Genomic DNA, 63,046 nt, shown 5'->3' on the forward strand with positions numbered 1-63,046 from the left:
TTTCTTTTTCTTACCCATCCTGGTCTAATTCTAACAGTCGTAAGCCTCACACAAGTGTCATCTGCCCTTGTTCCATAAGGAATCCCTCTACAGACAGGGAGTTGTCACCGGCCCCGTGCTCATGGCTGCAGGGGACACCTGCACTGAGGGAGGAAATGGAAACGGGAAAGAGGGAAATGCAACCGGATGGGACGCACCTCTGGCACCACATTTCCTCTTCTTCCTGCTGTCCTGGAAAGGCCCAAGTAAATCAGTCCCTCAGACCTTGCCTCCCTGAACGCCAGGAGAGCCGGTTGTTTTACCCAGATCCCAGTGCCCTGCACGGCTGCGCTGACACGAGCGCAGGCCGATCGCTCCGCCCAGCACCATCCCTCATTTGCCTCCCACGGCTCCCCAAGCGGCCCCAAACCACCCCAGCGTGTCTGTGCCGGGGGCCAGGGCCTGCCCCGAGCCCGACCAGAGGCTGTCACCCAGCCCTGCACCAGCTCCCACCCTGGGAGAGCTGGGAATGCACTGAGAGCTCGGCTCCCCGGGCTCCCCAGCACCCAAACCGGTCCTCACACACACAGAAATGCCCAACCTGCCCCTCTGGGCACAGCCAAACACCACAGTTCCATCATCCCCAAGGAACTCTGGCACTTGCGCCTCTTCACCTCTGCCCATTTCCAGTAGCCGGGGCTAGGACCGGCTGTCAGAAAGAGCATTCCCTAGGCAGTTCATCCCAGCCCAGAGGAGAAGAGGAGCCTGTCCCTGACCCACACCATGGGCAGGACAAGGGGGGCCCTAGCTGGCTTTGCCTACTCCAACACCAAAGCTCTTGGTCCAAAGATGGGGCGAGTTCGGTGGTTTTTTCCTGTCCTGAAAGAGAGCAGAAAAGGGAAGTTAATCCCACTGTGGAATCCAAGACTCCTGCATTTCCTATTTCTGCTCTGATTGCTCACCGTGCAGTTTTAGCCATGGAAAAAAAAAGAGAAAGACACCATATCAAATAAAATTGCCCTTTTCCAGCATTTTTATTCCAGGCATTAAAAGGATGCTCATTTCTCTTCTAGCATTGTTTCCCTCATTTTAGGAGAACCGTTTTCATCCCAGACCCCACTCGTCAGTTGTTCGATCCTCTGGCACTGGATTTGGACAAAAGAAGGGACGCACCTGGACTGCAGGAAATCACTGAGAGAAAACCCTTCCAAAACCTGACAGAGAAAAAACAACAGGAGATGCAGGAAGACACATCCCTCATTTGCACGTCTGCAATGCTTTTCTAAAGACTTCTCTGCATCTGGACGCTCTTTGCTCTTGGCTTACTTTACAAGAATGCATTTGCTGCTAAACACGTCTCAGACCCTTATTTGATCGGGATAAGGTGGGATGGAGATGAAGACTCCCACAGGGAATAGCCAGGGAGATGCAGGGCCTGGGAACATCAAGGACGGAGAAGAGATGGAACAGGGATTGTTTTTCTTGTTTAGAGCCAGCAGTGCTGTGAGCTTGGAGAACACACGGCACCGCAGGGATCCAGGGCAGGAGCGGGATAACTCCGGGATAAGGGGAATCTGCTCCCACTCCAGGGCTGTGCCAGTGAAGGAGGGGAATTTTTTAGTGCCTTCATTGCACGCAAAAACCAAACCCAGCACCACCGAGCTGGACTTCCGTGAGCTGCAACACAAAGCGGCCCCTGGCCTTTGGGGGAACACAACCTCCCCGAGTCACGGAGCCAGGGGATGACACTTGGGAATGATCCTTGCTGCCTGCAGGCAAATCAGATGAGGGAGCCACAGGAGCTCTGGGGTTTCCTGCTCTTCCTGCAACGCCATCGGTCCAGACCAGGAGACCTTTCCTGGAACAGATCTTCCCTGTAAAGGGAGCTGCACCAAAGCTCAAGCCCTCATTTAGAGACCCTTGGAAAAGCAAAGGTGAGAGGGGATTACCTGGAGCCCCAGGGGACCGAGGTGAGGGCGATGAAGAAGCAGACAGCAAAGTGCTTCCACTGCTTCTCACTCCAGCAAGGGGAACATCCCTGGAATTTCATGTCCAGCGTCTCTCCCAAGCCCCACCGGTGAACCCACACGTACTCCAAGGCTGATCTCCTTCAAACTTCCAGCAGCACAGACCCACCGGGAGGAACTGCAATCCAAGGACACACATCAGCAACCGTCTTCCCGCTTGCCGCTCTCTCCACATTTTCCCTTTCCAGTGGGATGCAGGTGCCACCCCCCAGAGGCAGGAGAACTGCCTTGCAATCCAGTACAAAACCTGCCTGGAAAGCCCAGGATGCCCGGAGCCAGCAGCCGTTTCTCCTGGAGCGCCTGCTGACAGGCATTTGAAGCCTGCTGTGCCTCACAGCTGCTTTTCTGCCAAGGGCATTCCCATCTTTTCTTTTTTAGCCCAAATAAAGGTTTGCAAAGCTGAGTTTTGTGAGAAGTGCTTCATATTTGGATTATTCTTAACTTGGAGTTTCCCTCGGCACCAAAATCAGGGGGTAAACCCAACATGGCCTCAAAGGGCCATAAGATCCCAGATATGCAATCCCCAGTTCCCTCAGGATTGGTTCATTAAAGCTTTTCAGGGGTAATTGGCAAACTTCAGGGTTTGCTGATTTCACCATCAAAGCCACATGAAACCTGTGCAAAAGGAACTTAACTAAAGCTGGCTAAAAGTGGTCCCTGCTGATGACTCATTAAAACACCCCCTTAAAAAGGAGCTAGGATTGATTCCACACTCACAAACCCCCCTTGCCACGATCGGCGCTCTCTGCCCGCCAAGGACACGGCACCGGGCAGGGACACTTCTCCCACTCCCCGGCAGAGACCTCCTCCTGCCACATCCAGGGAACCGCAGCCGTTCAGGGAACACCAACTTTGTCCTGGGCTGGGAACAGGACAGGGACAAGGAACACTTTGAAGTCATTCCCACCTCGGTGCTGTCCAGACCTGGCAGAAAGCGCTTCCCACACCTCTCCTGGAATTCTCTTCCCCGGCCCTTCCAGCTTCGGAAGGCTTCTGGGGGAGCCTCAACTTTCGGTGCAGCTCAGAAGCTGCACGTGCCTAAAGCATCCCCACGGGAACACGAAGCTTCCCTCGGGCATTTCGTTTCTTTATCCCAAATATTCTCCCCACTCAGCCACAATCTAGAAAGAACAAAAGGGAAAAGAAGGAAGACCAATTAATTCTGACGTAAGGAGTCTTGACTATCCCGACACACTGCCACGCGAAAAAACATCCCTGCCCCTCTAACAAATCCCTCTGATACTGGCTCCTTTCAGGATCAATTATTTAAACGCTGTATTAAGGAGCGTAAGGACACAACGCTTGGAATTCTCAAGAACGGCTCAGCTCTCGGCTACTCCAAGCACTTTCCCACCCGGGGAGCGGAGCTGTCCCAGATTTAAACGCCACGTTTGATCCAAATCCGACAGAAATCTGCTCTTGTTTGGTTACTGAGCTTTCCCAAAAGCTGTGCAGTCAAGCCTGGAAATCCTCACTGAAGCTTTGCCATGTCACATCGGGATTTACCCTTGGGAAAACCCCACTCTGAGCACTTGGCTTTCAAGAGGTTGCACCCGATGTTACAGACGCAGAATTCCTGTGGGGTTTGGCATTTCCTGTACCTCCAAAGACGTGAAAAGAATGAAGTGCAGAGTCCCAAGGCTCCATTATTGCCATTCTCCTCACATCCCTCTCCTCAGCTGCACGTGGCTTTGTGCCTCCTCTGAAGGGCTGGAAAGGAATTTGGGAACCCCCCCTCAGCTTCTTCGGTTTTCAGCCTTTTCTCTGAGGCAGCCCAAAAGGCAAACAGGAAAAAAAACCCCCAGAAGTGCACAAAATCCCAGCCCCTCCCAAGATGCAGCTCCTCACACCAAACCTTGGGAGAATCCCTGGTGCTTCCAACACCGCTGCAATCCCACCTGGAGCTGAGCCTACAGGGTGTCTAATCCACATGCAAGCCTGGATAGCCCAAAGCCTGCAAGAAAAGAGGAGGCAAAGTGAAGGGGAGAGGGGAAAAAACGGAGTTTTGGGTTTTCCCCGTGTTTGCAACAGGATTGAAGGGCAGGATGGAGAGGTTTTGTGGCAAAGAAGTACCAAAGGCTGCTTCATTCCCAGCAATTAGCGCTGCTCAGGTTGAATCCAAGAGGACAAATGCACCGGGATCAAACAGGAGCGGCCGACAGGATGGGTTATGACACAGATCTGTGAAGCTGGAGCCTTCTTTCTTCTCCCGGGCTCTCCCAGAAATTCTCCATGGCCGGACGTGCTCCCGCTCTCCCCGCTGGGGAGGATGGACTTGGATAGCCCGGGTGACTGATGAGCCTAAAACAAGAAAGTGATGCAGTGATCCAAGTGTTTTTCCAAGGAAATGACATATTCTCTGGACCTGGCATAACCCATATCCCATGGCCTTCTCCAGGAAGGGTCCCAGCTGGATATGGTCTCCCAGAAAGGATTCCATAGGGGCTCACCTTTTGCCTGGAGCTCGGCTGAAGTCCTCAGCAATGCCAGGGAATGTGGCCATTGGAGGCTTTGGGCAGATTTGGCTCATTTGCCTTTTTAGGCTTTGCTTCCTTCTCTCAGCCTTCCCACTGGATTGTGGCCTCCGAGGAATACGTAAAATCCCATTCCATTCCTATTCTTTCGGACAATTTTTTGTACCGTTCCTGTACAAAACGAGGCCCCCTGTTCGGATGCTTTTCCCCACCGTTCCCCGGCAGTTTTATCTGCCACTGCATTCCCTGCGTTGCTTGGGCTCTTCCCAGGTCTCTGAGCTCCTTCACAAGGCAGGAGATCGATTTGGCCCAGGAACTAAACCCTCCCGAGGAATTGTCTGATGCCATCTCCGCATTTGACAGCTGATCCTTGTGCTCAAAGGATCCCTCTTTCTTCCCTTCAGCCAATTCCAAGGCTCGCTGCCCCCAGCTGGGATCAGTCCCCAGTCTGATCCCTGCAGTCTTCCCTGCCGGGATCCTGCTCAGGAATCCATGGGCTACAAAGGTAAGAATTAATTCTTCCCACCCCTGCCCAGTTCCAAAGGATTTGGTGTCTGCCTTACCCGGCTGGAGCCTGCTTCCAACTCTGTTCTTGCTGCTTCTGCTGCTTTCCATTTCCCAGGAATTCCACCGACGGAGCGACAGCGATTTCCAGCTCCGCCAGGATTCCCTCTGTTGCGTTTGGGTGCTGGAAGGATATCAAAACCAGGGTCTCTGGGGCTTTACTATCAGGAAATTACATCCCCGGATTTGTTCATTTCCAAATATTATCTCTTCCCAACAAAGCACTGGGCATCCAAGGAATACAGAAAATGATGGGCTGACCACTGCTTACTCCTCTGGAATGTCAGAGCTTGGAAAAAAAGGGCAGTTGAGGCTTCTCCTGGTGCTGCCCGTGAGGTGTATTTTACTTAAGAGCCCCTTCCCGTGTCTTTCCCTGTATCCACCAAAAAATCCACCCGTTCATTCCCCAGCTGCTTGCTTCCTCCCTCTTTTCCTGTATCCAACAGAATTTTAACAGGTGAATATTCCCCTCTGGAAGAGCACCTTTCATTCCAAACCTAAGAACAAATGAATCACTTCCCTTTGACCGTCCTCAGTAGGATTACACTGAGAGCAGTGGATGGAAAATGATCCTCTCCTGGTCCCTGCTGGATTCCCGGAGCAGGGATTCTTTCCCTCTTTCACCCCCCCACGGTGCCCTCCTCCCCCTCCTGCCCACCCCACACCCTTTCCAGGCTTTGTTCCACAGCTTTTGCCTCCAGACCTCAGATCCTTTCGTTCTACAGGAGCTCCCAGCAGCTCCACAGCCTTTCCTCTCCCATCCTGATCATTTCTCCAAGAATGGAGCTCCACATTTCAATTGCCTTCTCTTTTCTCTGACAATTCCCACCAATGCAGACCTAAAGCTGACACAAGGAACACTCGGTGCCCACAAATCCAAACCCAGACCCGGCCATCCCTAAACCAGCAACTCCCGGACAATTTGCGTTCATTCCAACCTAACACTGAGGACTCACCCAATCCTTCAAAATTCCCAAGAAACATCCCGTTGCCTTCACAGCTCCCAGGGGATTCTGCTTTGTGCTCACACGGATTTGGGACTTCCCTGAAAAAAACCGTGCAGGGCACGCTGGAATCCCCGATCCCGTGAATCCGGGGAGCGTTAAAAGCTCGGTCCAGCCTGGGCCCCCGGAAATTTTTGCCAACTATCCCCCAAGTCCTCGGGATAACAGAACTCTCTGGTACTGCATTTTTGCCGTTGGAAAGCCTGGAATTACTCTATTCCTAGTGCTGGGCTCTGCATATGGCCGAGAAAATCCCGGCCTCCACACAGACCCAGATTCCAAACTTTTTGATACATTTCAGCAAACCGAGAAATTCACCTTCCCTGCTCCTTCTTAAGGGCATCCTTCTCTTCCCTTACCCGGCGGGCTCTCTCCCACTGGGGGTGGGTTTTTCCCTTCCCGTGCTAATTAGTCCCTACTTCTAGGAGGTTGTTTGGCACCTTTCTTCCCTGCGAGGGATTTCTTAACACAGCTACCGAGGCTTTGGGAGTCTTCTTTATCTCCTACTTTCTGCAAAAACACCCTGTGATCCATAAATGCCACAATCCAGACGCCCAACTTCAACAAGACATCCTTTTTACCTAAAAACACTCACTCTCAACTCTTAGATCTTTTAAAGTTTTACCCCCGCAAAATTCCCCTATCTTTCCACCACTGAATTCCTCAGTCCTGCTTCCAAGGATTTCTTGAATACCACGGGGCTTTTCTCAACATTTACCCCCACCACCTTCCCTACGTGCCCACTGCTCATCACCTCATTTTTCCCTCAATGTCTTCGTTCTCCACCCCAGAGACTTTGTCAAGTGTTGCCTCCAAAATGTTCCCCATCTGTCCACTACTGAGTTCCCCATTTTGCCTCCAAAATATTCCTTCTGTCCCCTCCAGATTGCATCCACTTTTACCCCCAACGTTTTACTTCCTCTACAATATTGATTAAACCTTTTCCACCCCAAAAATGTGCATTCTCTCCCTTAAACAGCACCTCAGCTTTTCCCTCAAAAATGCCCCAGAGGGAAACTCAGATTCAGCCCCCAAACTCCCATTTTCCTACACAAACAGTTCTTGTGGCCCTTCTCAATTCCCCCAGGCTTTCAGCTAAAGGAAGAACTGGAAGCCTAGTCCCTCATCTCCGCCCCTGTTTTGCTTTCCCGGAAAACCTTGCGATCCCACACTTTCTCCAAGAGATCTGCTGGGAGTACTGCAAGGTTTGCTCTGTCAAGAGCGCATGGGGGGTTTACAGCACTTGTTCCTCTGCATCTTTACCCTTTCATCAGCTTTCCCCTGGAACGGTGTTGTGGGAGAAGCTTGGAATTACCAGAAATGGATCAGGTGCACATTTCTGCCCCACCAGTTTTTATCTGGTTTGAAATTCCTGGAATTACCCTCAAATGTGCCCTAGAACACTGCTGTGAAAGGATCAATGAGAAGAACAGCCTGAAAGCAGAAAACCACCTCCAGCAGCAGCCAGAATGATCCCATTTCTCTTCTTACCTGGTCCTGCCAGAGCTCCCAACAGCCATTCCCATTCCAAAACAAGAGCTGTGGAAGACATTCCTGCTGTCCGTGAGGGTGAGGTGGCAGTTCTGGATGGTCTTTGCTGTGGAACCAGACAACAAACAGAGTGGAAATGATCTTGGTGGTCCCTTCCAAGCCAAACCAGCCCGTGATTCCATGCGTGGATCAGCACCTGTCCCAGCTCCATTCCAGAAACCTCCTCCCATTAACCCAGAACTTTCCTTTTGCTGCTCAACATCAGGGATTTGCTGCCGAGTGCCTCGGGCAGGAGACGCCTCAGCCTTCCCTGGGACCGCAGCATTCCCTGGGACCGCAGCATTCCCTGCGCTGCCTCAGCACTCCCTGCGCTGCTGTTCCACGCCCATCCCGTGGTCCAGCGCCTGTGCGGGCTGCAGTGCCGGGCTCTCCCCACAAGGCGGCAGCACCGGGAGCGAGCAGCCCCGGCCGGTCCCGCTGGCTCGGGGGGGCAGCTGCGCCTTGAACCCGCCCTGAGCCGGCGGGGGCCGTGAACACAGCGGGCACAAACCCCACCGGTGCCCTTTATTTCACCCTCAGAGGCACAGGATCGCAGCATTTCCTGGGCTGCAAGGGACCCGCAGGGAGCATCGAGTCCAAATCCTGGCCCTGCACCCCAAGAATCCCACCCTGTGCCCGAGAGCCTTGTCCAGACCCAAACTCTTCCCCCAAGACCCTGAAAACACAGCGGGGCTGGGAGAAGGATGACCATGGAGGATTTCTTAGATAGATCTCCTTGTACGATCGTTATATAATATTATTAGATAGTCCAGGAACCCATCCCTGTGCCTGGACACCCATCCCTGGGCCGGGGCAGCCATCCCTGGGCCGGAATACCGATCCCCCGCGGCCCCCACCGTCCGCTCGGGGCTGTCCCCGTTCCCCGCTCACCTCCGAGCCCGGAGCACCCGCGCCGGTGCCCCCGGCCCGGCCGCGCTGCTCCCCGGGCTCCCCGCCATTGCCGCTCCCGGCGAAGAAGGGCGGAAGTCACCGGTACCGCACCAATGTGGCTATTCGACCTTCTCAAGATGGCGGCCGGAAGGACCCCGCTCCGTCTATTCGGCTGCCTGAATGCTCCCGCCTGCCCCAGGCGCCGCTGACCCCACAGTCGGTGTCCGCATAGCGGGAAACGCCTCAGAAATCTGCGTGCAAGCGCTGGGCTGGCGTCGGCGTCGGCGTCGCGTTCAGGCAGCCGAATAGACGCACCTTGGGGGGGGCCTTCCCTGCCGCCATATTGAGAAGGTCAGAAAACAGCGTACACGGCCGCCATCTTTAGTGTGGCGGTGACGAAACTTCCGCTCTTCGCCGCCATCTTGGGTGCTGGCAGAAGCCACTTCCGGTCGAGCCGCCATCTTTAGTGTGGTACCCTTAAGGGGCCCCCCCGCCCCTCACAAGGGCGTCTATTCGGCTGCCTGAATCCGGCCCGGACTCCGACGCCGGCCCCGCGCTTTCCGCGCGATTTTCCGCGGTGCTTCCCGGCGCGAGGACACGGCTGGTGGGGTCAGCGGCGCCGGAGGCGGGCGACTGCTCCGCGACCGGCGGCAGGCATCGGCAGGGACACCTCTCAAAGGGGCCTAGTGCGTCCGCCATCTTGAGTGTGGCGGAAGTGTAAACCACCCTCTGCAAGGTCCTGGCAGGTTCTAATAAAAACGTCACTTAACGCCGTCCCGAGAGCGCCCAACTGCGCCTTCCTTTCCGAGCCGCCTCCTTGAGGGCGACACGCGGGCGGCTCGATTCCGACCGTGCCCGCCCGGTGCCCCCCGCCCGGGTCGCGCTGCGACCGCGCCTCTGCTGCCCGGCAAAACCGGCCCCGCCCCCCGCCCTGTCATTCCTCGCGGTCGCCGCCCCGCACGGCGCCCACTCCTTTCCATAGCTGTGGCCCCGCTCACGCACGGCCCTGTCCCTCGGCGCTCCGAACCGCCCTTCGCCCCTCCCCTCCGCTGACAGACCCAGCCCCGCTCGCTCCCGCTCCTTGCCCTTGCCACGCTCGGCAGCCACCGAGGCCGCCGCCCTCTCGGCTCAGCCGGCACCGGGCGGCAGCAGCGCCGGGGCGCCGTGTCGGGGGCGGCAGTGCCGCGCTCTCGCCACCAGGCGGCAGCAGCGCCGCCCAGCTCAGCCCGGGGGCAGGGACAGAGCAGAGGGAAAAGCCGCCTCTGGGCGCTCTGCAGCTCCTGCAGCCCGAGCGTCTCGGCTCCTGGGGCCAGGCACTTGCTTCTTTCCTTCCTACAGAAAAACGCCGGCTCGTTATTCGCAAAACTTGCTGATCTCTATTCCCAGCTTCTTATATTCCTGTATGCGACAGAGTAGAGAGAGAGGGCTGGCTCATTTCAAAATGAATTTACATCTAAATCAGTAGCACTTGCCTATAGATGTAAAAGTGAAGAACTTAACAGGTTTTAGTATTCTGCACACATCCCTCGCTGGGAGGAATGGTAAAAAGTTAAAAACGAATGAAATGTAAAAAGTAGAAAGTTAGAAACAAAGTTACAACGGCAGAAATTTAGAAACAAACAAAGAGGTAAAATACAAGAAACAAACAAATTTCCAAAGGTCGAAAGTTAAAAACAAACAAAGTTAGAAACAAAAAAAAAAATTAGAAACAAAATTAGAAAGGTAGAAATTTAGAAACAAACTCAGAAAGGCAAGTGTTGAGCCTTTGACAGGGTACCCTTCCTTCTCGGACCAGGGTGAAAGAGCAGAGGAGGCTGCTGCTCTGCTGAGTTCTTTATTTCACGGTCTCACAGCTGTCTTGAAGGCAGAGTTCGAATGGGGTTACATGATAAAGCCAAGCAGCAGCAGCAGGCAAAACCAGCTTCTTCTATATGCTCCATACACTGTATTTTTTCTTACAGAAGTGTGGATTCTATTTGTTAATTGACCAGTAAGATTAACACACCATTCTAGTTTTCTTTTTCTTAACCCATCCTGGTCTAATTCTAACAGTCGTAAGCCTCACACAAGTGTCATCTGCCCTTGTTCCATAAGGAATCCCTCTACAGACAGGGAGTTGTCACCGGCCCCGTGCTCATGGCCTGCAGGGGACACCTGCACTGAGGAGGAAATGGAAACGGGAAAGAGGGAAATGCAACCGGATGGGACGCACCTCTGGCACCACATTTCCTCTTCTTCCTGCTGTCCTGGAAAGTCCCAAGTAAATCCAGTCCCTCAGACCTTGCCTCCCTGAACGCCAGGAGAGCCGGTGTTTTACCCAGATCCCAGTGCCCTGCACGGCTGCGCTGACACGAGCGCAGGCCGATCGCTCCGCCCAGCACCATCCCTCATTTGCCTCCCACGGCTCCCCAAGCGGCCCCAAACCACCCCAGCGTGTCTGTGCCGGGGCCAGGGCCTGCCCCGAGCCCGACCAGAGGCTGTCACCCAGCCCTGCACCAGCTCCCACCCCTGGGAGAGCTGGGAATGCACTGAGAGCTCGGCTCCCCGGGCTCCCCAGCACCCAAACCGGTCCTCACACACACAGAAATGCCCAACCTGCCCCTCTGGGCACAGCCAAACACCACAATTCCATCATCCCCAAGGAACTCTGGCACTTGCGCCTCTTCACCTCTGCCCATTTCCAGTAGCCGGGGCTAGGACCGGCCTGTCAGAAAGAGCATTCCCTAGGCAGTTCATCCCAGCACAGAGGAGAAGAGGAGCCTGTCCCTGACCCACACCATGGGCAGGACAAGGGGGGCCCTAGCTGGCTTTGCCTACTCCAACACCAAAGCTCTTGGTCCCAAAGATGGGGCGAGTTCGGTGGTTTTTTCCTGTCCTGAAAGAGAGCAGAAAAGGGAAGTTAATCCCACTGTGGAATCCAAGACTCCTGCATTTCCTATTTCTGCTCTGATTGCTCACCGTGCAGTTTTAGCCATGGAAAAAAAAAAGAGAAAGACACCATATCAAATAAAATTGCCCTTTTCCAGCATTTTTATTCCAGGCATTAAAAGGATGCTCATTTCTCTTCTAGCATTGTTTCCCTCATTTTAGGAGAACCGTTTTCATCCCAGACCCCACTCGTCAGTTGTTCGATCCTCTGGCACTGGATTTGGACAAAAGAAGGGACGCACCTGGACTGCAGGAAATCACTGAGAGAAAACCCTTCCAAAACCTGACAGAGAAAAAACAACAGGAGATGCAGGAAGACACATCCCTCATTTGCACGTCTGCAATGCTTTTCTAAAGACTTCTCTGCATCTGGACGCTCTTTGCTCTTGGCTTACTTTACAAGAATGCATTTGCTGCTAAACACGTCTCAGACCCTTATTTGATCGGGATAAGGTGGGATGGAGATGAAGACTCCCACAGGGAATAGCCAGGGAGATGCAGGGCCTGGGAACATCAAGGACGGAGAAGAGATGGAACAGGGATTGTTTTTCTTGTTTAGAGCCAGCAGTGCTGTGAGCTTGGAGAACACACGGCACCGCAGGGATCCAGGGCAGGAGCGGGATAACTCCGGGATAAGGGGAATCTGCTCCCACTCCAGGGCTGTGCCAGTGAAGGAGGGGAATTTTTTAGTGCCTTCATTGCACGCAAAAACCAAACCCAGCACCACCGAGCTGGACTTCCGTGAGCTGCAACACAAAGCGGCCCCTGGCCTTTGGGGGAACACAACCTCCCCGAGTCACGGAGCCAGGGGATGACACTTGGGAATGATCCTTGCTGCCTGCAGGCAAATCAGATGAGGGAGCCACAGGAGCTCTGGGGTTTCCTGCTCTTCCTGCAACGCCATCGGTCCAGACCAGGAGACCTTTCCTGGAACAGATCTTCCCTGTAAAGGGAGCTGCACCAAAGCTCAAGCCCTCATTTAGAGACCCTTGGAAAAGCAAAGGTGAGAGGGGATTTCCTGGAGCCCCAGGGGACCGAGGTGAGGGCGATGAAGAAGCAGACAGCAAAGTGCTTCCACTGCTTCTCACTCCAGCAAGGGGAACATCCCTGGAATTTCATGTCCAGCATCTCTCCCAAGCCCCACCGGTGAACCCACACGTACTCCAAGGCTGATCTCCTTCAAACTTCCAGCAGCACAGACCCACCGGGAGGAACTGCAATCCAAGGACACACATCAGCAACCGTCTTCCCGCTTGCCGCTCTCTCCACATTTTCCCTTTCCAGTGGGATGCAGGTGCCACCCCCCAGAGGCAGGAGAACTGCCTTGCAATCCAGTACAAAACCTGCCTGGAAAGCCCAGGATGCCCGGAGCCAGCAGCCGTTTCTCCTGGAGCGCCTGCTGACAGGCATTTGAAGCCTGCTGTGCCTCACAGCTGCTTTTCTGCCAAGGGCATTCCCATCTTTTCTTTTTTAGCCCAAATAAAGGTTTGCAAAGCTGAGTTTTGTGAGAAGTGCTTCATATTTGGATTATTCTTAACTTGGAGTTTCCCTCGGCACCAAAATCAGGGGCTAAACCCAACATGGCCTCAAAGGGCCATAAGATCCCAGATATGCAATCCCCAGTTCCCTCAGGATTGGTTCATTAAAGCTTTTCAGGGGTAATTTGGCAAACTTCAGGGTTTGCTGATTTCACCATCAAAGCCACATGAAACCTGTGCAAAAGGAACTTAACTAAAGCTGGCTAAAAGTGGTCCCTGCTGATGACTCATTAAAACACCCCCTTAAAAAGGAGCTAGGATTGATTCCATACTCACAAACCCCCCTTGCCACGATCGGCGCTCTCTGCCCGCCAAGGACACGGCACCGGGAAGGGACGTTTCTCCCACTCCCCGGCAGAGACCTCCTCCTGCCACATCCAGGGAACCGCAGCCGTTCAGGGAACACCAACTTTGTCCTGGGCTGGGAACAGGACAGGGACAAGGAACACTTTGAAGTCATTCCCACCTCGGTGCTGTCCAGACCTGGCAGAAAGCGCTTCCCACACCTCTCCTGGAATTCTCTTCCCCGGCCCTTCCAGCTTCGGAAGGCTTCTGGGGGAGCCTCAACTTTCGGTGCAGCTCAGAAGCTGCACGTGCCTAAAGCATCCCCACGGGAACACGAAGCTTCCCTCGGGCATTTCGTTTCTTTATCCCAAATATTCTCCCCACTCAGCCACAAGCTAGAAAGAACAAAAGGGAAAAGAAGGAAGACCAATTAATTCTGACGTAAGGAGTCTTGACTATCCCGACACACTGCCACGTGAAAAAACATCCCTGCCCCTCTAACAAATCCCTCTGATACTGGCTCCTTTCAGGATCAATTATTTAAACGCTGTATTAAGGAGCGTAAGGACACAACGCTTGGAATTCTCAACAACGGCTCAGCTCTCGGCTACTCCAAGCACTTTCCCACCCGGGGAGCGGAGCTGTCCCAGATTTAAACGCCACGTTTGATCCAAATCCGACAGAAATCTGCTCTTGTTTGGTTACTGAGCTTTCCCAAAAGCTGTGCAGTCAAGCCTGGAAATCCTCACTGAAGCTTTGCCATGTCACATCGGGATTTACCCTTGGGAAAACCCCACTCTGAGCACTTGGCTTTCAAGAGGTTGCACCCGATGTTACAGACGCAGAATTCCTGTGGGGTTTGGCATTTCCTGTACCTCCAAACACGTGAAAAGAATGAAGTGCAGAGTCCCAAGGCTCCATTATTGCCATTCTCCTCACATCCCTCTCCTCAGCTGCACGTGGCTTTGTGCCTCCTCTGAAGGGCTGGAAAGGAATTTGGGAACCCCCCCTCAGCTTCTTCGGTTTTCAGCCTTTTCTCTGAGGCAGCCCAAAAGGCAAACAGGAAAAAAAACCCCCAGAAGTGCACAAAATCCCAGCCCCTCCCAAGATGCAGCTCCTCACACCAAACCTTGGGAGAATCCCTGGTGCTTCCAACACCGCTGCAATCCCACCTGGAGCTGAGCCTACAGGGTGTCTAATCCACATGCAAGCCTGGATAGCCCAAAGCCTGCAAGAAAAGAGGAGGCAAAGTGAAGGGGAGAGGGGAAAAAACGGAGTTTTGGGTTTTCCCCATGTTTGCAACAGGATTGAAGGGCAGGATGGAGAGGTTTTGTGGCAAAGAAGTACCAAAGGCTGCTTCATTGCCAGCAATTAGCGCTGCTCAGGTTGAATCCAAGAGGACAAATGCACCGGGATCAAACAGGAGCGGCCGACAGGATGGGTTATGACACAGATCTGTGAAGCTGGAGCCTTCTTTCTTCTCTCGGGCTCTCCCAGAAATTCTCCATGGCCGGACGTGCTCCCGCTCTCCCCGCTGGGGAGGATGGACTTGGATAGCCCGGGTGACTGATGAGCCTAAAACAAGAAAGTGATGCAGTGATCCAAGTGTTTTTCCAAGGAAATGACATATTCTCTGGACCTGGCATAACCCATATCCCATGGCCTTCTCCAGGAAGGGTCCCAGCTGGATATGGTCTCCCAGAAAGGATTCCATAGGGGCTCACCTTTTGCCTGGAGCTCGGCTGAAGTCCTCAGCAATGCCAGGGAATGTGGCCATTGGAGGCTTTGGGCAGATTCGGCTCATTTGCCTTTTTAGGCTTTGCTTCCTTCTCTCAGCCTTCCCACTGGATTGTGGCCTCCGAGGAATACGTAAAATCCCATTCCATTCCTATTCTTTCGGACAATTTTTTGTACCGTTCCTGTACAAAACGAGGCCCCCTGTTCGGATGCTTTTCCCCACCGTTCCCCGGCAGTTTTATCTGCCACTGCATTCCCTGCGTTGCTTGGGCTCTTCCCAGGTCTCTGAGCTCCTTCACAAGGCAGGAGATCGATTTGGCCCAGGAACTAAACCCTCCCGAGGAATTGTCTGATGCCATCTCCGCATTTGACAGCTGATCCTTGTGCTCAAAGGATCCCTCTTTCTTCCCTTCAGCCAATTCCAAGGCTCGCTGCCCCCAGCTGGGATCAGTCCCCAGTCTGATCCCTGCAGTCTTCCCTGCCGGGATCCTGCTCAGGAATCCATGGGCTACAAAGGTAAGAATTAATTCTTCCCACCCCTGCCCAGTTCCAAAGGATTTGGTGTCTGCCTTACCCGGCTGGAGCCTGCTTCCAACTCTGTTCTTGCTGCTTCTGCTGCTTTCCATTTCCCAGGAATTCCACCGACGGAGCGACAGCGATTTCCAGCTCCGCCAGGATTCCCTCTGTTGCGTTTGGGTGCTGGAAGGATATCAAAACCAGGGTCTCTGGGGCTTTACTATCAGGAAATTACATCCCCGGATTTGTTCATTTCCAAATATTATCTCTTCCCAACAAAGCACTGGGCATCCAAGGAATACAGAAAATGATGGGCTGACCACTGCTTACTCCTCTGGAATGTCAGAGCTTGGAAAAAAAGGGCAGTTGAGGCTTCTCCTGGTGCTGCCCGTGAGGTGTATTTTACTTAAGAGCCCCTTCCCGTGTCTTTCCCTGTATCCACCAAAAAATCCACCCGTTCATTCCCCAGCTGCTTGCTTCCTCCCTCTTTTCCTGTATCCAACAGAATTTTAACAGGTGAATATTCCCCTCTGGAAGAGCACCTTTCATTCCAAACCTAAGAACAAATGAATCACTTCCCTTTGACCGTCCTCAGTAGGATTACACTGAGAGCAGTGGATGGAAAACGATCCTCTCCTGGTCCCTGCTGGATTCCCGGAGCAGGGATTCTTTCCCTCTTTCACCCCCCCACGGTGCCCTCCTCCCCCTCCCCCTCCCGCCCCACCCCGCACCCTTTTCAGGCTTTGTTCCACAGCTTTTGCCTCCAGACCTCAGATCCTTTCGTTCTACAGGAGCTCCCAGCAGCTCCACAGCCTTTCCTCTCCCATCCTGATCATTTCTCCAAGAATGGAGCTCCACATTTCAATTGCCTTCTCTTTTCTCTGACAATTCCCACCAATCCAGACCTAAAACTGACACAAGGAACACTCGGTGCCCACAAATCCAAACCCAGACCCGGCCATCCCTAAACCAGCAACTCCCGGACAATTTGCGTTCATTCCAACCTAACACTGAGGACTCACCCAATCCTTCAAAATTCCCAAGAAATATCCCGTTGCCTTCACAGCTCCCAGGGGATTCTGCTTTGTGCTCACACGGATTTGGGACTTCCCTGAAAAAAACCGTGCAGGGCACGCTGGAATCCCCGATCCCGTGAATCCGGGGAGCGTTAAAAGCTCGGTCCAGCCTGGGCCCCCGGAAATTTTTGCCAACTATCCCCCAAGTCCTCGGGATAACAGAACTCTCTGGTACTGCATTTTTGCCGTTGGAAAGCCTGGAATTACTCTATTCCTAGTGCTGGGCTCTGCATATGGCCGAGAAAATCCCGGCCTCCACACAGACCCAGATTCCAAACTTTTTGATACATTTCAGCAAACCGAGAAATTCACCTTCCCTGCTCCTTCTTAAGGGCATCCTTCTCTTCCCTTACCCGGCGGGCTCTCTCCCACTGGGGGTGGGTTTTTCCCTTCCCATGCTAATTAGTCCCTACTTCTAGGAGGTTGTTTGGCACCTTTCTTCCCTGCGAGGGATTTCTTAACACAGCTACCGAGGCTTTGGGAGTCTTCTTTATCTCCTACTTTCTGCAAAAACACCCTGTGATCCAGAAATGCCACAATCCAGATGCCCAACTTCAACAAGACATCCTTTTTACCTAAAAACACTCACTCTCAACTCTTAGATCTTTTAAAGTTTTACCCCCGCAAAATTCCCCTATCTTTCCACCACTGAATTCCTCAGTCCTGCTTCCAAGGATTTCTTGAATACCACGGGGCTTTTCTCAACATTTACCCCCACCACCTTCCCTACGTGCCCACTGCTCATCACCTCATTTTTCCCTCAATGTCTTCGTTCTCCACCCCAGAGAGTTTGTCAAGTGTTGCCTCCAAAATGTTCCCCATCTGTCCACTACTGAGTTCCCCATTTTGCCTCCAAAATATTCCTTCTGTCCCCTCCAGATTGCATCCACTTTTACCCCCAACGTTTTACTTCCTCTACAATATTGATTAAACCTTTTCCACCCCAAAAATGTGCATTCTCTCCCTTAAACAGCACCTCAGCTTTTCCCTCAAAAACGCCCCAGAGGGAAACTCAGATTCAGCCCCCAAACTCCCATTTTCCTACACAAACAGTTCTTGTGGCCCTTCTCAATTCCCCCAGGCTTTCAGCTAAAGGAAGAACTGGAAGCCTAGTCCCTCATCTCCGCCCCTGTTTTGCTTTCCCGGAAAACCTTGCGATCCCACACTTTCTCCAAGAGATCTGCTGGGAGTACTGCAAGGTTTGCTCTGTCAAGAGCGCATGGGGGGTTTACAGCACTTGTTCCTCTGCATCTTTACCCTTTCATCAGCTTTCCCCTGGAACGGTGTTGTGGGAGAAGCTTGGAATTACCAGAAATGGATCAGGTGCACATTTCTGCCCCACCAGTTTTTATCTGGTTTGAAATTCCTGGAATTACCCTCAAATGTGCCCTAGAACACTGCTGTGAAAGGATCAATGAGAAGAACAGCCTGAAAGCAGAAAACCACCTCCAGCAGCAGCCAGAATGATCCCATTTCTCTTCTTACCTGGTCCTGCCAGAGCTCCCAACAGCCATTCCCATTCCAAAACAAGAGCTGTGGAAGACATTCCTGCTGTCCGTGAGGGTGAGGTGGCAGTTCTGGATGGTCTTTGCTGTGGAACCAGACAACAAACAGAGTGGAAATGATCTTGGTGGTCCCTTCCAAGCCAAACCAGCCCGTGATTCCATGCGTGGATCAGCACCTGTCCCAGCTCCATTCCAGAAACCTCCTCCCATTAACCCAGAACTTTCCTTTTGCTGCTCAACATCAGGGATTTGCTGCCGAGTGCCTCGGGCAGGGGACGCCTCAGCCTTCCCTGGGACCGCAGCATTCCCTGGGACCGCAGCATTCCCTGCGCTGCCTCAGCACTCCCTGCGCTGCTGTTCCACGCCGATCCCGTGGTCCAGCGCCTGTGCGGGCTGCAGTGCCGGGCTCTCCCCACAAGGCGGCAGCACCGGGAGCGAGCAGCCCCGGCCGGTCCCGCTGGCTCGGGGCAGCTGCGCCTTGAACCCGCCCTGAGCCGGCGGGGCCGTGAACACAGCGGGCACAAACCCCACCGGTGCCCTTTATTTCACCCTCAGAGGCACAGGATCGCAGCATTTCCTGGGCTGGAAGGGACCCGCAGGGAGCATCGAGTCCAAATCCTGGCCCTGCACCCCAAGAATCCCACCCTGTGCCCGAGAGCCTTGTCCAGACCCAAACTCTTCCCCCAAGACCCTGAAAACACAGCGGGGCTGGGAGAAGGATGACCATGGAGGATTTCTTAGATAGATCTCCTTGTACGATCGTTATATAATATTATTAGATAGTCCAGGAACCCATCCCTGTGCCTGGACACCCAGCCCTGGGCCGGGGCAGCCATCCCTGGGCCGGAATACCGATCCCCCGCGGCCCCCACCGTCCGCTCGGGGCTGTCCCCGTTCCCCGCTCACCTCCGAGCCCGGAGCACCCGCGCCGGTGCCCCCGGCCCGGCAGCGCTGCTCCCCGGGCTCCCCGCCATTGCCGCTCCCGGCGAAGAAGGGCGGAAGTCACCGGGACCGCACCAATGTGGCTATTCGACCTTCTCAAGATGGCGGCCGGAAGGACCCCGCTCCGTCTATTCGGCTGCCTGAATGCTCCCGCCTGCCCCAGGCGCCGCTGACCCCACAGTCGGTGTCCGCATAGCGGGAAACGCCTCAGAAATCTGCGTGCAAGCGCTGGGCTGGCGTCGGCGTCGGCGTCGCGTTCAGGCAGCCGAATAGACGCACCTTGGGGGGGGGCCTTCCCTGCCGCCATATTGAGAAGGTCAGAAAACAGCGTACACGGCCGCCATCTTTAGTGTGGCGGTGACGAAACTTCCGCTCTTCGCCGCCATCTTGGGTGCTGGCAGAAGCCACTTCCGGTCGAGCCGCCATCTTTAGTGTGGTACCCTTAAGGGGCCCCCCCGCCCCTCACAAGGGCGTCTATTCGGCTGCCTGAATCCGGCCCGGACTCCGACGCCGGCCCCGCGCTTTCCGCGCGATTTTCCGCGGTGCTTCCCGGCGCGAGGACACGGCTGGTGGGGTCAGCGGCGCCGGAGGCGGGCGACTGCTCCGCGACCGGCGGCAGGCATCGGCAGGGACACCTCTCAAAGGGGCCTAGTGCGTCCGCCATCTTGAGTGTGGCGGAAGTGTAAACCACCCTCTGCAAGGTCCTGGCAGGTTCTAATAAAAACGTCACTTAACGCCGTCCCGAGAGCGCCCAGCTGCGCCTTCCTTTCCGAGCCGCCTCCTTGAGGGCGACACGCGGGCGGCTCGATTCCGACCGTGCCCGCCCGGTGCCCCCCGCCCGGGTCGCGCTGCGACCGCGCCTCTGCTGCCCGGCAAAACCGGCCCCGCCGGGCCGCCCCCCGCGCTGTCATTCCTCGCGGTCGCCGCCCCGCACGGCGCCCACTCCTTTCCATAGCTGTGGCCCCGCTCACGCACGGCCCTGTCCCTCGGCGCTCCGAACCGCCCTTCGCCCCTCCCCTCCGCTGACAGACCCAGCCCCGCTCGCTCCCGCTCCTTGCCCTTGCCACGCTCGGCAGCCACCGAGGCCGCCGCCCTCTCGGCTCAGCCGGCACCGGGCGGCAGCAGCGCCGGGGCGCCGTGTCGGGGGCGGCAGTGCCGCGCTCTCGCCACCAGGCGGCAGCAGCGCCGCCCAGCTCAGCCCGGGGGCAGGGACAGAGCAGAGGGAAAAGCCGCCTCTGGGCGCTCTGCAGCTCCTGCAGCCCGAGCGTCTCGGCTCCTGGGGCCAGGCACTTGCTTCTTTCCTTCCTACAGAAAAACGCCGGCTCGTTATTCGCAAAACTTGCTGATCTCTATTCCCAGCTTCTTATATTCCTGTATGCGACAGAGTAGAGAGAGAGGGCTGGCTCATTTCAAAATGAATTTACATCTAAATCAGTAGCACTTGCCTATAGATGTAAAAGTGAAGAACTTAACAGGTTTTAGTATTCTGCACACATCCCTCGCTGGGAGGAATGGTAAAAAGTTAAAAACGAATGAAATGTAAAAAGTAGAAACTTAGAAACAAAGTTACAACAGCAGAAATTTAGAAACAAACAAAGAGGTAAAATACAAGAAACAAACAAATTTCTAAAGGTAGAAAGTTAAAAACAAACAAAGTTAGAAACAAAAAAAAAAATTAGAAACAAAATTAGAAAGGTAGAAATTTAGAAACAAACTCAGAAAGGCAAGTGTTGAGCCTTTGACAGGGTACCCTTCCTTCTCGGACCAGGGTGAAAGAGCAGAGGAGGCTGCTGTTCTGCTGAGTTCTTTATTTCACAGTCTCACAGCTGTCTTGAAGGCAGAGTTCGAATGGGGTTACATGATAAAGCCAAGCAGCAGCAGCAGGCAAAACCAGCTTCTTCTATATGCTCCATACACTGTATTTTTTCTTACAGAAGTGTGGATTCTATTTGTTAATTGACCAGTAAGATTAACACACCATTCTAGTTTTCTTTTTCTTAACCCATCCTGGTCTAATTCTAACAGTCGTAAGCCTCACACAAGTGTCATCTGCCCTTGTTCCATAAGGAATCCCTCTACAGACAGGGAGTTGTCACCGGCCCCGTGCTCATGGCCTGCAGGGGACACCTGCACTGAGGAGGAAATGGAAACGGGAAAGAGGGAAATGCAACCAGATGGGACGCACCTCTGGCACCACATTTCCTCTTCTTCCTGCTGTCCTGGAAAGTCCCAAGTAAATCCAGTCCCTCAGACCTTGCCTCCCTGAACGCCAGGAGAGCCGGTGTTTTGCCCAGATCCCAGTGCCCTGCACGGCTGCGCTGACACGAGCGCAGGCCGATCGCTCCGCCCAGCACCATCCCTCATTTGCCTCCCACGGCTCCCCAAGCGGCCCCAAACCACCCCAGCGTGTCTGTGCCGGGGCCAGGGCCTGCCCCGAGCCCGACCAGAGGCTGTCACCCAGCCCTGCACCAGCTCCCACCCCCGGGAGAGCTGGGAATGCACTGAGAGCTCGGCTCCCCGGGCTCCCCAGCACCCAAACCGGTCCTCACACACACAGAAATGCCCAACCTGCCCCTCTGGGCACAGCCAAACACCACAATTCCATCATCCCCAAGGAACTCTGGCACTTGCGCCTCTTCACCTCTGCCCATTTCCAGTAGCCGGGGCTAGGACCGGCCTGTCAGAAAGAGCATTCCCTAGGCAGTTCATCCCAGCACAGAGGAGAAGAGGAGCCTGTCCCTGACCCACACCATGGGCAGGACAAGGGGGGCCCTAGCTGGCAGGGACGGGTTCTTCTAGCACAGAGCTTTCTGAGCCCAAAAAGGAGCCTTGCTTTGGCTTCCCTGACTTATTCAGCAGCCCTCTGGAAACATGTGGCAGGGAGGGAAGCTGCTTTTCCTGACACCATTCAGCTGCCAAAACCAGTAACCCCTCCACAGTGCTCCTGCAGCCTTGCCTGGCCCTGGGGCCATAGAGCAGGAGCCTTGTGGGCATGAACCTGCCCCTGATTCATCCCCTGAGCAAAACCCACTAGTGAAAGGTGGTGAGAGCAACCAGGGCAGGGGGGGTAAGCAAATCTGTGACCCCTTAGGAGAGGCCTGTGCCACCAGAAATGTAGAATGGTGTCTTTCAGTTGAAAGGGACATACAGCGTTCATCTAATCCAGTTGCCTCACCAAACACGCTATCTGACATACAAAATAATAAGCAGAAACCTTATTTCTGATATTTCCTCACTTCTAAGTCTCAGAACTTGCAACTAAACCTACTCCATCTGAAGATTTGCGTATGTCATTTATTAGATCATTTGTAATCTTCCTCGCTGCTGAAGGGTTAACATGGGTGTCCTTACATCCTGATGCTTATAAATAATTAAGGACACAGCAGAATTCTTCACTAAAATCTACTGTAGTCTTTTCCAGAACTTATTTCTAATCCTTTCCAAGACAGCTGCACAATGTAATATTAAAAAAAAAAGTGCTGAACCGTATTTCACAACTTGCCAGCTGCCTGCCAGGGCAGAGGGGTGCATGGTTCTGGCAGGAGGGCACAGCCTCAGCACCAGCCCGCCTGGAGAACCTAGCTCTGCTCAGTGCCAGTGCCTCAAGCAGCAGTGCCTCAGGAAGGACCATTTCCCAGCCCATCCAAAAGGACATAGGCATTTACTGGTCTGGCCACAGGGAGGGGGTGAGTGCTGCAATGGGGAGGCTCCTGCACAAGTTTGGAGTGGGCAAAGAAGGCACAACTGAGAAGGAATGGCCACCTCAGCCCCTCTCCTTCATTACAGCTCTGCACCTTCCCCTACCTGTAGGTCATAGGGAGAGGTGACAATGGGCACTGAGGGAATTAGTTGGCTGAGCAAGCGGGCAGGCAGAAGGTCCAAGAAGCTGACTTGTAAAAAAACCCCAAAGCCTAGAATGGTTAATCGTGATTAACCACATATCAGAAATGCCTTCCTCTCTAATGGTAAAGCCACTGACACACTTCTTCTTCTCTTGCTTTGTCATTTATCTCGTAAATCAACCCATCTGCTTTCAAACCAAACGTGCCAAGTAAATACGAAGATTATTAGGAAGCCTTTTTATTTCCCTAGAGCAAATTAAACAGCTGGAGGTTACATTTTTTTTAATATTGCCAAGCTGTTACCAGGCGTAACAAAAGGCAGTTGGCTGCACACACAGCCCCGCAATGTTTCACTGGGCTGATGCAGCAAAATCAAGGAACTTGTGCCTTGCACCCAGCTGCAAATGCCAGAGATGCACCGCTGATTTTATGGCAACTGTCACACCAGGAGAGCTGATCCTCCCAGACACTGGAAGTACACAATTAGGTCACATTAAACATCGAGAAAATGACACAGCAGTTCCACATGCCAACTACAAGTGAGTGACACTGGAAAACAGTTCCTAGCTGGCAAGAGCCATCCCAGCATCAGTGCATAATTTCTGCTAAAAGTTTACAGATGAAGTCTGAGGGTGCAGAAGCGTGAGCAATCACCCAAACAGAGGGATTCATAACATTTTCCCACAAGGCAGAGAAGTAAGACAGGCAAGCACCAAAGCCTGGTTTATTCCCCCTGGGAAGCCACCGCTACCTCCTGTTCACAGAAACAGAGGGGCTGGGTACAGCATTCCTTCAGCAGGGTTTCCTTTAGGGCCAGAATAACAAGATGAAGCAGTGATGCTCACAGCAGAAGCTTCAGACTTGTGTAGGCTTTTTTTCCATGTACAACACCAAGCTCCTAGCCCTACCACAGGAGCAAAAGTGTTTGCAGTGTCTTTACCATTGCACCCACACACTACAAAGTACGTCCTTGGCCAGAGGTGGACTAGCGAAAAAAGCACAGCCCAGTCTGCTTACAGAAAGCCTTTTACATCCTGTCAGCACCACCTACGTTCAGCTTAGTCCAGTCTTGCAAACCTGAAATCAAAGGTAGCTATGAAAGGCAGATGTTGTCACAGATAACAGACATTCTGTTGCACAATATTTGGCGCTCGCCACAAATTGCGCCAAAACAACTTCTATGCCATTGCCACAACAGTGGTAATTCTTTAAACATGAATAAAAGGGCTCTGTACAGGAGGGCAATGCTGCATGGAGAGAGAACACACCACACCATGTAAACTTCAACACTGTGAGAAGTGTCAGTCTATGTCTTTTTACTCCCATATACTCCCATGTATCTTGAAACTACTTGTGGAGTCCACTGATTACAAAAGCATGCTTAATCTTGCCCGTGATCAAAGACATAGCCATGATGCAGCAGCAAGCAGTGCACCTCAGGGAAACGTCACACAGTTTTTGGGATGGTAAGTGGGCAGCACAGCTTTCTCAGCACATGAATTAACACCTCAATTCTTTAAAAGTTTCCGTTTTACCAGTTTCTTCACCAGCACTAGTTGTCATGATCAGCAGTCCTGTTGCAATATCTCCTCTGCATGCATCCTCACAGAGCGTCCCCACGCTTCGCTCCCAAACACAAGAGCAAGGCTATTCTTCACACTTTTAGGTCAGCCCTTTAGCACAGGCCAAGAGCAGCAGCTCATCCCAAAAGCAGCTGTCAGAAAGGCACAGGCAGATAGGCGTGCAGGAAGTAACCTCCTGAGGTACTGCTGCTGCACTGCCCATGACCAGGTCTGAGAGCAAAGCCACGCACCAGCACATGCTAAGAACCAAGCTGAGGGCTTAGAGGAAACAACCAACCTCCAGGATATTTTGAATTGTGCAACTTAATTTAAGTTACAGTCCAGAACAAAGACGTAGAAGTTATGACACCCTCATAAATCAGATTTAGTCTGGTCTGTCACGGCACAAGATTACAATGTCACACTTTCACAGAATGGTTAAAGATTGGAAAGGGACCACTGGAGGTCACCGAGTTCCCAGAAATGCAAGGGTCCCCCAAAGCAGGTTATTGAGGATTGTGTCCAGATACCTTCTGAATACCTCCAAAGAGGGAGACTCCACAACTTCTCTAGGCAATCTGTTCCAGTGCTTGGGCATCCACACAGTAAAGTTCTTGCTCATGTACATCAGTTTCTGCCCGCTGCCTTTTGTACTATCGCTGGGCAAAACCCAACCAGAGCCTGGCTCCATCCTCTTGGCACTCTCCCTTCAGATACTGATAGACTTTGATGAGGTTCCCTCTCTGTCGTCTCTTCTCGAGGCTGACCAGGGCCAGCACCCTCTGCCTTTCCTCACACATGAGATTCTCCTTAACCATCTTTGTCACTCTAAGCTGGACCTTCTCCAGAGGCTCCACGTCTCTCCTGTCCTGAGGAGCCCAGAACTGCACACAGCACTCCAGCTGTGGCCTCAGCAGGGCCGAGCGAAGGCGCGGGGTCCGTCCCTCCCGGGGAGGCTCCGGCGGCCTGTGTGAGGGCCGGGCAGGAGCGGGGCGCGCCGGCCGCTCCCTCTCGCGGCCGCGGGGCCGCGCTGGGCTCGCAGCGCTGCGGCTGCCGGGCCCTCGCTCCCGGCAGGGCCCGGCCTGGGCCCCACCGCCCGTGCGGGAGCACCGGCCGCCGGACCCGCCTCCCGGGACACAGCCCCGCTCCCGCCCGACCCCTGCCCCGCTTACAACACCTCGAGCCCTAAGTGACAGCTGGGCTTCGCAGGACCGAGCGCGATGGAAAAAGGGAATCCAGCCGAAATACGCACGCCTCACACTCCCAAGCTGTAGGGTGGGCTCTGATGAGAGCAAGAGCTCCTCAAGACAGGCCCAGCCTAACCTGGGGGAGACCTGGGACAGAGGAGCTTGAATGTCCCGTACCTGGGAAAGCAACAAAAAGCCTTAACCAAAAATTATTTAATTAGTTCCTAGTCAGCATAAGTTTTCCTCCCTAATTCCCCATGCCCTCCCCACGACCCCAGCCAGCCTGGGTTTTGTAGAGTAATTTTAGGGCTCCGTGTTTCTGACCAGATCTCATCTACTGTGACATGTGACAGAGCCCAGTGAGTGGAAGGCTCCAGCCCACAGATCCCCAAGAAAATCTAAGATTTCCTTGCTGCTCATGCAGTTTTCTCAGACTGTTTGTCAAAAGTTATTGGTGGCTATTTTTTAAATGAAAGGAGTAGAGAGAAAATAGCTTGGAGGCATATTGGGCTAGCAGATTGTTCAGACTCTGTACAGGGACAATAAAGCTTTTAGGATCCTTTGATTGACATATATAATGAAGGTAGCTGTCAAACTTTTGTGCAGCAATTTTATTTTGTATTGACAAGCTATTTCACTGGCCAGGGTTTTGCATCAAAGGAATAATTCACATTGTTGTGGTGCTGCTATTTACAGAGCCTAGAGGACAGTGGCATCACTACAACATAAATATTAATATTCAAATTTCTTTTGAACTACATAACTCTGTATGCAACCTATCCTACGTGCACATCTTCATACAGGGAGAAAGGCATTGTTCTGCAGAGAGGAGGGGGCCTGGAGCTGCTGGGGGTTGTTGTTCATTCACTGATTCATCATGTAGCCTTTGAAAAGCCACTTAGTCACTCTGCAGTTGAATGTTTCTCTCTGGGGAGCAGAGAACAAAGCCTCAACACAAACTGCCATCACTGTTACCAGTCAGAGTGGCAGAGCTCACAGAGCCAGCATGGGGTCAAGGGGCTGCTCTGAGCAGCCCTTGTGTGCACAAAGCCCAGGACAGCTGTGCTCTTCCCAAAGAAGCTTCTTTCTCCTGCCAAAGCAGTGGCAGGGTCAGCTTGGGCTACCTAAGACAGCAGTTGCTGCTTGCCCACTACCTTTCTTTGATTATGAACAATAACTTGCCAAGAAATCACTAGCCTCAGAGAAAACAGGCAGAAAGCAAACGAGAGGGCAAAGCAAAACATAAAGGAGAGGGGGGAAAAAAAATCCACATAAGCAAGGATGACTCTCACACTGTATTTGCTATGCAGTCAAGCCCACAAGTGGGTTGTGTATCTGAAGGTGGAAATACAAAGACATGTCCTGCTCCCTGGGGAAAGGTAAGCAACTTCTCAAATGATCTTTAGAGGCTATTATTAGTCTCGCACTAGCACTGACATACCCTGTGCCCAAAGCCACAGCATGCACACACTGTATCCATAAAAAGAGATATTCATAGCTCTGCAGCTCATAGAAGTGCTGTGCCCGTGCTCTGGTACCAGTATCATTTAAAACAAAACAAAACAAACCAAAAAAAAGTTTGAGTTGCAAGTGAGCGCATGGAAGAACTTGCACGGCAAGAATTTGGAAAGAGCATGGTAATCCAGCTTGGTCAATGGGCACACAATTTTTTAAGAGTGTACCAGGTTTGTTTGTTCAGTCATTCCTATATTCATTTTCAATTCCAGAGACAGGAGCTTCATGTCTAGCCCCAAAATAACAGCATTGTCTGAGACAAAGCCAACTTGGTAAGGGGTACCAGAGCTTTTCCCAGCCCGTTTATGTAATAAAGCATTATATACAACTGTTGGAAAACATACCAGTTTAAAAATCTTTTATCTATGACTTTAGCCAGGTTTGCTCATCTTTGCCCCAGGGGAAGGGAACTGAAGCTTCTTTCCAGGGCATTGTTTCTCTAGGTGAGGCCTGATGGGCTTAGCACTTCAACAGATTGGGAGTAGCCCCAACAAGATAAGGCCATCGATGGAACATCAACAGAACACGTCAGCGGCCATCTAGGAACATCTACCCCAGACTCTGCCTCCGGCAAAGACTGATAAGAAAATCAAGCAATGAAGATCTAATTAACATCAGAAGCGGAAGAAATCCGGATCTAATAGGAGAGCAGATACTAGGAACTACACAACTTGAGACCAATGAACACTGACCCAATTCATTTCTATGAGTTTTGACTGCAAAAAAGATCTGAAAATTCTAGTAAAGGTCATGTGTCATGGAACGATTCTCTCTGCACACCCGGGCTATGTGCGGATGAGATGATTTCTGTGGTACATCCTGGCCAGAGAAGAAAGTAGTGCCTTGACTCTCTAACATTAAAAATGTTGTTGGAGGGCTTTTTGTTTTTCCTGCAGTTTCAGTGACACAACCAGGAAGCAGAACAGGAGCTTTATGTCCCTGTTACTTGGGTCCTAAAATACAGAGAAAGAAGACAGGGCAGAGAGCAAAGAAGAAAAACAGAGCTTTGTCCTCATTCACATGATAGCCCTGTAAGGCTTTAACCCAAAAGATAGAACTGTATAGTGAAACATCTATGGGGGACTCCCTTGCCTGGCACAGAGGGGTTCTGCAGATAGACTTCCAGGGTGGGGAAAGAGTACCAAGTCGGCAACACAAATTACTTCAGGCCAAACTCCAACACATAACTAGAGATTCCATAGATACATCCAGCCTTAAGCCCAGGAGCAATACAGGTGGGGAGAACGGAGCCTGGGGGATTTAAACTACCTATTTAAGCAGTTCAAGGTAGCTGGAAGTAGCACTGGTGCCTCTGGGTTTCTCTGTTCATTATTTAAGGTGAACATAAAAACACAGAGTGCAGGAGCCCAAGGATGTTCCTCACTGGCTTCAAGCTGGCAGTTTGCTAAAAGCAGCGCTCGTTGGTTTCCTTGGTTTGCTGACCAGCAGTGCCACCTCCCCTCCCTGCTGCCACGGTGCTCAGCCTTCCCCAGTGTTAACAAAATGCCCTTTTGTTAACACTGGTTACTCTGCTTCGCCAGATTTTAGCTCGGAGAATTTCATTCTGAACAGTTCAGCATCTGCTTTAGCCAAAACAGTTCCGCTATTTCCAGGAATATTATTAAAGGAAAAATATACTGCTTGGCACATGCTACCTAAACTCAGGCAACCTTTTATATGAGGATCTCTAGCTTCGGAAGGGAAATTTTGAAATCTGGCAGAGAGGTGACCTTTGTGGTAGAAATGTGTCTATCCCTATCAAAACCTACCTACCTTTGGCCAGATTACAGAGCAGGGAAATACTTGCAGTTAAGGGCGCAGTAACGAGTTCTGAGAACTGCAGTTACTTGCTGTTTCTGCTGTGGGCAAGAGGTCCCTTATCTCCTGCAGAGCTGCAGCTTGTGCTCACCCACTGCCTTGGCCAGTTATGGCTGCACAGGTCCTCCATGGCTGGATGACGAAATTACAGAGCCAAGGGTGAGCGGAGAGACCAGCATTCCATCTGACGTCTACATACATTCCCGTAACTTTCGGATACAGGACAGCCCCATCTGCCACACAGCCCAGGTTCAACGTCAGCATCACGAGTGCTGCGCAGGCACGAGGGCACTGTGGAAAACAAACTGTGACCAAAAAAACCAGGGCCATTACAATACATCGACGCACAGCTGGAAGAATTAATACATCAAGCAGACAATGGCATCGCAGACGTCCCCTAATAATGAAGGCTTGAATCTGCTGTCTCAGTAAAACTCTCTAAACGAGGTTTGTGTGCAGCTTATGGAGAGTTTCTGAAAGAAATATAAATATAGGCCATCATTCTGCAAAGCTTCACAAACCCAAACCCTTGCATTCAGGTGCCATCTCACGGACTTTGCTGCAAAATCAAGGCCATTGACGTTAAAAGCACAGACAAGAACATCTGCTCAAACTGATGTGTTTTAACTGTATTAGTTAATTATCCAGACAACTCTTCTTATGTCATGGAAATGCAGTTTGAACACTGGCAGATAAATGCTCTTGCATTAAAAAGGGAGAAATCAGTATTTGCTGTTGTATGTAAGCAGCCATTAGAAGAAACAGTCCCACCTTTCACCCAAGCATACCTTCTCCCCCATCTTCAGCACATTATGCAGTCCTTCTGTGTATCCATGTGTGGGATCTCAGGACTCATATCCATATACCGAGAACTGGCATGTCGTCATCATCCTAGAGAATGATTTCAGTTCATGAAGTGCTGCTAGGAAAAAGATTATAATTCCTCTCACCAAAAGCCTCAACGGGCTACAAAGGAAGAGTACAAGGAAAAGTTAACTTCTTTCTTCATTATATGTATGCCCTTTCCTCATGCATAAAGCAGGAGCAACACAGAACTTCTATACATATAAAGAAGTTCCATAAATAGATATATACTTCAGTACATATATATATGTGGATAGATATAGATCTATGTATTATTATATACATACTTCAGGTCTGGTTAAAGCACAGCAGCGAGCAGAGGGGGTCTGTGGTGCTTTCATTCCGTGAGAGAAGGAAACCATACCTCCTGCAGAAGGCAAACTGTCCGTGCAGCCTGCAGAAGGCACTCAACAAACAATTTTGGTTTGTCACTCAAGTGCTTGGTTAATGATTCACCCTGAACAACCGGGCAAGGAAGAAGCGAGCTTGTCCTCCTTCAGTGCACTGGCTGCATTAAGAAGAAAGAGCTCAACGTGGAGCCAGTGCAAGAGAGAAACTTCCCACCTGCACTGCTGCAGGAAACTCTTCCCAGGAGTATGAACTGGGATTATGTATCACAACAGCAGGTATGGCTGGAACTATGGAACCAACCCAGCCACACATGGACCTCGTGATATATTTTTCATTAGCAGAACCCAGATCCTTTACGCAGTAGTTGCCTCCCAAATGTGGAAACTGCAACATAAAAAGCACATTTGGGTGACTTCTTGATGGGTGACTGCAAAGCCACAGGCTCATCTCAGCTCTCCCACAGACCCAGCCTTGGAGTGCCTGAAAAATCCTTTTTTCCTCTTATGCTTCTGAATGGTTAAGGCAGCGTGGCTAGCCATTTCACAGGGGATTTCAAGAAAATGACACGCTTGATGTTTACATGTTTTTGCCCATGAGACAACTTTGATATGCCTTGTGAAACACATGCTTTCACAGAAATCTGAGGAGGAAAACGACATCACCAAGAACAGTAAAATCTTGTTCTGTTTGGAACAGACAATTTTAACAAGACTGTTTTAACGGGAATAGCATTTGGTAGATATTTTTAAATGTTGGCAGCAGGTTTTGCTAGACAAAATTTTATGATATCATTCATTGGATAGATTGCTAATCTGCAAAAACCCATCATTTGAGACCCATTCTAACATTACAGAAGTCCCTTGATTTCCATGGACACAAGGTCAGGCCATTTATGAGTGTAAAGTGTCCCCAGTACTTAATTTTTCCAGGTGACACTCGCTGCCACTTGGCTGTTTGAAAGACAATTTGAGCTAGTACACTTCCACAAAGGACTGCACAGAATGGCCACGTTCTTCTTCCCTTCTAAGAGTTGCAGAAGCAGATAGAAATGTTTCTGTGTTCAATAACTAAAATTAAGATTCCCTTTGCTTGTAGCCTCCTTCAAGAATGTCACTATTCTGTTTGAGAAACCACATCCTGCTCTGCATCCTATGTGGATTCATTCTGTCAATCCAGGGAGATCAAGTTCAGCAGCCTCCCAGGACTGCTGATAATCTCCTGAAAGTCCACAGTAAACATTTCTTTACACACTGGATCAGATCTGATGAACTATACAACTTCACACCAGCCAGGAAAGTGTGTGGGACTGACTTTTTAATCAATGCAGACGTGGGGGTACACTTACAGGCCAACTATAATTTTCCCTAAAGAATGCTGAGTATATATTTTTTCCACTCAGAGCTATTGTTCCATGTTTTCCCAGGACTTCAGAGTGTGTCCAGCAGTGACTGGAACCCCCATGCACTAAACCCACTCAGGCTTACCAGGAAGCTTCTGTGGGAGCCTCAAGTTTCCGTGCAGCTCAGAAGCTGCACGCGCCTAAAGCATCCCCACGGGAACACGAAGCTTCCCTCATGCACTTCGTTTCTTTATCCCAAATATTCTTCCCACTCAGCCACAACCTAGAAAGGAAAAAAAAGGAAAAGAAGGAAGACCAATTAATTCTGACATAAAGAGTCTTGACTATCCCAACACACTGCCACGTGAAAAAACATCCCTGCCCCTCTAACAAATCCCCCTGATACTGTCTCCATCAAGTATCAATTATTTAAACGCTGTATTAAGGAGAGTAAAGACACAATGCTTGGAATTCTCAACAACAGCTCGCTCAGCTTGGCTACTCCAAGCACTTTCCCACCCGGGGAGCTGAGCAGTCCCAGATTTAAACACCACATTTAATACAAATCTGACAGCAATTTGATTTGATTTGGCTGCCAGCATCGGAGCTGCTTCCACACAGACACACGAGGCTGCTCCGAGCTGCCATTTCATCGGCCCCTGGGGACAGGAACAGCACCCGCACCGGCCACCTGGCTCAGCCCGGGCTCCATCCAGCGCTCACCGAGAGCTGCTGCGAGCTGAAATCCTCCCGGCCCCTCCTGCCGGGGAAAGCCTGCCTCCGGCTCCGGCTGCCCCCAGCTCTCACCTCCCGGGGAAAGCCTGCCTCCGGCTCCGGCTGCCCCCAGCTCTCACCCCCCGGCAAACAGCAGCTCCATCCTTGGTGGCTGCTCCCGGCTGCGGGCAGCCGCCGCCCTTCGGGCGGGCCGATGGCTCGGGCAGCTCCGGTGCCTGCTCTTCCTCGATGCTTTTGCGTTTTCCTGCAGCTCCCCGGGCCGGAGGGAGCGGGCGGCGGCGGCGGGGGGGGGGGAACGAGAGCCCGGCACGGCACCGCGGGGCGTGGGGACCTCTCGTGGGAGAGGCGCGGCGCGAGCGGGACGGAGGTGTCCCCGCCGATGCCTGCTGGCCGGCGCCCACGCGCCTCCCGCCCGCCCCCGACGCCGCTGACCCCACAGCCCGCGTCCCCACACCGGGAAACGCCGCGGAAAATCGCGCGGGCTAAAAAAGCTTCACTTACCGCCGTCCCGAGAGTGCCGAACTGCGCCTTCCTTTCCGAGCCGCCTCTTTGAGAACGGCACGCGGGCGGCTCCATTCCGACCGTGCCCGCCCGGTGCTCCCCGCCCGGGTCGCGCTGCGACCGCGCCTCTGCTGCCCGGCAAAACCGGCCCCGCCCCCCGCGCTGTCATTCCTCGCGGTCGCCGCCCCGCACGGCGCCCACTCCTCTCCATAGCTGTGGCCCCGCTCACGCACGGCCCTGTCCCTCGGCGCTCCGAGCCGCCCTTCGCCCCTCCCCTCCGCTGACAGACCCAGCCCCGCTCGCTCCCGCTCCTTGCCCTTGCCACGCTCGGCAGCCACCGAGGCCGCCGCCCTCTCGGCTCAGCCGGCACCGGGCGGCAGCAGCGCCGCCCAGCTCAGCCCGGGGGCAGGGACAGAGCAGAGGGAAAAGCCGGGGCAGTTCTGTCACAAGAAGCAACAGTGCACGCCCAGAAAAATAGCTCAAGGCAAGGTCACCTTTCATACTGAAGCATTCAGTGAATATGACCAGCAGAGACCCCTCTTAATGAATCTGCAGGACCATCAAAAGACTTCCAGGAGGAGGTGAATGCATGGAAACTCCTTCTAGGAAAGTGATTTTTGTATAAGATAAGAAACAGATTTTAATGACAATGTGTGTTTTCAGTGGATAAAACCCCGCCCACCCCACCGCCCGCAGGTGCTGTTGCCGTGGCGGCCGCTGGAATGCGGCCCGGGCGCATCCCCAAGGGAAAAGGAGGCACAAAATGAGGAATTGGGAAGTAGGAGGGCAAGGCTGCGCAGCGCCCGCGGCGCCCCGAGAGCGAGGAGCAGCCCCGGCTCCTCTGAGGGCCCATCTCTGCCCCCTGTCCATGTGCAGTGCCCGGGGAAGAGCAGAGTCTGGGATCAAAGAACCGCCCAGTCCCCCACAGCAAGGAAAGCCCGGCACCCCGGTGTTTCAGGGGCACACAAAGGGCTGTGCAGGGCAGGGAAGGACCAGCAGGACCTTTCTCCTCCTCAGCCCCCGCTCCAAGGCGCAGCAGCCCCAGCTGTGAGCGGCCAGGATGAGGAGGGGGCGGCTCCTGCCAGAGGCCGCTCCCAGAGGGTTCCCCGGGCACAGCTGTGCAGGGAGCTGCTGGTCCAGAGGGGCAATGGGGGCATCCCGAGTGTCCCTCCAGGGACAATGGTCGGAGCACGCGGCAGGAGCTGGGGAGCAGCCGGAGGCACCTGGGCACAGAGCACTGCTCCCAGAAAATGCCCAGGGAAAACCCCTCGTGCCAAGGGGCAGCACCTGAGCAGGCAGGGCAGCACGTGGGGTCCCAGGGAAACATTCCACTTTCCCCTTTCATCTTGGCAGCCCTTCCCTAGTGCCCCCAGAAAAAAAGGGGGGTTATGAGGAGAAAAGGGTTTTAAACAGAGGGAAAAAACTTCCTTTTCCATAATTGTCTGTGTTTAAATTGAGGGGGAATCCCCTTCCTCTGCAATTTTAAGGGTATCACTTGAAGGAAACCCTGCCTTTTCCATGCTCTTAGGGGTATCACTTGACAGGGAATCCCCATTTTCCATTATTCTCCAGTTTAAATAGAAGGGGAAAACCTTGACAATGCTATTTTATTGGTCTGAATTGAACATAACTCCCCCATTTTCATCATCCCAAGGTTTAAATTGAGGGGAAAACCCGGTTGTCCCTCCTTTATAAGGGTTTGAATTGAGGGAGAAATCCCCCTTTTTCCATCACTGGAGAGACCTGAAGTAAGGCAAACCCCTCTTTTTCCACTATTTTAGGGGATTCAGAGGAGAGAACCCATTTATTGCTATGGCATCTATTTAAGTAGAGACAAACACTCCCTAGTCTCTCATTTTAAGGGGTTCAATTGAAGGAAGCTCCCCCTTCTTCAGCATTTTAAGAATTTAAATCTGTACTTCAGGGCACTTCTAGCTGGGTACTGGTACCCAATCTCTCACAAGGGAGCGAGCCCAGCACTCACAAAACCCTCCTGCTGCCAGAGAGCCCATTATTTTTTCAGTTTTATTTATAATGAATACAGCCCTAATTAGAGACCCTAACAGGAATTACACCACGTGTATTATTACTATTCTTCTCCACCCTCCATAGTCCTATGACTCAACAGTCACCAATGACCACTTACAGAACTTAACAAGGAATCATGCAACTCATCTATCTACGCTGCCAAAACAAGAAGCTTTTTTACCCTTTCAGTGGATGCAGCTGTAGTAAAACAGAAGGCATCTACAGAGCCCCTTACTCACCTGGAATTTAAGTCAGAGCAGCCAAACAGCTGCAGCTCCTCCCAGTGCTTTTATCCCTTATGGTAAAATTGCCTCCTCCCTTTTCCCGGGCATTGTGGGAAGGAGAGGCGGGCCTGGCCAGGGGTATATTAACCCCAGCCCTGGGTAAAAGAGGCCCATTCCTTCTGTGGGGTTAGTTGGGGTAAGGGTGTCTTCTTATTTCTATGGGGGGGGGGGGGGGAGGGGAAATGTTGAGGTTTTTTCAGCTTTCTTTCAGCAGGTACTTTTGGCCTCTAAAGCAATAGAGGCTTTGAAGATACTGTGAAGGAGATAGCATTGAGTGCATGGTTAATGATTTTTGGATTGAGTGTTCAGGGTTGATAAGGTGCTTGGTGCTTTCTGTAATTTTTTTTTTCCCCCCTTGTTTTTCTTAGAAGTATTGCAACTTGCTGGAATTCCAGATTGTGTCAAATATGACACTTTGCATTTGTTCAGCAGTTTCATTGTGCTGCAAGAGGGAGCTACCCTGGGTCAGACATGACATTGGAGATGGAGGCTTCTGATAGGTAAGTTAAGGACTGTAAGTATGAGTGGGAGTGGGAGCAGGGTCCCAGTTAGTAGCTGACTTGTTGGGATTTGGCTTGTATGGCACTACACTGGTGCATTGATTTTGGTTTTCTTTGTCATAGCTGACTAAGAGGCCAACCTGGTGATCCCAGTGCCTTTGGAGATGGCTGAGGTGGACTCCTTTTGCATCCAGTGTGGATTCACATCACTGGTCATCTGAAAGCTAAGTTGGGGGCCAGGGCCCGGAGATGGGATGATAGCAAGGTAGTGGGTTGGAAATTCCTGGGAGAGATTTAAAAACTAGCGTAGGGGAAAGGGATGCTCTCCAAGGGACTTCTTAGGTAAGCTAAAGGGAGCAGCCCTACTTTTGACTGCAACTGTAGGGTGTGCAGCGCAGAGCAGTTCCAGTGTGTGTTGTCTTGTCTGGTGTGTGTTCTGTGTCTTTGGCTTCCCTTGGATCAGATCTCTCTGCCTTTTACCCTTAAGGGGCTTATCATAAGCATTGGCCATCATCTCTAGCTTCTTGAACTTTTGTACTTCTTGTTAGGATGCCAATATCACTTGTTCTTTTACCAGTGGGCTTGGCCACATCTTGGAATCACATCTTGAAAGCATTGAGTCGGATCTCTTTTGAGGCCTTGTTCCTGGCTGTACTGCCATCCATCCTTTGCAGTTGTGAGCTGTAATGTCCTGGGGCTTGTAAGATTGTCCGGATATGGGAGCATTCTAAATGTGGCCTTGTCTCTCACAGCCATCTTGATCGTTGTGAGTGACAGTTCTTAGAACAGGTCACTGTTCCAGCCTTTTCTTCTGCTCCTTAGAGCCTCTTTCATCCACCATTGCCATACCTTCAGTTGTCTCTTTTGGCGTTGTCTCTGTCCTTGCCATTGTTCTTCTTGCCGAGAGCTTTTTTTATCATCTTCATGTCACACTGCTTGTAGTATAATGTGTTGTTTGAGTTTGTGTCTAGCCTGGAATTGCTCTGCCCTGTAGAGTAGTCCTGGGGGGGGGGGGGGGTAGGTGGAGAAGAAAGGAGACTTTACAGGGAGCCTTTTGCTTTGCTCAGCCACCTGAGCCACGCCTCGGATGGAGTGACTGTGGCCAGTCTGTGTGGTGTTCAGTGGAGACGTGGGAGTGGTGCAGTGGTGTCTTGCAGTTTCATAGTAGTTTGTCCTAAGGCCCACTGTTGTGGGATCCTAGGCAGTTTGCTTTGAGGAATGAGAACTTGGGAAAGGCTAAGCTTTCCTTGTCTGTCTGGGTAACTTTGACAAATATTTCTTTTGCAGAGGGAGAGCATGTAAACCTGATATGAACGGAGGAGACCAGAGGAGCACAGCAGCAAGGTGGGTCGGTGCCTGAAGTCCAAGCTATGGCCTGACTTTGGGCTCTACGTTTACCTCACTGTTGGGATTTTCATTTTGAAGATGTGAGGCACTTGGCACAGCAGGGTATTGGCACCGGGGGGGACCATGAGCTGCATGAGTATTGATTCCAGCACAGAACTGGATGCTACTGGAGTTGTTGTATTAGTGATGAAACTATAAGTAGCCTTTGATTTTTTTTTTTTTTTTTTTTTGTGTTTTACAGGTGGTCTGCAGCATTGAAATTGCTACTCCAACATGACAGACACCCTTGCAGAAAGAGGTCACAGTTGAGCAGTTTCAGGTGGAACCTACCTCGGCAATGCAACACTTTTGGACACTACATCGGCATGTGCCTTTCCATTTTGTTTTTCCTCTTCTCCCCTGGGAAGGTTGGTCATCATTCAGCTTTTCAGGGGTGGTGTTTTATTTTGGTTATGTTGCAGGGCTGTTCTTTGTCTTTATTTTTAGGAAGTAAACCTGGATATCAGCAGTCAAGGTTGAGTGAGTGAGGTAAGCAGTGACCAGTGGACACAACCAGTTATTGCTCGGGTGCCAAATTCTGGGGCAGCTCAAAGCATGCATTGTCTGAGCATCCATTTGTGTGTTTTAGGTGGCCCACTTGTATTATGCCTGCAGGGGCTGAACCCCCTCATGGACCAGCTGATGGAGCCAGTTTATCACCCTTGAGCTGCCCCTGTGAGCCTTCCAGAAGTATTACAGGGCTCTGTGATGAAGCCTGTACCTTTTCTGTTTGAAGGTGCCATCTGGGCAGCCTTTGGCAATGGCTGAGGAGTTGTGGCGAGTTGGGGAGGGAGGGAGGAGCGAGGGTCCACTCGAGTTTCAGCAATGCCACATCGCCTTGTCTCCCCTTAACCCAGGGATACCCTGCGATGTCGGCCTCGGAGTGCGGCCACAGCGTGTGAGCCGAGGACCGGGGCGTTCTCAGGAGCCGGTGAGTAGTGGAATTGTTGGGTTTTGGCTGATGTGCTGCTGAGTTCAGGCACTGATGTTTGGTTTTCTTTATTGCAGTAGACTGAGAGAACAGCCCTCTGAGGGCAGGAGCTTCCCAGATGATGAGGCGGCTTTCTTTTGCACCTGATGAGGATTTGCATCCCTGGATATCCAAGAGCTAAGTCGAGGGCTACACCTCAGGGAGGGGGATGAGAGTGGGGTGCTGGGTCAGGACTTGGTGGGAGGGATTTTTGAATTAGCTTTGGAGATGGGGATGTCCACGAGAGGGCCCCTTAGGCCACGTAAAGGCCAAGTCTCGCTTTTGATCACAATGCTGAGGTGTGCAGGGCAGAGCAGTCCCTGTGCGTGTTGTGTCACTTGTCTATTGTGTGTTCTGTGTCTCTTGGGCATCTTGTGTCACATGTCTTTTGCCTTACCCCTTTGAGGGGCTTATCTGAAATGCTGGGCATCATCCTTAGCATCTCCTTTGTGTTCCTTGGCCCGACGCTGGTACCCTTGAACCTTTGACTTGCAAGCTCAGACATGCATCGGAATCGCATCTCTCTTTAGCACTCTTGAGTCAGACACCTTTTACAGTCTTGTTCTGAGCTGTATTGACAGCTGTGCACCGCAATGATCCCTTATAACAGATTAGGACTTGGGAGAATGCGAGGATAGGTAGAGGATTCCAACCGTACGATTCTCGGGCATCCATCTTTGCGGTTCTTGGCATAAGTCCTTCTGTTAGGGTCTTTTTCTGCCAGAGTTCTTTGAGCCTCATTGGCCTCATCTAGGTCATCTCATTGGTAATTCTTCTTGCTGAGAGTTTCCTCTCCTTGTTGCATCCCCTGGTTTGTCATCTCCTGTGTCACAGGTGTCTGTGTGTTTGGCCTGGGGCTGCTTTGCCCTGCTACATAGCCTGGGTGTAGGTGTAATAGGATAAGTCCTAGGGACTTGACATTTGTAATGTAGGGATTAGTTGGACTCAAGATGGTATTTCTAGATTGGCACAAGATGTCTGGAGGTGGTAAGTTCTCATGCGGTACTTTGACTTTTGTCATCACCTTCTTTCAGATGCAGATGGATTGAATCTGTGGCAGAGCGCCCCATACCAGGTGAGGTGGTTCCCACAGGAAGGTCAGTCACTATTTGTCTTTGCAGGGCAAGTGTAAATGGCGACTGTGTTACAGCTTTGTTCTTCATCATCTTTATTGGTAGGAAGTAATGCTGAATATCAGTGGTCAAGGTCGATGGAGCGAGGTGAGTGGTGACTGGTGGACAGAATGAGTTGTTACTGCTTGGGTATCAGTTTCTGGTGCAGCTCTAAGCATCTGTTTTTGTTTGTGCATTTTAGGTGGTCCACTGAGAAGGTGTCCCGGCCCTGGGATGCTGGAGGCCAGGTGGGTGCAAGCTTAAGCTGTAGGTGTGGTGTACTTGAGTTGGAGTGGGGAGGCTGTGGTTTCAGTCTCTCAGCATGTTTTTTTGCTTTGCTTCTCTGCAGGTGCTGCTGCTGCCCTGGGCATGCCAAGGGACAGAGGCGAGCAGGTGAGTTGGCATTTAGGTGGGGCGACTGATAGGTGAGAGGTACGTGGCAGCATGCGAAGTGTGTCCCTTTTCGCTTTGCAGGTATCGTCTGGGGGCCACCTCCGGAGTCGGATGGAGATTTGAGGTGAGCCTGGGCCAGTGGTGCAGAGGGAGCCCGTGCATTATTCTTCTGGAGGGCAATAGTCGCAGTTTCTGTTTTGTTGTCGTAGGTACCACAAGTAGGTGCAGAGCCTAAGTTTGGAAACGGCCGGTGAGTGATGTGCCTCAGCAGTTATGAGGGAGAGGGGCATTGTGCAAGGGGTCACTTCTGGGACGTGTCATCGCAGTCTGAATTTCGTCATTATTCTCCATCTTTTGCAGCCGCCCAAGTGGGCTGTGTGCCATGTATTGACATCCATGGTGCTGAAGCATTCTTTTCTGTCGAGGATGGATTTCGTCTGCTGGTCTTCAGAGAGCTAAGTGTGGGGACTTTTGGTTGGGAGAAAGCAAAAACCTTTGGAATCACAGGAGGCAATTTGAAGTTAGCTTAGAGGAGAGGGCTGTAGTGGGCCAGGCCCCTTGGAGGTTAAGGGAGAGAGGGTTTCTCTTCAGCATCACTCGAGCCTTTGCCGGGCCAGGCAGTTCCAACCCCATCTCCATGTTCTCGTGAGCTTCGCATCATTGGATGTTGAGTCTCGATGTCATTGTCCGTCTTTTCACCTGAGGAGCCTGCCTTCGGGTCTGTCATGATTGCCACAGTCTAAATTTTGCCTACTCTTCAGTGTAGCCACGCTTTTGAGCAATTTTGAGCATAGCACACGGGCATCTTGTGTCTTGGCCATTTGTCGGTCGGTCATGTTTTGTGATGTTGCTTCAGCCTTTGGCGGCAGAATCATTCTCTAGGGATCCCTTTGTATCAGCTGGCAGTCGTTGCCTCCTTCTCTAGGCCTACTGCACTTCTTGAGCATCCTCTTACCAGCTTTGGCACTAACTTCTCATAAGGAGTTTACCTTTCACTGTCACATACTACTGCCATAGAGCCTTCTTTCCTTTGGCATCATCGGCCTCTGGCTCATCTTGCACTAGGAATCTTGGGTCCATCAGGTAAAACTGCTGGGCAGTTTCAGTTTGTGTCTATGTTATGTGGTCTGTGTCCGTTGTCTTCAGTGTCATAGGGCTTTGTGATGTCTCAATGCTTTACAGGCATCGTTATGGGCCATATCGGCAGCAGGAGCACTTGCATACTTTCCTGGATCGGGCTTATTCTGGCATCTTTATGGTTTTGCTTTTTGAGACCAGAAGAAGTACACAAGATGTTCCTATCCATCTTCCTTCTCAGTTTTGGTAGTATCTTTTTTTCACGTGCCATTCCCTTGGACTTCTGTATGAAGTGTACTAGACCCTCCTCACTGCAGTAGTTTCGTAGCTTCTGTCGCCTCAAAGCATCCTGGTCTCAAGAATTTATCTTCTGAAGCGTTCTCTCAAGTCTTCGTGTCATCTCTGCTTATATTTGATGCACTGGGTGTCCATGTGCCACTTATGCTTGGAGCTGCCCTGCCCTGGCACATTCAGTCATGGCTAGTTTGAACAGTTTCAAAACTCTCCTCTCTTGTCTATGGGCTTTTGGGTAGAAAGTTTATGGGCCTGGTGTGGGGATAACTCCTTGCTGTCAGCTACTTGCAGACCGCCTCATGCTGTCTTGCAGGTCCCCGAGGCAGATTTTGATCCTTATGGTCACTGATGCTACCAATTTTCCCAGGATCTACTGTTCCACATCAAGGAGCAGCAGATGGAAGAAGATGTTAAAGCATCTTCTTTAGGGGGGAGTGTTTCTAGTAAGGGCTGCAGTCAGAGTGTTAAGCTGAAGAATGGCTGTCTGAGAATCTGTCTGTCTGTGTGTGTGTTGACTGGCTTTAACCTTATGTGTGTGTTGTTTTTTGCCTTTGAGGTTCTTCAGTTCATTTTAAAATTTAGAATACAAAAAGCCCAGCTGGTCCTGCTCATGCTGTGGGGTCAGTCAGAGGGACACAGAGTTCCTCTTCTTCTCTCTGCTGGGATGAACTGCCTAGGGAACACCATTTCTGACAGCCCAGTCCTACCTGTGTCTTTTGGAAAAGGGCAGAGGTGAAGAAGCGACTGCCAGAGTTCCTTGGGGATGATGGAGTTGTGGTGTTTGGCTGTGCCCAGAGGGGCAGGTTGGGCGTTATTTGTGTGTCTGAGGACTGGGGAGCTGAGCTCTCAGTGCATTCCCAGCTCTCCCAGGGGTGGCAGCTGGTGCAGGGCTGGGTGACAGCCTCTGGTTGGCCTTGGGGCAGGCCCTGGCCCCGGCACAGACACAGGGTGGTTTGGGGATGCTTGGGGAGCAATGGGAGGAAAATGAGGGCTGGTGCTGGGCGGAGAGATCAGCCTGTGCTTGTGTCAGTGCAGCTGTGCAGGGCGCTGGGATCTGGGTAAAACTCCAGCTCTCCTGGTGTTCAGGGATGCAAGGTCTGAGGGACTGGATTTACTTAGGACTTTCCAGGAACAAGGAGAAATGTGGTACCAGCGCTGTGCCCCGTCAGGTTCTGTTTCCCTTTGGGGATGGGGAGTCTCTGGGCTGAGGTGAGATTGCTGTGTGAGTGGCAGGGAACAGGGAGCTGAGAATTGCAGGCACTGATGGAATAGTTGTCTTAGGTCTGTTTGGTTTGTGTTGGTGAAAACTGGGATGTGGGCTGGAGAGGTGCTCTTGGGAACAATGGATAGAGTACATTTGCTCCATGGATGTGTAAGGAAGGACAGGGAAGGGGGGAGTATTTATAAACTGTTCTCAGTATTTCATGCAACTTTGGGGTGGAGCAGCGATGCGGGTGGGTGGGTTTGGCCTGGGCCTGTCAGGACTAACCCCAAAGAATCCAACCAAGCCCCTGACCCCTCAAGGCATCTGTGAAACGCTTCCACAGCAACCCAAGTCAGAAATCCAGTGATTATGGAGGTAAAATTATAGGTAATTGCCTATGATCTGTGGGGAATTTCCTTTGGAATTATCAATCAAGGCAGAGCATATCTTTCAGCTCTTTTCCTGGTGTGCAGTTTCCTCTCTGGTTTAAATGAGTTTGTGTGCTCCTGTTAACAAGCAGTGTGTTTTCACCCTGAAATTTGGGGTGATAGTCTTTCTTTAGCGTTTTTCCCACAACTGAATCATCCCTTCCATGAATAGTCCATGTTGTTCTACACAGCTGCTTTGGCCGTGGCTCAGAGAGAAGGGAAATGACTTTTTAGGGCGTTGAAATTTCTCCAGGCAGGAGTGGGATGTCATCTTGCCCCTCCCCAGAGCCCTACAGGCGCATGGGAGTAGCTCAGTGCTGGCCCTGATCTTTGAGAAATAACAACGCTTGGGAGGTTTGAGTGTTGATAACAGCTCTCCTGTCTCCTGGTAGCAGTCCTAGGCAGAGGAGGGAAAAATGGAACTTGTGTTATTCATGGAAAACCTTCTGCTGTTTCTTGTGCAGACTTTTAGATCTTTGTATGATTTACTATCCAGTGTCTGTAGGTAGAGAATGACTTATTGGAGGTAAAAATTGAGATAATCCCTAATGGACAGGTAGGGAAAACTTTTGAAGTAAACTTGAGGTGACCTGTAGTGGAGAGCATGAAGATTTTGAAGTAAACATTAGCAATCAGTTGTGCACAGGTAGGGAAACCTTTGGGGGTAAAATACAAGGGCATCTCTAGGTGAGGGAATGAACACTTTTTGAGGTAAACTGAGTGAATCAGTTGTGGAAGTATTAGTAAATTCTGGGGGTGAAACTTGATGTAACCTCCATGGTAGAAAAGAAATCAATCTTTTGAGGTAAAAAGGAAGTAATCAGTGTTGGAGAGGCAGGGAGATTTTGAGAGTAAACTTGAGTCTGTAGTGCAGAGAATGAACATACTGAAGTTAAACAGAGGTAGTCACTTGCAGACAGGGAAAAAATTTGGGGCTTAAGTCTGAGGTAATCTCTAGGGGAGACAACATTTTTGAGGTAAACTGAGGCAATCACTAGGTGACAGGTTGGCAAAGTTTTGGGGGTAGAAATTAAAATGACCTGTTGGGCAGAGAATGGACATACTGAGGTGAAAATCAGGTAATAAGTAGTAGACAAGTAGCAATAATTTTGGAGGTGAAATCTGGGGTGATGTGTGGCAGGGAGAGCGTACATCAGGAGGTAATGTGAGACAGTACTGGAAAGATAGTGAAATATTTCAGGGTAAAACTTGATGAAATCTCCAGGGTAGAAAGAGAATATTTATAGGTCAAAAAGAGTAAATAATTAGTGGGCAGGTAGGGAAAATACTGGGGGTAAAACCTGAGGTTATCTCTAGGGCAGAGAATGAACATACTGAGGTAAAAATCAGGCAATGAATAGTGAATGTTAGGGCAATTTTGGGGGGTAAAACTGGAGCTAATCTCCAGAGTAGTGAATGAACACTTTCTTGTAAAAAAGAAGAAATCAGAAGTGCACAGACAGGGACAGCTTGGAGGGAAAATCTGAAGCAACCCCCAGGGAAGAGAATGAACAGCATGAGGTAAACTGAGGTAGTCACTGGCAGAGACACAGTGAAAATTTTGGGGATAGACACTGAGACATTCTTGAGGATAGAGAAAATTACTTTTTGGGGTAAAAATGGGATGATGGGTAGGGCAAAGCTTGTGGGAAAAACTTGAAATAATCTGTAGGAAAGAGCATAAGCATTTTGATGGAAAAATGAGATATTTATTCTTTACTTCCCTTTGGGATAACTTAATCTGTACCCTTCCATGAGCAATTCCTTGGCTTCTCCTGGAGAAAACCCCGCGGCAGAGGCAGTCTGCAAAGGAGCCCAGAGCTGTGCTTGGAGCAGAGTGCTGAGAGCTGCGTGTGCCTCTGCTGCCCCAGGCTGGCAATATCCCCATGGAACAGACTGGGCAAATGGGATTAGAGGGAGCACAATCCCTTCCTGGAAGAGGTTTTCTGCTGTGCAGATCAGGCACAGGGCAGGAAGGGAACTTTGGAAATCAGCTGAATTCCCCCAGAAGGCATCTCTCATATCAGCATAGATGACATGACCTGTGCCTACTGCTCATGATGCACCAGGCCAAAATCAAGAGCAAAGGTTGGTTTGGGTGTGAGCACTTGAAATAACTTTGAAAGAGAAGTAATCACCTTTTGCTGCTTCTTTCTTTCTTTCAGATGCTGGGATTGCCTCTGGGCACATGTGCTGAGCTCTCCCTGCAGGGAACTGTCAGCCCTGAATGCCTGTGCACTAACTGCAGCTGCCCAGGCAGGCACAGGAAACTATTCCACACATGAAATTGCCATGACCCAAGGCCCTCCTGGAGAGAGTGTAGAGAGTTACAGCACTGATCCTGCTCCCTGCTTTCCCAGTAGTGCATGAACATGATTTCATCCTGATCCTGAGAGCGCCAAGGACAATAACCACTGAGGTGCCACTGATGATGCCACTTTTCTGATGGGCCTGGCCCAGAACCATAGCCCAGCAGGGTTCTGTGGGAGCAGTTCAGTTCCCCCTCCCTTCCTGCACTCTGGGCAGTTCCAGGAGACACCTGATCCCTTTCCTAGGCTGCCACCACAGCCTAAGCTCCCACCCCCACTGGGCTGTGATGGCATCAGCCCACCCAGAGCTAGCTGCCTGCTCCGGCCCTTGTGCCGCTGCTGCACATCAGGCCCGGCCAGGGGAGCTAAAATAGAGCCTGGAACTCTCAAGGGTAAACTGGCAGCACAACCACAACCCTCCCTCACTTGAGAGTAAAGAGGTGTCCCTGTATTTACACACATCCAGGAACAATACTTCTCTAGAGGAGTCTTGGATTTACTTTTTTTATCAGTTGAACTGGCACAGCTGCCCCCTGATGCCATTAAATTCTCCATCCCCACAATCCCTGGTTACCCTTGGCTGTGGGGTTTTTGCTGTCCCACAGTGAGTTAGGAGGGATCTCTGGCCAGCCTCATTGCCCAAGAGCATTTGAAATCCTAATCCTCACTTCTCTGACTACTGAATGTCTTAAAAGCCACTCTGCATTGTGCAGACAAGCGCCTTGGTCCCACTGGGAACTGCACATCTCTAACAGCTGTTATCAGTTATTCCAACTGAGTAAAATAATTATTAAAGAAAAGAGGGACCATTTAAACCAAACAACTTTTGCCTGATGTTTTCCTCAGGAAGGAGTTGGGAGCTCAGCAGCAAGGCCATCAGACAGGCACAGTGTCTGATATAAACTATATCTGTGCACACATAAAAAATATGTTATATATAAATAGATAGCTATATGCCCTAATATATAATACATATTTATATTGATGAGTTATGTAAGGCATAAATATCTGCCCTATATATAACCAAAAATATTTTTTATCACAAACCTCCTATAATTTACCCCCTGACGCCTGATGCTAGGGATGTAACATTTTAGGGATCCTAAAATCAAACATATGCAGGAAAATAAACCATGATTTTATGCCATTAATTCTAAGATGTTTTCCTGGATGTGTACTGCTGCATCTGTTTTTCTGTAAGATCTTGTGCCTTATCCCTGAAGTGCACTCAGAATTGTCAGGATCATGAAATCCATTTGGGATTTTACTGTTGCTGCAGTATCCAGTGAGATGAGTTTTTTCAAAATTATTTCTCTGGGACCGAGCACATCTCCTCAAGTTCCTTCTCACTTTCTGCATCCTGGAAATGCAAAAAGGGAAAAGATCAATGTGCAGCTCAACTGAAACAAATAAAAAGCATCATTTCCCTTCTTTCTCTCTAACCCCAAATCAGTTTTTAAGCATATCATGGAATCCTGGAATGGTTTGGGTTGGAAGGAGTCCTGAAGCTCATCCAGTTCCACTCGCTTCCACTGGACCAGGCTGCTCCAAGCCCCGTCCAAGCGTGAGTCTGAAAAACCCCAAACAAGTCCCAGATCTAGACAGCCCACTGGAAGAAAACCCAAAATTAATTAGAACAGCAGAGCCTGGCTTTAGTCTGGCACTTCCTCTTGACAGCACGCAGAGCTGAACGGAGTGGTCAGGGCACACTCGAGGGCAAACTGGGAGAAATCACGGGAGGGTCTGGACAATGTCCTGGCGGGGCGGGATCTGCCCTGGGATGGAGACCCAGCGCCGCCACCGAGCGCCGTCCCGCTCGCCCCCCCTCCGGCCCCAGGGTGGGTCGGTCCCCGCAGCGCGCGCCCCTTCGGCCGGGCTCGCCCACTCTCCGTGAAGAGGGGCGGGAGAGGGGGCTAAGCAGAAGCTGCGGAGACAGGATCCCCTCATGCCGCTTCTCACCGTTGAAGTCCCCGGTGTCGGCCAGCACCGTGGTGTGGTGCTTGAGCTGGTCCAGCGCCGACTCCATCTTCTGCCGCTCCACGGGGGACACCGACACGTCCGCGGCTCCGGGGGCCTCGCGCGCCCACGAGGGACGGTACGTGCCCGAAGGGCACCGGCCCGCGCGCTCCCGCCGCCCGCCGCCAATCCCAGCCTGGCTGGGCGGCAGCGGCCAATCAGGAGCGCGGACAGGAGACGGACGAGGCCGGGAGGAGCCGAGGCGGGGCAGCGGGAGGAAGAGCGATTCTGATTGGCTGGTTCGTGAGGGCCGGGCGGGGGTTCGCCTTGGCGACCGTGACGCCGCCATCGTCCCCAGCGGAGCGTATCGGGGGGGTCTCCTGGCCCCGAAGTCTCTCGGGCCCGGAACCTCCTGTCCCCGGAGTCTCCGTGTCGCCAGAACCCCCGGCAGTCTTCCCCGCGGCCGGTACGGCGCCCGACCCGCCCCTGAGCCGCCCGTCCCTCATGGCCGTGCGGGGCCCGGGCGCGGCCGGTGCCGCAAGGTGGCGGCGGGCAGCCCATGAGGGAGGCGGCCGTGAGGGGAGGCTCGGAGCTGCGTCGGTGGTGCCCCGCTGCAGGAGCTGAGCGCTCTGTGCTCCCTTCCCCGCCGTTGTGGCAAGGTTCGAAATGGTTTATCGGGTGCAGCTCCAGGCGCTGAGAGAGCCCCCGGCCCAGTAAGGCAGGTGTTTTGGGCTCGTGGTTCACCTGAACTTTATTTAGGCTGTAAAAGAGGTGATCTTGTTAGTGTGGGCCCACTTGGAAATTGAACTCCCCAAAACATCTACAGAAGGAATTACCAGTTATTTCAGGTGAGTAATTTAATTATTAAGGAAAAGAGAAAACAAACTTTTGCTTCTGGGAACAGGATGGCTCTTGGCTGGAAATGTTGGAGAATCCGTGTAACAGGCTCCTAGTCATGGGGTTATGCTGTTCCCTCTTTCTGTATGGTTCCACTTGGGACAGCTGCCACAGTCGTTCCCCTTCCAGAGAGGCAAGAATGTGCTTTTGTACAGCCTTCTCGTGCTTTGCCCCTATTCTTAAGACACAGCTATCCAGGCCGTAACATCCTTCCTGTTGAATGTCAGTCCCCAAAACCAAAAGGAAATGTGTGGTTTCAGACATTCTGCTGAGTTTCTGAGACTCTCAGTGACAAACCGTTATGAAAACCCAGTGAAAGAGTCGGAGATGGAGTTATAAGTATAACTTAACTATTTTAATAAATCTTGTACAGTGCACGGTTATATCATTGTCTCCTTTGCTCAGTTACATCAATGTACTGTCTGCAGGCAGTACAAACAGAGCACAGCTCAGTCGCATGGAAATTTGTAAAAGTGATCTCTGCAATAAGGTCTACTGAGATATTTGTTTTAGGAAGTGCTCCTGTGGCTCCCAGCTTTACAGAGCTGTCATGTACACTCCTGTTAAAATCCCAGATAACTGTAATTCCCTGTGATTTGCTTTCCTCTACACCCCAGGATTAGAAGATGGCGTGTTTCCTAGCTCAACATTCGTTTTTATTTTCATTTTAGAAACTTTTTCACCTCCCATGCTTGCCATCCTGCCTCCCATCTCCACCCTAATCCGGAGCCAGGGCTTCTCAGGAGGATTGTCCTCTTCATCCCTCCCTGACAAGGTGAGTGCCCTTCTCAGATCCTAGCAGGGCTGTGACTAAACCCAGGATCCTCCCCTGCCTGCACCCTAATTCTGCTGGTGAGAGCAGTGTCCCGTTTCAAACGAAGAAAACAGATTATCCATTGGAGACACTTAAGAATGAAGGCAAAACTAAGGTGCACTGGTGTTCTCAGTTTTAGACATGAGTTCCCCAGATGCTGTTTTAAAGCTTTTTCCATTAAATGTGCAATGACAGGCACAAATTTGGACAAAGACTCAGCATGTGCTGAGAGAGAAAACCCAGCTGTCCCTGGGCTGTGGGCAGCTCTGGAGCTCTGTGTGCTTCACTGCTTTGCAATCAGATTGGTCTGTCAGTCAAACAGAGCTAGAAATGCAGTGTGCCAAACTTGCTGTGGACAGGAACTACGCTGCTTGCTTGAGTTTTGAAATGGTGAGTAAATTTTGGAAGCATAATCACTTAATTCTGCTTCTAGGGAGAGGGATTTTCCTCACCCCTATTTACAGATTGTTATATACAATGCACATAACTTTTTGAAGGAAAACGGGAAGTAAAGAGCAACACCCTGTGCTAAATTAGAGGGTTTTTTTTCTTGTGGCCATTTAATTTGTGTTAAACCTGCCTTTCCCAGTGTGCTTTGGGGTTTCAGCTGTTTGGGAATCATTTCAGCTGACTTTTTGCAGTGAAAACGTGAAGATGGGGACAAGTGACCAACACCCTGGGAAGGGCTGTGGGTGTGCCTGGGTTGGGAGCAAATGGTCAGGGCTTATCTTCTCCTGGTTTGAGGCCCGGTTTGGCAACACCACCACAACATTCCAGTGCAGGACCTGTGCCCCAGGGAAGGGCTGCCCATCTGCGCTGAGCCCCAGCCTCTGCATCAGCAGCAGTGGGCGGGTGGAACTCACCTATTTCCAGATTCAAATCCCTTTGTTTGTCACTCCTGCTCATTTCTAGGCACTGAAAGCTCATTTCAGCTGTTCAGAGATAGCACTAGCTGGTCCATGGATTTAAGGAAGCAGCCAGACCTCGGGAATGTGTGTTGCCGTTCTAGCCTTGTCCAACGAGGGGGCACAGGGGGACAGGACAAGGACAGGCAGTTGTCACCGGCCCTGTGCTCGTGGGCTGCAGGGGACACCTGCACTGAGGAGGAAATGGGAATGGAAATAGAAAGGGTTAGGTTGCCCAGAGAGGTCATGACTCACCATCCCTGGAAGTGTCCAAGGCCAGGTTGGACAGGATTTGGAACAACTTGGGCTTGTGACAGGCATTCCTGCCCATGGCAGGGGGGTGGAATGGGATGAGCTTTAATGTCCTTTCCTTAAACCCAAACCATTGCAGGGTTCTAAAGCCTTATTCCTCTGGTCCAGGCTCCAAGCCTTGAGGCTGGCCTCTCTTGTGCTGTGTGCCACGCCTGCTCTGCCAGGGGAGAGTGGGGAGCGGGGAGCGGGGGACAGCCCTCGGAGAAAAGCTTTGGGGGTCTTTTTTTGCTTGAAGCCAGCCCTTGTACATCCAGCCCCGTGTGAATCCTGCTCTGATCGCATGCACGGAAAATTTCAGTATAAAATATATAGTTATAAAAAAAATACTTCATGCAAAATTAAAACACCTTTCCCAGTGGGACATGGTCTTATTGTCAACCCTTCCCAACAGTGTTCAAGGAATTGTCACTCTGATGGCAGCTGGACCCCAAGGGGAGCTCTGCTGCTTCCGGCCTGGGCCAGGAATCATTGCTTTCATTCCCTTTTCTTCTGCACTACTTAGGGCTAAGAGCTGAAATAAAGCAGAGAGACTTTAATTTGCAGAATCAATCCTTTCCTGGCGGCGCTTCATGATTTCTTGGAGCTTCGACTCCCCTCTGCTTTTCTGGAATGGAAACAAAACAGGCAGTTTGGATTTGAACTTCAAGCTGCAGTTAAGTGACAGTATTTAATTAATGCTGTAGAAGTAGAGCTAGTTTCAAAGAGATAAGTGATATCAGTAAAAAGCAGATTAATTAGTGGAAACAGGGGTATCTTACAGATTTGCTCAAAAGACACTTTGGAATTTTTACGTGTGTTTTATTGCTGGTGTAGGTTTGGTTGCATTTTTTTTCCCCACAATTGTATTTTTTAAAATGGCTGTTTAATGAGCTCTCTGACGCTGCTGGTACAGCCCCCATTCCAGCAGGAATTATCCAGAAAAATGCTTACCTCCAGCTGTTTTTTCTCCACTGTGATCTTGCTGTAGACTCTGTTTCCCTCATCACCGCACACCTTCTTCAGCTCCTCTCTGTTGAGGGAGAAGAGCTGAGCTCCGGTGAGGATGCCCAGGTGTTCCACGGTCCTGGGGAGACACAGAGTAGGGAGATGACGATTGTGCTGCACGTGGCCTCGTGCCAGAGGTGAGGAGTTGGAGATGAGAGGCCAGGAGCTGCAGTGGGACCATATAACAGGGCCCTGGGGCTGTTCCAAGGTGGCAGCTGCAATTCCAGTAGCATTTCAGGCCGTGGATGTAGTTAGTTAACTATTTATCCTCAAGAAACTATTTATACCAGAGAAAGGGAGTGACTTTGGGCTCTGAACATTCTGGTTATAGAGCCTGGATTGAACAGGGTTGAAATCTAATTTGCAACACAGGCTCTGTAAGTAAATCCAAGTGGCTTGTCCCAGGTGAGATGGTGCCGGTGGCCTCCCCCGCTCCTTCTCCAGGGAAGGACGAGCATTGCACGTGGCAATAGGGCAAATCTTACTCTTTGCTGAATGACTTGGCCTCCAGCCAGGCTTTGACTTCTTCAGTGCTGGATTCAAAGGTGAGGGGCACAAAAACTTGCGGAGGCTTTTCCACTTTGAAATTCCTGTGGGGAGGCTGAATTTTATTGTTTGTGATCTTCTCTAGCAGCTCGTCGTTCAGCTCATCCATTTGGTGAATAAGTTCTGTAGAAACAAGTAGGGAATGAAATCAAGTCTTCAGTCAAAAATGCCATTAAATGTTTGTGGGGAAACTGTAAGGCAAATGGGGATGTGGCTCAACATTCTTATTGAAATTCAGCCCAGAAAAGTGATTCCCATTTTCCTGTGCCCCTGTGTTGCCATTTATTTTGCTCCCATCACCCCTTGGCTGTTGCCTGATGTGGAAGCACAGTTCTGTGAGAATCTACAATTGGCGGTTTGGAATTGAGACCTTTTCAGTCCTCTCTGCTACTTCTAGTCACTAATTTGCTGATCGCAGAGCTCCAGGTTTTGCTCCGCAACAGAACGGAAGCGGCAGGAAGCACAAACTGGGAATGAGCAACACACTCATGATGGGATGAGCTTGAAGGTCCCTTCCAGGCCAGGGCATCCTGTGATTCTGTGAAAACTCCAGTGACTCTTCATCCAGTATCGCTTTCCCCATGAAACTCCTGAAGACTGTGGGGAATAACTCAGTGATATGAACAGATTTGTGTCCTTGTATTGTGGGGCTTCCTGTCGTCCCAGAAGGGCTCCTGCTTCCAGGAGTGGACAGGGTGGGATAAGGGGTGAGGTGAGCAGGGCCCCTGATCTGTCTCCTGCTCTGTGAGCCCCACAGCGTGTGCAGGGTGAGGGAGTGATGCGGATCTCCTGTTTGGCCGGGAATTCTGTGGAATCACATGAAGGAAGCGGCCAGGCGGGCACTGTGTGTGTGCCGGGAGATGAGCAAAAGGAAGTGAGAGAAAGGGATTGACCTGAGCTGTTCCTTAGACACACTTAAACATTTTGGAAGAGAAAGGAAACTCTCTCCTTGGGAGGAGGAGGAGGAAGTTAGAACTGGAGGAAGGAGGCATGGGGTGATCACTTATTGCCCTGCTCGGCCCAGCCCGCTCGAGAGCCCCGGAGGTGTCACAAGCCCCAGGGCTGCTCTCTTGGCTCTTGTCCTGCCTGGAATGGCCTCTAGACACAGTGCTGCTCCATTGCTGTGATCAGTAAAAGGTGCAGGGGAGCCCCTTGGGTAGGTCTGGTCCCCCGAGCGCCCAAACCCAGGGGAGCCCAGAGTGGGACACACACGTACGTTCTTTGGCGTCCTGTGCGGAGTAGCGCGACAACATCTCACTGCCCCACTTATCCCCGGCGTAGCTGGCAGGCAGCTTGTGGGTTGGGCTGGATGGGCCATAGCCCCTGGGGCTCAGGTCTCCTTTGTACCTCTGGTTAGAAAGGGAAAAAAAAAAGTAAGACTTTTTTTTGGTAGTTTTTAATTTTCTTAAGCTTTCTGCCTCACACCCACGGAGGGACAAACTGCCGTGTTCTCCTTGTGCTGATGTGGGGCTGGGGAGACCTCAGGTGGAGCTGCATGGAAGAAGTTAATTTCTGGGAATGAAGAACCCAAAGCAAAGTCTGAAGTTTGCGCAAGGGAATTCCTAGATGTGCCAAACATGTTCGATCTCATTGGAAGGCAGAGCCTCACTGCTCCGTAGCTGGGATGTGAAGCGAGACCACTGCCAAGGGCCTGGAGCGGACTGGAAAGTTTTTTGACGTTTTGATTAAACTAGCAGGGATTTATCCAGAAGCCTGCTGGGCCCCCTTAGGCTTTGCCCAAACGCTGCAATACCAAAATGGGGAAGCAATTCCATGCTTCCCTTGGGTGTTTAGAACACTCCAGCTCCACATTTCTGCAGTGCAAGTTGCAGTATTCAGTTAATTCTCACTTAGATGGTGTTTCCATCTGCCTCCACTCCAGTAACGTGTTCCTGGTGCTGAACTGAACTGGCTGAGGGAAGTGTCCATCTTTAATTTAACCCCCAAGAAAAATCTTGACATGGAAAAATATGGAAAGCAGGAGGCTGGTGCACAAATAGGAAGGATTGGCCTTATTTGGGAAGACGATCGTGGCAAAATGTGAATTTTATCATAGGAGACTCAGGAATCTCCTGGCTTTGTCTACTTCTGAGGGTCTGTCCTGATTTGTGCATAGTATCCTAAGAAATCCAGGGAGGTCTAATGACAGCATTATTCCCAGAGGCAGATTGTGCCCTGCAGCTGATACCAGTCAGGTATTACCTGACGACAGACCTGTTCGAGCTCTTCCAGTTTCACCACATCCAGGATATTGTACGGCCTGCCCACTCCGGTTGAGCAACTTCCACCACTGCTTATTATCTTCCAACACCTGAGAGAGGGACAAAAATAAATCTGCTAGTGGGAAAATGGGATTTCAGGCATAAATAACCAGGATATAGCAGGGTTGGACCATCCAAAAGGTGAAGTTACTGGAAGGAAATCACTGAGGCCAGGAGCTCTAATTAGATCTGTTGCTCTCAGATGCAATCCAGGACTGAAACTTTTCCTGGAAAGCATCAGAATTTATCGTAAGGATGAACAGGAGAGCACCTCTGCGTGCTGAAGAGCTCATAGTTCCTACATAATGTCCCTGTTTCTCCAGACCTTTTTTTCCCAATGACTGAGTTTCTGATGTCTCTTTGCATTAAAATAAATAATTAAATAAATAAAAAGCTACATTTTGCAGAGAAACCTTTTCCTCAGGTCACAGATCAGTGTCAGCCCAAGTCACGTCCCACCTTGTCCAGCTGCCAACAGTGCTGCAGTAAGAGAAAGGTTATGAGAAAGGTGCTTTTCAGAGAAAACAAATCCTCGTGGAGGAGGAAGGGGTAATAAGGAGCCGACCCAGCGGGGGATGAGCAGGGCTCTAGAGCGAGTTGTTGTCCTCCCTCCTCACTGTGGTTAAAATGGGACCGATGTGTTTGAGCTGAGGAAATGACACAACACAGCACAGGCAGCCTGCTCCAGCTTTGGATTTGAGCAAAGCTTTGTGTCACTGCTGAGATACCACCAGGGAAAATGGAGTTGGTGCTTGTTGCTATCCCGAGCTCTCTCCTGCCCCTGGGGGACACACCTTTTCCAGGAGCGGTCACGTACCTCCAGGATTTCATCCTTCAGCACCGAGAGCTCATTGGCGTTTCGCGCGGTGAAATCGTAGCGGATTTTGGCAAATCTCTTGGGCACAGCCACCCCCTGGGCCTCGAAATTCCTGCAGAAGAGAAAAACTGGAGTTTTAGTGGAGGCCCATCCAACAACAAGGCCAAGAAAATCAGAATTGGAGAAGAGAAATGATCCTAATTCTTTCCCTGCTCCACATTGCATCTCTACCACCTGATGTTCCTACCAGAATCAGTGATGGGGTGAATGAGAAAAAGTTATTTTGCTGATATAATTTGATTTAAGGTACTTTCCTGTGGATTTGAACTCTTGTAGTAAAGCTTATAAATCCTTTAGATTAGAACAGAAAACCATGGAAAACCAGTCCGGCTTGAGGGTTTTTTCCCAGACTCGAACTGGCATCAGCAAAGTGGATGGTCAGCTGAAAACTTTGAGTCAAATCCCTGTAAAGTGATGTGTCAAATCACGGCAGAGGATTCGCGTGGAGTTTGGGAAGAGTTTGGTTGCGCTCCGAGATGTGACAGTTTCCAAGGTGTGAGCTCATGTAAACAAGGAAGCAGATGGGGCTTCTAAACTCTGAACTAAAAGTACTTTGGTGAAGGTTTTGTACCGCGGAGTAACCGGTGATGGGAAATGAGCGTCAGGGCTGTTAGAAGGTGGAAGAGCCATCTTTCCCTTGGGGAAAAACCGAAGGCAAAGGGGTGGCCTTGTTTGTTCTGGCTTTGGAAGTGACCTTCCCAAGACTTCTGAAGAAAGGGGACGGGTTTTCCCCCATTTTCTAGAATTCTGTCTCATTAAGAAGAGTTGTCTGAACCCAGCGCCCTGTCGGTTCCCTGGGGGAGAGGTGGGCAGGACTGAAATACACTGTTCTATTCAGCCCCTAATCAGTGGGTTTGCCTTTGGTTTTGTTTAAAGCCAAGGGGGAGCTGCTCTCTCCAGTGAAACAAAGCTCCTTCCTCAGCTAAAATGTTTTCCAGCAGCGCTGGGAGGTCGGGCTGCTCTTCCCTGGCCCTGTGTTTCCAACAGGTGAGGTTTGTGTGTGCCCTTCCCTTAGGGCAGATTCCTCCTGTAGGCAGCTTCTGTCTGTGCAAGCTGGGGTGACTTTGGGATGGATGGAGAGATCCTCAAGGGAGTCCAGAGGAGGCCAGGAAGGGCCAGGAAGTGCTCCAAGAGCTAGAGCATTACACAGACGGGCTGGGAGGGCTGGGAATGTTCAGCCTGGAGAAGAGAAGGCTCTGGAGAGCCCTTAGAGCCCTTTCCAGTGCCTAAAGGTGCCCCAAGAGAGCTGGAGAGGGACTTGAAGAGCCTGGAGTGAAAGGACAAGGAGGAATGGCTTCCCGCTGCCAGAGGGTAGGTTTAGATGGGATATTGGGAAGAAATCCTTCCCTGTGAAGGTGCTGAGGCCCTGGCACAGGTTGCCCAGAGAAGCTGTGGCTGCCCCTGGATCCCTGGCAGTGTCCAAGGCCAGGCTGGACAGAGCTTGAAGCAACCTGGGATAGTGAAAGGTGTCTCTGGCCATGGCAGGGGGTTGGAACGGGATAACCTTTAAGGTCCCTTCCCACTCAATCCCTTTTGTGATTCCATGATTCCAGCGTCTCTACACACATGGAGAGCCAAAGCGCAGTGCAGCATCTTTGGCACCTGATCCTTAAGGTCACTTTGCTGGGCTGATGTTGGGAAACCAGACCTATGGATGGACTGATGAAGTCAGTCAATATTTTTGCCTCCTGCGGTGGAAAACACCTGCGATTCCTTTCCTTGCAGAGCTGCTGGGGGTTAAACAGCAGACAGTGCTTATGGGAATAACCCCTCAGCTGATCTTTGTCTTCCCTTGGTGGTTATTTACAGTGGCAGGGAGTTGTCTCCAGGATGCCCAAACGTCCCAGTGTCACTGTACGTGTCCGTGTGCATTCATGAGGTTCCGAGGTGGGAGCCAAAGCTCCGGGCGTGCGGATCCATTACCTATTTCCATGTGGAGTGATGTTCTGTTTGAAGGCATCCCCGACCTGTGTCTGCTCAGCCGTCTGGCCACGCTTGAGTGAGGAGAGCTGGAAAGGCAGACATGGAGTCAGTGTTACCAGGAAAGGGGAAAGCTGGTCGGAGAAAAGGAGAGGGATAGTGGTAGATGAGTCATGGTCTGGCAGATTTTGGTCAAGGTGTTCTCCAGGGAAGCCTGTGTCCCTGGAGCTCAGTTACGCTGTAGGGTGCTGTTGCCTTGGATTGGGAGAGGCTCATTATTGCTGCCCTTTTCCAGCCTCATTTGCTTTCTGTATTTAACTGGGGCAACCAGATCCAACTGAGTTTTGAGCCAACTACTTGTTGCACGCCACCACTACCCCTGCAGCTCCATTTCTCCGGAAAAGGGGGAGGGAGAGTGAAGAGACAGGGACACAGGACTAACCTCCTCTTGCAAGTGTCCAATGTCTATTTCCCAGGGAGCTCCACGGAAGATTTCTGTGGGCGTTTCCCAGCCGTTGTGGAATTTGGGGATGTAGGTGGGGATGTTCGTGTCTCGGGGCCACTCGGCTCTAGGACAGAAAGTGGGAATATGAGGTGACATTCACGAAGAATGTGTCTTTCAGGGCATCCCCTGAAAGAAGAAGCAGGAGCATCAGGGAATCCAAGCATCCCGTCTGCGTGGGGAGCCTGGGGAGATGGCAGCTCTGTCCTTACCTGGATCTGGTCCATGTCTCCCCCAGGGAATCCCAGAGGTTTATCTCTTTGGGTGTCAGGTGTCCTCTCAGGAAATCGGTGGCGTCTTTAGAAAGCAGCGGGCTGAGGACAGACCGGGCCAGCTCGGGGCCACCGCAGCTGTTGATGATCTGGGTCACACACAAACCACACAAAGAGGAGAGAACTTGCAGGAAACGGTCAAAATGTCCAACCAGGGACACACAGACGAGCAGGAATAGAAGACAAAGCTGATCCTTGGATCAGCTCAGTCACTGCAAGAAACATCAACCTAAGTCTTTGAAGGAGACTGGACAGTTCAAGGGAACATGAGATTTTTTTGGATTGGAGTCAAAGGAAGAGCTGATCTACAAATGAGCTGTTGTTACAGACAAGTGAAGTGTCAGAAGCTGACACTTCAGAAAATGGAAAGTATCTTGCTATTCCTTTGTGGCTCCTTTTCCAAGTTGGGATTTCTGCTTCCAAGCATTTTCAGTGCAAATACTGAGCCGTATTTGCCTGAAGGTGAGACCAGACAGATTCCCAGTGGGGACTCCAGCTGGCTGCCCCTTTTGTTCACAGTAATGCCTTATTGACCCGGTGGAAGGATTCATATTTGCTGGGGTTCCTGTATTTACTTCAAGCTTCAAACTGGATCAGAGGCCAGGAACAACCGGCATCGCTTCTGGAAGTTCCTGAGAAAGCTGTGGCCAGGTGTGAGCAGTTTTCCAACCCTGTTTCACAATCTATCTACTTGTAAGTGTGAACTAGAAATAAAAGGAGTTCCCAGTGAGACCTGGGAATAAGATTTACCAGTTCCAGCGGCCCGAAGAGGAAATGCACCAACTCCGAAGCACGGGGGTTTTGGATGTGCTTCCTTAGTTTGGCCTGAAAAGAGAACGTTAGCACAGTTTAACCCTAACCTGAGTGTGCCTTCTCTTTTCTGTCACATGGGGCGAGTGTTGTGGACTGATGAGAAGAGTAAGGGATGGAGGAGTAGGAATCATTCATTTTTATTTTGTGTCCATTTCTATTTCCCAATGAATTTCAGGAGGGGGGGAATACCCTCTCTGTTAAATCAGTGACTTTAAAGCTAATTTGAACAGACACAGAAGACCTTGGCTTATTTTGAAAGTCCTAGTGAGGAAGGGCCAGGATTATTGGTGCTTCTGCCTCTTGCAGGGTTGAGAATCCCACTAGTTCCATGGATGAAAACAACAGGATAGGTGTTTTGAGGGTCCCCTGGCAAACTGCTGACAAGGGAAAGTCTCCACCAAGGTCTTGCCTGTGGCACCCGGAGCTGCCCTGGCCACTGAAAGGCTCCAAATCCAGTGGTATTTGAGGTGAGCTGTGGCAGAATGGAGGAGCAAACACTTGGGATTAATTTACTGCAAGAACTGGGTTTCAGTAACAGCAATCAGCTGAGCTGTGGTGAGAAACCTCTCCAGTTTGTGCTCCCATTCAGCTCCTTCTCCTGTCCTGGACTCCTGGCACTGTTGCCATGGGAGACAGGCTCCCTGCTCCTACCGAAATGCAAAGCATTTGAAATGCCGGAGATGAAACATTAATGTGGAGTGGGAAGTGGGAACCAACTGCTGGCAGCAGGGTGACCCAATGAACGGGCACTTCCCAGGGACTCGGCAGCCCCATGGTGAGGAACGTGGCGGGACCCCAGCACAGTGTCCCAGCTCTGCTCCGTGCTCCACCCTGGGCTCTTGCCAGGAGATCAGCTGCTCCCTCTGATCCTGAGCAGGCACAAATTAGCCATATTTGCTTCTCAAAGAAAAGGCTGGAGCTTGGTATCCTGCTTTAAGGTTGTTTACAGTCTCTTGGTTTTCCTTATTAATAACTGCCCAGGAAGGAGCTTGTAGGATGTGTTCGCTGGACAAGTTTGGTCACAACTGACAGAATTCCTGCTGCAGTGGTGAGGCAGGGACTCAGCCTGGTTCATTGTCCCCAGAGCTCGGGTAGTACAGGACAGTCAGGCCAGTAAAGCCCCTGCTCAGGGCTGGGAACGAGATCCTGGCCAGCTTTCCCTCTCTGCCCCTCTCTGCAGTCCTGCTGGGCTATGTCATGCCCTGGGGCCACTCTGCCGTTGCTCAAATGGCCAAAATCCACTCATCCAGGAGTGGGAAAGGGAGGGAGGGCACAGGAATTCATCTTAGGTGGTGAGGCCTGGAAATTTTCAAGGCAACGAATTGGTCTTTGGATAATTCCAGCAGAGCAGAGAACACGGTGCCGTGGGCTCTGGCAGGGCTGTGCTCAGCTCTTTGTTCTCTCCCAGGTCCAAAAGTGTGACCACTTCCAGCAGCAGCAGCAGCAGTGACAGCTCAGCCAGCGACTCCTCCTCTGACAGCCAGGACTCCTCTACCTCCTCCGAGGACAGTGACAGTGAGGACAGCTCCTCCTCCTCCTCCCCCTCCTCCTCCTCCTCCTCCCCCTCCCCCTCCTCCAGCAGCTCTTCCTCCTCCTCCGACTTCGACTCGGATCCGAGCTCCTCCAGCAGCAGCAGCAGCAACAGCAGCTCTGAGGAAGGATGAGCCCCCAAAGAAGAAGAAGAAATAGCTGGGGAGCTGCAGGACTGGTGTGGAGTGGGGGACAAGCCCCTCCCAGGGGCTGGAGCACACGGCTGCCAAACATTCAATGGTCAACATTTCTACTGCTCACACTTTCCAAGTGTTTTGCCTAGTTGTTCCTAGGACATGGAAGGTATTAAATGGCTTCCTGAGACTTACTGAGAGAGTATTTTTGTGCTTTATCCTTTTATGGAAGATTTTACTTTTTTAGTTCCAAGAAAAATTTTTTAAAAATCTATCATCAGATTCGTTGATATGAGCTAAAGTCCAGTAACCTGGATGTTTACATGCCGGAAAGCAAAAGCTTTTTATTGCAGGTTATGCTGTGCATCATGTGCTGTTCCTCTGTTAATGACAGCTTCACTTCCATTGAGAAAATCCTCTCCAACAGTTAAAAGCAGAAGTTCTTCAGCGCTGCTGTGGAGCTGTGGCATTGTTGAAGCTGAATGCACAACGTGTCCCACACAGAGCCTCCCATCTCATCAGCTGGTGACAAATGGATTCTGTGCTGCTGAGCTTGTGTTCCAATGGCTTTTCCTGATGCTTCCAGGTCCAGTCTTAAGTGCACCATCCAGCTGAGCTGTGTTGGTTTGTTACTGATCAATGGAGTGCTTGTCCTGCCCGCAGGCTCTGGGCTTTTCACTCCCCTGTGGCCTTGGCTCATGTGTTGGAAGTGTTTGCTGAGACACAGAGTGTTGGTGGTGGGAAGCAGCAGCTCAGTGACTTTGGGCTGCTGCTGCTTTAGGAGTTTCATCTTTGTGCCTTTTTTTTGTCAATTCGGTGTGCCCCAGTGAGACAAGGGCTGCAGTGCGTGTTCTGCAGAGCTCCAGCACAATATTGCCACGCAGCAAAAGCAGAGAAATAATAACAGCCACAACTGGGCACTGTTCTCACTGGATGCTCAGTAAAAAAGAGACTCCTTGAAATAAAGGGCTCAAAGGAAAGTGTTTCCCTTTGGATGTGTGAAATGCAGGATTGCCGAGTGACAGTCCGCAGAAATTCAGTCGTCATTGTTTGTGGGAACTGCCCTGGAGAAGGAAGTGAGTGCAAAAGCCCCACAAGCCCTACAAAAGCAGATGCAGACAGGCTGCAGAGCAGGGATTGCTGGATGCAGAGTGGGAGTTCTTTGTTCTTCTGGTGCATTGAAGCAGTTGCCATTAGGATTTTATTTGGTGATGCAGTCTCCTGAATTTCTTCTTGTCGGAGTGCCCTTTGTGGGGAGGGGGCATCACTTGTGGAAGAATTCTCAAGTATCTTGGTTTAGGTAAAATACAGTAACTAAAGTATTTTTTATAATTTTTATGGGAAAAGTAGTGCGTAGACTTCCTTTGGAATAAACTGTACTTATTTAAATGTTTGTGTGTGTGTGTCTGTGAGCACTCCTGTGTTTTACAGAACACACTGCAGACTGTAAATAAAACTACCAGAAAGGTGTTGAAGTCTTGTGGACTGAATGTACCATTTAATGGGAAAGTGAATAAATTATTAAGCAGCAGTTGCTAAGTGGATGCTTCCTGCAAATATCTGAAATCTTTGTGGTGTTTGTGTGCAGGTTTCAGCTGGAGTTGCCCTGGCATTGCCTCCCAGAGGGGCAGGATTGCTCCCCAGGAAGTTCTCCAGCCAGAAGTCCCTCTGGATCCGGATTATTTTTAAAAAAAAGTTTAGTTTGTCTTGGCTTTTTCTTTTTTTCCTGCCCTTTCTGGTTTGTCTCTCCATATTCTTATTTTACAGAGGAACCCCTCCCCAGCCTGGCCGGAGCTGCAGCCTCCTTCATGTGCCGCTGCCTCACTCACTGCTGCCGTGCTGGCTCAGGAATGTGATCAAAGCCCAGCTAAGCAGGAATCGTTCCGGGCCTGCTCTGTTTAATCGCTGCTGCTGCGAGCAAAGCTGCCCCTGCTCCTTGAGGGGAGCGCTCGCTGCAGCCCGGCAGGAAAAGAGCCCAGGAAAAGCTGTGCCCTTTGCAGGAGAAGCGCTGGGAGCAGAGGGGAGAGCGGGAAAAGGGAGCGAGAGAGGTGTCCACATATAGTTGAGAAAGTCCTCTTTCTGTTCTGGAGATGAAATCGTATTTGTTTCGCTGAAATGGCACGGGAAACATGGTTCAGCATCGTGTGATTGTTGTGATAATCCTCTGAGTGGTGTTATCAGAGTGATTGATAGGGGGTGCATGCCGTCGTGACACGGTACCTGTTGAAATGTCCCTGCTGTGTGTCCATGGCTGTGGCTGCGGTGCAGACGGGGGCTGTGTGGACACAGCTGGTAGGAGGTGTAGCTGCCGAAAGCTCGTACGATGGAGCTGCAGTAGCCGAAAGAATTGCACTGCTGGCTGGAGGTGCTGTGCTTATCGGTCGTATCGGCGTGGCAGCTGAAGCGTCCGTGTGTGGCTGGAGGTGCCGGGCGGGCGGCCGGGACCGTGGGCGGGACCGGGCTGGCCTGGGAAGCGCTGGTGCCGGGCAGCGGGGCCGTGGCTGGGCTGGAAGCGGGGGCGGGGCTGACGTCGTGGCTGGGGTGGAAGCGGGGGCCGTGGCTGGGCTGGCAGCGGGGCCGTGGCTGGGCTGGCAGCGGGGCCGGGGCTGGGCTGGAAGCGGGGCCGGGGCAGGGCTGGAAGCGGGGCCGGGGCTGACGTCCCGGGCAGGGCCGGGGCCGGGCCAGGAGCGGCTCGAGCCGCGAGCGGCGTTGCCGGGGTAACCGCGGGGTCTGAGGAGGGGTGGCCGATGCCGCGCCGCGCAGGCGTGGAAGCGAGGGCTCCCGAACGCGGAAGTAAGGCCGGGATGGAAGCGGCGGGAGTGATGACGTCAGCAGCAGGCGCCGCCGTTCAAACGCGGAAGCGGCCGCGAATCCGGGCCGCATGGGGATAGCGGGAGGGCCAGATGGAAGCTCCGGGACCGCCCCTGGCCGCGCGCATGGCTCATCTGATGGGAGGACCCCAGGCTCGGGAGGTAGGGACCTGCCTCTGCCTTGCGCCGTAACAGATGGATCGGGCGAGATGGAAACCGAGAAATATTCTCGGCACTCTCGGCTCCTACACTCAGGTGTATTCCTAGTTCCTGACATTCCTTTAAAACTACCGAATTCTTCTCTCAGGTCCCTGGCAAATGGGGCTTTGCAGCCTAGGGGAGTTCTTGCAAAACGGGGTCTAGTGAAGCGCTCTGCAGGAGTGGTTGTGCACCTGAGCGGTCATTGAATTGTCCCCTCTAATGAGGGAAACGTGATTAAACTCCCGGCGCTGTGCTGCTATTGTGTGTCGGCCTCGAGGTGTGAGACAGTCTCGGTATCACACTGGAGTTGTTTAGTGGCTGGACTGGGACTGGGACAGGTCTTGTTGGTCAGGAACAAAAGGGAAAATTTATCTTTTGGCTTGCTTAATATCTTGGCTTTATTAATGTATCAATGTCAATTTTTGTCATTTGCTGCCTCCTGCACAGTGTGTTTGCAGCTCTGTGTGAGAGCAGACTCTCCCCTGTTGGGGAGTGAGACAATCCTGGAATATCCTGAGCTGGAAGGGACCCACAGGGATCACCCAGTCCCACCGCCGTCCCTGCCCAGACCCCCCAACAACCCCAGCCTGGGCATCCCTGGCAGCGCTGTCCAAACG

The 63,046-nt window shown here is 51.5% G+C and overlaps 1 protein-coding gene and 5 long non-coding RNA genes across 7 annotated transcripts; 4 read left to right on the top strand and 2 right to left on the bottom strand.

The window, feature by feature from the left end:
• Positions 1 to 29,507: 29,507 nt before the first annotated feature.
• On the bottom strand, positions 29,508 to 31,726 carry LOC125330267. The gene is made up of 3 exons (XR_007205440.1): positions 31,620 to 31,726; positions 30,072 to 30,178; positions 29,508 to 29,842 (listed from the first exon to the last, which is right to left on the bottom strand). It is a non-coding gene; the product is annotated as an uncharacterized LOC125330267 (long non-coding RNA).
• A 1,348-nt stretch (positions 31,727 to 33,074) lies between these two features.
• On the top strand, positions 33,075 to 36,790 carry LOC125330268. 2 transcript variants are annotated; one of them, XR_007205442.1, is made up of 3 exons: positions 33,075 to 33,291; positions 35,391 to 35,522; positions 35,646 to 36,790. It is a non-coding gene; the product is annotated as an uncharacterized LOC125330268 (long non-coding RNA). The 2 variants fall into 2 exon arrangements; XR_007205441.1 differs by lacking the exon at positions 33,075 to 33,291 and adding an exon at positions 35,085 to 35,158.
• A 142-nt stretch (positions 36,791 to 36,932) lies between these two features.
• Positions 36,933 to 39,412, top strand: LOC125330266. The gene is made up of 9 exons (XR_007205439.1): positions 36,933 to 36,971; positions 37,111 to 37,276; positions 37,356 to 37,397; positions 37,498 to 37,644; positions 37,766 to 37,839; positions 37,917 to 38,975; positions 39,057 to 39,098; positions 39,193 to 39,238; positions 39,340 to 39,412. It is a non-coding gene; the product is annotated as an uncharacterized LOC125330266 (long non-coding RNA).
• A 73-nt stretch (positions 39,413 to 39,485) lies between these two features.
• On the top strand, positions 39,486 to 39,780 carry LOC125330428. The gene is made up of 3 exons (XR_007205524.1): positions 39,486 to 39,507; positions 39,593 to 39,633; positions 39,744 to 39,780. It is a non-coding gene; the product is annotated as an uncharacterized LOC125330428 (long non-coding RNA).
• Positions 39,781 to 41,926: 2,146 nt separating this feature from the next.
• LOC125330427 lies at positions 41,927 to 45,495 on the top strand. Its single transcript, XR_007205523.1, has 2 exons — positions 41,927 to 42,345; positions 44,552 to 45,495. It is a non-coding gene; the product is annotated as an uncharacterized LOC125330427 (long non-coding RNA).
• Positions 45,496 to 49,917: 4,422 nt separating this feature from the next.
• Positions 49,918 to 58,295, bottom strand: LOC125329891 (epidermal growth factor receptor kinase substrate 8-like protein 2; the record flags this gene model as incomplete). Its single annotated transcript, XM_048312353.1, is given in 12 exon segments — positions 49,918 to 50,183; positions 50,510 to 50,642; positions 51,049 to 51,232; positions 52,326 to 52,467; positions 53,312 to 53,369; positions 53,371 to 53,420; positions 54,188 to 54,299; positions 56,171 to 56,256; positions 56,610 to 56,736; positions 56,882 to 57,030; positions 57,692 to 57,766; positions 58,164 to 58,295. Coding segments are annotated over 12 exon segments (1,320 nt in total), but the record flags the coding sequence as incomplete, so codon positions are not given.
• Positions 58,296 to 63,046: the final 4,751 nt, after the last annotated feature.

This window comes from Corvus hawaiiensis, chromosome 9 (genome assembly GCF_020740725.1).
Source record: "Corvus hawaiiensis isolate bCorHaw1 chromosome 9, bCorHaw1.pri.cur, whole genome shotgun sequence".
In the NCBI taxonomy this organism is placed as follows: domain Eukaryota; kingdom Metazoa; phylum Chordata; class Aves; order Passeriformes; family Corvidae; genus Corvus; species Corvus hawaiiensis.